This window comes from Ictalurus furcatus, chromosome 4, assembly GCF_023375685.1.
Source record: "Ictalurus furcatus strain D&B chromosome 4, Billie_1.0, whole genome shotgun sequence".
Classification (NCBI taxonomy): Eukaryota; Metazoa; Chordata; class Actinopteri; order Siluriformes; family Ictaluridae; genus Ictalurus; species Ictalurus furcatus.
This window is the reverse complement of record NC_071258.1, coordinates 27,626,129-27,698,217: the sequence shown is the minus strand read 5'-3', so window position 1 is coordinate 27,698,217 and position 72,089 is coordinate 27,626,129. Positions and strand designations below refer to the sequence as shown.

At 37.9% G+C, this 72,089-nt stretch overlaps 1 protein-coding gene across 1 annotated transcript; it reads right to left on the bottom strand.

Annotated features, from left to right (window-relative positions):
* Window positions 1–18,837: 18,837 nt before the first annotated feature.
* sema3ab (sema domain, immunoglobulin domain (Ig), short basic domain, secreted, (semaphorin) 3Ab) lies at window positions 18,838–59,709 on the bottom strand. The gene is made up of 17 exons (XM_053623499.1): window positions 59,106–59,709; window positions 40,847–41,007; window positions 38,053–38,115; window positions 32,856–32,975; window positions 31,830–31,923; window positions 31,190–31,309; window positions 30,177–30,319; window positions 28,462–28,576; window positions 28,273–28,342; window positions 28,031–28,175; window positions 27,717–27,936; window positions 25,071–25,162; window positions 24,927–24,968; window positions 23,365–23,522; window positions 21,716–21,783; window positions 20,182–20,327; window positions 18,838–19,482 (listed from the first exon to the last, which is right to left on the bottom strand). The coding sequence occupies exons 1-17, from the start codon at window positions 59,218–59,220 to the stop codon at window positions 19,012–19,014; spliced, it is 2,343 nt and encodes a 780-aa protein (XP_053479474.1). The 5' UTR covers window positions 59,221–59,709; the 3' UTR covers window positions 18,838–19,011.
* Window positions 59,710–72,089: the final 12,380 nt, after the last annotated feature.

Here is a 72,089-nt window from a genome sequence, read left to right as displayed (position 1 = left end):
TACTTTACACTTTAAGAAGGACATTGCATATTCAGTAAGGCTCAAAACTGACAACTGACAACCCATGCTGTTTTAGCTCATGTGAAAGATGCAATCTTTCTTAAAATATGTTAGTAAATGTCTGCGAGTGTTATCAAGTTGTTACGTGCTTGTATACATGCCAACCTTTAGTGAGTGAGGTTCAGGATGAAAAGAATAAATTAAACTACCACATCTCATGTTGCATGTCAATGTAAAGTGGTTAGTTCACATACTTCATCTTTCTTCAGGCAATGGTTTCGACTACAAATACCATTACAAACCATTAACTAACCATTAAAACCATTACCATTATTGGTCCTTAATGGTATCTACTAGACATAACATGCCACCAATAGAAGGCAACAAATTACCAGTAGAGACCCACAGGGACCATTACCGTTTCCATTAAAACCAATACTATGCCCATTATGACTATTATAACCATTACAAATTCTATGAGGGTTTTACAAATTGTTTTCTTTTCTTTTTTACACAGGGATGGTGTTACTGACAATACTCATTAAAAGACTCATTTTGGTAATGTAACAGATTATGTGATAATTGCTTTCAGTTACTTTGACACTACAAGCCAAGTCAATTCTAATCTGAAAGTTTTAGCAATGTTATTATTGCCAGTATAAACAATTAGCCTTAACACTTGATATCTACCAAATTTAGTCTAACATGCTAACTACATGAAAAACCTTTAAGCGCACCAGGCCTTACCTTGAACATTATACTGTACGTGTAACATTCCACCCAGTTACTGCATCTCATTTATTGTGCCATCTGTGTAATTACTGCTGTGTATATTCACTCATTAATCTTCATTATTCTGGTCAGGGTTGCAGTAGATCTGGAGGGAATCTCAGTAATACTTGGTGCGAGGTGGGAATACACACCCACCAGTAATTTAGCATAGTCAATCCAGCTACAGGAATTCTTTTTTGGGAGCTGGGAGGAAACTGGAGCATCCAGAGGAAGCAATATGGTTGAAAATATGTGGCAGTGACATAGATAGTAACAAAATTTGTTTTGTTGCTATCTATCAATATTTACAAAAGGGTTTGGTCCACTATTCCATTCCATATATTCTGACCACACTGAGCATGATGCCATTACCAATATGGCTGACATGGGAATAAGGTAAATGGTGTGTCTGAAACTCTCATTAGCAATAATGACCTCTCACTCTTTATAGCGTTGTGGCTATCAAGTTTAATCACTATGTCCTGCTCTTGTCTTAAGACTAACTTTGATCTATCTACCATTACACTCAACAGAAGTGTACCACCATCTGGATCTAATCAAACTAGACCATGAAATGGTGAATGTCAATGCCTAAGCATGTCAGCTATGAAGAAATGTTATATTTCATGATTCTATCATATTTTTGCTTGTTGAATGAGAAAGAAAATGCTCTTTGGTGAACAGATACAAGTAGTATATTGTTTTAGAGAGCAAAAACATTAAGTCTGCTTTTAAACACAGCAGAGCAAAAAACAAAAAAAATCTACAAAAGCAGTGCAGAATGGGAACTATCAGCCGTCAGCTACGCTTCAGTGCTCAACGAGGCATACGTTTGCTCAATAAGGTCAGGAAAACCAAAGGCTGAAGCTTTCACTCCATTTCCAATTCACAGAGCCAAACCACAGCCATGGCGGCGTTACTGCAAATTTAAACTGACATCGCACGATTTAAGCGGCTACTATTTGTGTAAGATTATAAGAAAAAATCAGATTGTCGTTGGACCATAGACTCGATGGGGTTTCTTTAGATGTATCGCAAGTGCTGTAAAATAAATCAAGATAGAATTAGAGGGTGGTAAACTCTTAAGATGGAATGATGACTTTCCCTATCAGATGCTTCTGTCTATCGGAAATAACTGCATAACTATGAAGTAATGAGCTTCCCTTAGAGACAACTAAGCACACCATAAACTGAAGAGAGAATGTCTGGTGCTGCACATCTTGACACATCTAAAATAAACAACAAACATCAGAAGAGAAATGTCAACCTGTAATAAGATACATGTTACGATGATGGGGATACCATGTGCCTACAGAGAGCACAAGCACAACACAGAAAAGCTGAGGGGGGCAAAGCAGTAAAATTAAATGATATTCCTGCCATGCGAATGTTTCATGTGTGTGTTTGTGTGTGGGGGATGTCCCCTTAAAGATAGTAATATCTGACAGTTTTGACCTTGTGGGACTGGTCCCCATGAAGTCAACTGCAGATTTTATTTTTAAAAAAGAGTCATACAGTTTCTTTTTTCTCTTAAGGTTAGGGTAAATAATTATACCAATGGAAAGGCCTCACAATGATATTAAGACAAAAATGTGTGTGTGTGTGTGTGTGTGTGTGTGTGTGTGTGTGTTGTGCGTGTGTTAAGAAAATTAAACGTAAAGTGATCTCAAAGGCACAAGCAAGCTAATTGTAGAATTTCTCCAAAGCCTGCGGTCCAGCTCTTATGGTCTTACTACTGGTTAGACTGGTGAGATTGAAACATTGGCTTTACCCAAAAGCCCAGCAGGACCACCCAGAGCTGCAACACTGCTCAGCACATTTACAGAACAGAGACATTTGAACTACCAGAAAAATTCTAAGAGCAACCAGAAACCGGATATATGATGATTACATGCTTTGAATTTTATAAAGGACTTCAGACATTCAACATTACTCACAGAACAGCCCTCCAAATATTGATAGATTGACGTATCAATTAACATTCATTTATGCATCAGGATCAGGGTCATGGTTAATCCAAATCCAGAGCAGGAACACACGATGGATAGGAAGCCAATCCATTGCAGGACCAAACACAAATTCACACTTATAGAGCAATTTAGCTTACCAGATCCACCTACTGCAATGTTTTTGGTAGGAGAGAAGAAACCAGAGAACCAACATGGACTCAGGACTGAACCCAGTTGACCCTGGAACTATGAGGCAGCAAGGCTGCTCCACATGCCACACTGTGTATTAAGAGTGAGGGAAGAATTCTTAGGTGTTACAGTGGCTCAGCATGTAGCAATGAAACCTCCTGGCTTCAGGGTCTCTGGTTCAATCTTGAGCTCAGGTTTCTGTCAGTTTGGAGCTTTGTATGTTCTCGTCATGCCCTGTGGGTTTTCCAAACATTCTCTGGGTTCACTCACCTAATGCCCTGTAATGGACTGGTGTCTCATCCAGGGTGTGTTTCTGCCTCACACTCAGTGTTCCCAAGATTCACCGGAACCAAAATATACTACCCTTATTTAACATTATTAAACTTATTAGCTGATCAAAAGTAATAAAGTCATTCTTGCACACAAAATAATTGGGTCCAGTGAGCCTCCAAGTAAAACATTACTGAATCCTCAAATGTCCAGAAATGATCATGGTATGATTTATAACCATCAGTAAAAGCAACTGTTACGAAACAGAGGGAGAGACAGGAAGTAAGTGCAGGAGCACTGTCTTTATTAATAAATCAATGACACAAACAAACAAACACGGGAACGCGGTCTATCCAGAGTTAGCGAGAAAACATGGGACTAGAGTCGAGGCAGAAAACAGGACATGAAAACAAAGACCGCTTAGCATGCTAAACATAGATGCTACACCGTTAAGACTGATCCTTCTCACACAGGTATTCCAACTACAAATAATAGTCCCGTGTTTGTTTGTTTTTGTCATTGATTTATTAATAAAGACAGTGCTCCTGCACTTACTTCCTGTCTCTCCCTCTGTTTCGTAACAGCAACAAGCATTTAACCACTTGTTTACAAATTTTACATCATGCTAGTACGTTCTACTAGGCAAGCTTCTTTATTTCTGCCATTTTCTTTAATTTAATACTTAGTTTTTCTGTGGTGTTTCCATTAGATTAGTCCTTATCTTTCTAAAAACGAGTGAGTGTCTTAGAGTACTCTTTGGGTGAAGTGTTTACACAGTATATTCTCTGGATAGGCTTTATCTTTGAACTACAAAAGTACAAAGCTTTAAGAAAGGTAACGATGAATGATAAAAAAAAAAAGCTGTTAATCAAAGTCTTGATAGCTGTAGCTGCTTCTGTCAGTATTTAATGTGTAATTATATATGAAAAATCCAGACATGATGATACTCCCATGAGCACTTAGCACCTCTTTGGCTCTCTTTGAACAGAACAGTAAGAGAGCTTTCTCTGGTTTACTAGGCACTTTATTTGCATGTGACATGCATAAAGGACTCAAGGCTAGACCTGTGCTGTTATTTATGGGGGATTTTTGTCTGTTCAGAAGTAGAGGATCAGTGATAACCTCTGGCACTTTCCACTGCCTGGTACAAAGATAATGAAAACGTGTCAACAGACTTCTCAACAGCAATATAAGAACAAGCAATAATAGGACACAAATGCAGCCAAGTGAAGCTTACTTTCATCTCTTCTGGAGTTGTGGATTGTTTGATATGTCAGATCTTTAAAAAATGCTCATAATCCCTAAAATGCATGGATGGAGACAGAAAGAGAGAGAGAGAGGCAAAGGGTGAGGGTGACACTTGGCAGACTAGAGCTTGGTGACCTCACACTGCACTGGCCATTTGGAGGTCAGGATTAGATACGATGACATAAGGATTATCCAGGGTAAAAGGTCAGATGAGAGTTCTCCTGTGTTGTGTTTCAGTGACCTTGAGTTCTAGCAAATGTTTGCATTTCACAGCTGAAGACTGTTTCATGCTTTTGTTGCATAATGTTATTTGGATTACACAGGTTTTTTTATAGAGCAGTAGAATGTGCAAGATCATGTGATTGTGATAGTGATCAATGTGTTGGACACAGCTTTGATTTTAAATTTGTAAAATGCTCTTAAAGGAAAAGTTCATTATGATGTGCATAGTGATTCTGGGGCTAATTTGTTGGTACTGTGTTCAAGTTATTGTGTGAAACGTTAATGGTTGTGTTCTGCATTTAAGGTACAAGAGAGAATTGCTAGTTCATTTACAATGGCATTTAATAGGAGAAACAAAACCTGCAACAAGATACCAAGCATTGGCCTCAAAGTTCCAAAGTGTGATATAGCTGGATGACACAGTTACAATGTTAAAGCAAAGACTTGAATAGTTAGCGATCTATGAGATGACAGCACAATGATGTTGATGGTAGTATTAGCATGAAGCTTTGAAACGTGATCTGTTTTAGCACAGTCTACAGATGAGAAGATGATAGAGCTAGACAGACTAAAGGATTAAAGTGCTGCTGCATCGCTTTGTTTTGGTAGAGATAAAGCAATAGCTAAATCCCACTGGTGCCACGATCAGCAGGTAGTCAAACAGCATTGTAGGGAATGTTGATGTAATAATAATAATAATAATAATAATAATAATAATAATAATAATAATAATAATAATAATAATAATAATAATAATAATAATAATTATTATTATTATTATTATTATTATTTAATATTATTTATTATTTAATATTAATTATTATTATTATTATTATTATTATTAACATGAATGTCAGGGCACCCAGTGGCTTAGTGGTTAGCATGTTCGCCTCACACCTCCAGGGTCGGGGGTTCGATTCCCACCGTGGCCCTGTGTGTGCAGAGTTTGCATGTTCTCCACGTGCTGTGGGGGTTCCCTCTGGGTACTCCGGTTTCCTCCCCCAGTCCAAAGACCTGGTAGGCTGATTGGCATGACCAAAATGTGTGAGTGTGCTCTGCGATGGACTGGCACCCTGTCCAGGGTGTACCCTGCCTTGTGCCCGATGCTCCCTGGGATAGGCTCCAGGTTTCCCCGTGACCCTGAAGAGGATAAGTGGTATAGAAGATGGATGGAATATGAAAGTCATTCAGGCAGTTCTTAAATTTAATTACATATTGATTCAGTGATTAATTTTATATTATCTTTAATATTGAATTGATTTTTGTTAGCAAAGCTCAGTGAAACGTTTCAGTGTTAGGTGCCAAAGCTAACAGGCACAAAGCCCCAGTCATTAGAGCCCAATATCCGGAGTGTATGCCATGCTTAGAACCTAGCAACTTTTCCCCCAGTTTTCCTTTGCTGTTTCAGGACATAGTGCCCTTGAGCAGGACAAAAAGAGGGACACACTGTTCTGAGTGTGTGGAAATTATTATAAAGCACTCTCTTCTCATGCACACCCTAACCATACCCATATAGGCTGTCATATCCAAACACTTCACACAGCCTCTCCAAGGGCAACCCTCTGCAAACAGACATAGAGAGAGCGCTGGCATGACACTCCGCTGAGGGGCTAGCGTTTTAGCTCAGCCTGCCAACCCACACAAATACACCCACTCACTCACACACACACACACACACACACACACACACAGACACACACACACACAATGCTATTTACTCTCACAAATTGTCACAGCAGTGTAGAATTGCCAGAGTATGATTAAACTACATATGACTTTTCAAAGCCAGTCACTGTCAATGTGCAACCTGCAAGCAGAAACAACGTGTACTCTCAACATGCAATAACATGCACTCTCAAAACAAATACATGGTATGACATCAGGAAAGCAGTAAATATACAGTCAGAATAGTCCAAATACTGCCCCATTAGTAGCCCCAGTAAGGTGGCCTGGGAAAAGCCTTCATAATGTCAATTTTATTTTATACTACTATATACTTCTTATACTTTTATAATTTATTTCTATGATACAGTATAATGTGTCTCATCACTAGTAATGTTTTGGTATTATAAATTCCAAAAGTGTAACGTGAGAAAATTGCATTTAATAAGTTAATTCCACTGAAAGATGCCTGCCTACCTCTACATTTATAACCCAATAAATACAACATTAATGACAAATTGCAAAGAATTATACGTTTACAATGGGGAATTAGATCTCACTTTGATTATCAGCATCATCCACACCAGTCTCTGTCTCATCACCTGAGGCAATCCTTCAGCGCATCCTTCAGCTTGCAGTGCAATTTGGTGCTTGAAGAATTGCAGGAAAAAATGCTTTCTATATGGATTTTCCTGCCATTGCTCCTTCTCCAAAAGCCCAGCTATAGAGTTTCTAGAGATATATTTTCCTGTAGCCAGACAGAAAGTGACAAATTCAGGACAGTACAGGAATTTAGGCTTATTGGGAAAAGGCTATACTTTTTGACATTACACTGGAGCAGAAAAATTAAGTCATTAATCAGTTAAGCACTGCTTAAATAGCTTTAACAGTATGGAACAATTTAGTGTTGTTTTACTAGGTTCATGTTTACATTCTCTGTAATGTTTCTCATCTCTGCTCATGGCATTTGAACATGAGAATTATCATGTTCTCTTCAGTCAACTGGATTTCTGTTCATGCTAAAGTTGGTTGGGAAATATTTTTATTAGGTGGGAAATTTTAACACCATGCCACCAGAGGGCACCCTCACCTGAGTTCTATCAGATACATAGTTATCACATTCATTTCCCACAGTATATTAAGCACATGGACACAATTTGTGAAGCCGTGCCATTTATGCTCAATTGTGTAAATTTTGAGCTGTTAAGTCTTGTCATAAATATTGCATATGATCCATGCTGTGCCTCTTTGTTTATTCTTTTGGATTTACCTTTGGATCTTGGAAATTGCTGTGCCTTACTGCATACTCATTTTTGTCTAGCCCACTGCCCACTATTTTTGAATTTGCCCTTTGGTTTTATATACTCAGCAAAAAAAAGAAGCGTCCTCTCACATTCAACTGCTTTGATTTCCAGCAAATTTCTCAACGTGTAAATATTTGTATTAACATAAAAACATTCAACAACTGAAGCATAAACTGAACAACTGATTAAACTGATTCAACAAAAATTGAATAAGTCCCTGAACAAAGTTGGGGTGGGGGGGGGGGGGTCAATATCAAAAGTAACAGTCAGTATTGGGTGTGGCCACAAGCTGCTTTAAGTACTACAGTGCATCTCATCCTCATCGACTGCACCAGATTTGTCAATTCTTGCTGTGAGATGTTACCCCACTATTCCATTTGTAGGTTCTCAATCACATCTGGGGGGACACACAGTTACATGTAATTTTCCACTGCAAGGACAATCAGCTGTCCTTCCTGTCTCTCTGTAGCATTGCCTTAGACATCTTACATTACGGACATTGCAGTTTATTGCTCTGAACACATCTGCAGTCCTCATGCCTCCCTGCAGCAGTCTTATGGCATGTTCACACAGGTGAACAGGAACCCTAGACATCTTTCTTCTGGTGTTTTTCAGAGTCAGTAGAAAGGTATCTTTAGTGTCCTAACTTATTGTAACTGTGATCTTAATTGCCTACCACCTGTAAACTGTTCGTGTCTTAAGGACTGTTCCACAGGTGCATGTGCAATAATTGTTTATGGTTCATTGAACAAGCATGAAAAACACTATTTAAAACCTTTCCAATAAAGATCTGTAAAACTAATTTGGATTTTAAAATACAGTCTCATGAAAGAGTGCGATTTCTTTGTTTGCTGAGTATTTATATATGAAGTGAATTTGTATGTAAAGTTGAGGTGGATTGCAACCAGAGCTCAGCAGTCATCTGTGTGGAATGAAGGCAAAATGAAAATCGATGTAGGTTGTGGACATACAATTGAAGGTAACTTTGTGAACCTTTGTTAATTTATTTACGCTTCTTTTAACTGACAAAAAAAACCACAGCCACAGTAAAAGCTGTGAAACTTTAAATGGTATTTGAGTAAGAATGTGAAGATTGTGAGAAACATGTCAGAGTGCACGCAGGTGTATAACTCACTCACCCATGCCACAAAAACACTCACTCACCACCAATGTGATGAGTCTCTCTCTCTGTCTCTCTCATGCATCAGTGAACCCTGCTATCCTCACTGATCAGCAGTCACCACTCTGCCTCATTGAGCTTCTCCACACCCATATCATTGGACAAGAGGGCCTGATCTCTGAACCTGGATGCAGCACTCAGAACGTAAATCACTCTGTGTGCATGTGTGTGAATGTGTGTCTACAGATGTTCAGCACATGCCTGTGTAACATAGTTCACACTTCTGAATGTCTGGACTCTCACATGATCACAGTCTTAGATAGACATATGGGATCTTCAAAACGGTCTCAAATAATGGATAGCATAACTTTGGATTAGATCATTTATATCAATTACATCTGTCTCTCCTCCTGTCTACATTACTACATATAACACAACATATCTCTGGTAACACTTCAGTAATGGACATCACATATTAAACATGAAGTCATTGGTAAGTGTGCATTCAATACAATAGATACAGTTGCAATCAAAATTATACAACCCCCATTGCCAATCAGGTTTATTGTCAAAATTTTCAGACTTTCAGCTGTTTTCAATGAACAAATCAAATTCCTCAGATTCCACCAAGGCTTGGTTGCAGTCCTGGAAGATCCTACAGGGCCAAAACACTCACCTGACTTAAACCCATACAAAATCTCTGGTGGGATTTGACGAAGGTGGTTGCAGCATGCAAACCTAAGAATATTACTGAATTGGAGGCCATTGCTCATGAGGAATGGGCTAAGATTCCTTAGGAAGCTGGTGTCTGGTTAAGCATCTCATTTGCAGCAGGTCATAATAGCAAAAGGGTGCTCTACTAAGTACTAAAGATGCTCGCCATGAAGGGGCTGAATAATTTTGAAACTGGAGAACTCATTACAAGTTGCATTTTCAGTTGAATTTGGGGAAACGACTTGAAGCATTTGTTGTATTTAACTATTTCAATTGCTTTTGTTTGATATGTTCATTGCAAACAGCCAAAAGTCTGTGAACTTTGACAATAAACCTGATTTGCAATGGGGGTTGAATAATTTGGATTGAAACTGTGCAGTGGTGATTGAAATTTTGTGAATTTTCTATATTTCTGCATAAACATGACATAAGACATCATCAGATTCCTAAAAGAAAGTCCTGAAAGTAGATAAAGAGAACCCAATTAAACAAATGATACAAAAATATTGTACTTGGTCATTTACCATCCATCTTCTACCGCTTACTCCTTTTCAGGGTCACGGGGAACCTGGAGCATATCCCAGGGAGCATCGGGCACAAGGCGGGGTACACCTTGGACAGGGTGCCAGTCCATCGCAGGGCAACTTGGTCATATACTTATTGAAGAAAATGATCCAATATTACATATCTGTGAGTGTCAAAAGTATGTGAACCTTTGCTTTCAGAATCTGGTGTGACCCCCTTGTGCAGCAATAACTGCAACTAAACGTTTCCGGTAAGTGTTGATCAGTCCTGCACATCGGCTTGGAGGAATTTTAGCCCATTCCTCAGTACAGAACAGCTTCAACTCTGGGATGTTGGTGGGTTTCTTCACATGAACTGCTTGCTTCAGGTCCTTCCACAACATTTCTATTGGATTCATGTCAGGACTTTGACTTGGCCATTCCAAAACATTCTTTAACCATTCTTTCGTAGAACGACTTGTGTGCTTAGGGTTGTTGTCTTGAAGCATGACCCACTTTCTGTTGAGATTCAGTTCCTGGATAGATGTCCTAATATTTTCCTTAAGAATTCACTCCTATAATTCAGAATTATACAAAGTCGCCCTGGCCCAGATGCAGCAAAACAGACCCAAACCATAATACTTCCACCACCAGGTCTCACCGATGGAATAAGGTTCTTATGCTGGACTGCAATGTTTTGCTTTGTCCAAACCTAAAGCTTCATTTAAACGAAAATATTCTATTTTGGTCTCATCCATCTACAAAACATTTTTTTCAATAGTATTCTGGCTTGTCTACATGATTTTTAGCAAACTGCAGATGTTCTTTTTGGAGAGCAGTGGCTTTCTCCTAGCAACTCTGCCATGCACATGTTTAACTCTATGAGAAACACTCATATGATAGTGAAATACCTATAACTGAATTTTCTGTTTACACTCCAGCAGTTTATTTATGTGTTTACTTATTTTTGTTAAAATCATCTTTGATACCTAAAACCCATCAGGTATTTTTATCTGACACACAGTATCTATTCAGTACTTTGGGATTTGCACTTTAAAGTGTAGCTTTTTTCCTGAACACATATGATTAGGAGAAGTCATTTATGCAGTATTAATTTTTGTATGTCTTGTATAGATTGCAAGTACAAGCAATCATTAATTAGCCTATACATATAGGGGAATGTGAGAACACTAAATAAAGTACTAACAAGATGGTAATAATGCCAAATAACTGCTCTATTCACTACTTACAGTCTCACTTAATGACTACGAATTCATATAATATACGACCTCCTATAATGAAATGTTGCCAGATGTGCTAATAAAGAATCTCAAAACTGAAGAGAGGTTAAACAAATTTAAACTTCAATATGGCATATCATAATCTTTCTCAGTTTTGTAATATTTTTATTGCAAATCCCAGGAAATATTTGTGAATCATTTCCTTTTAGCCCACAGGGGGCAGCAGATGCAGTAGTTTTCTTTCTAGGATGTATCTAGTAGTAGATAGTACTAGTATCTAGTATTATCTAGTAGTAGTTATCATCTAGGATGATCTGAAAAGACACTGAGTCTGGACATTCAATGACAGATTGAGATCATTTTAATACATCAAAAATGTATTTTGTATATTAATTGAACACTTCATGTAGGCATGTACCAATAATCTGTTGAATGATATATGGCAATGCTCAGCACAGAATGTATTATTATTATTATTATTATTATTATTATTATTATTATTATTATTATTAGTAGTAGTAGTAGTAGTAGTAGTAGTAGTAGTAATAGTAGTAGTAGTAGTAGTAGTAGTAGTATTGAATTACCATCCACTATATGCATAATGGTTTATAGTCAACCATGGTTCAAGGCTGAGATAAAGGAATGGCTTTATTGTTAGAATTTTATCTCTGATTGGTGTGTGCCAAGCTTTTCATTCTGAGTCTCTGCATCAGTCGCCTGTAGGCTTGTGTATGACGTAGAGGAATGCCACAGATGCTACAGAGCAACATTTCCAGTACAGTGTGAGGCTTCCTTTGAACCATGATAAGCAAGGTCCTCTCTTACACACATGGGCTTTCACCTTCCAGTAAAACTATGTCAACAAGCTCAAGACAATGAGCCAGTATGTAGGGCAACATCACCAGTGTAGAGACATGTACATGAAGGATATAGTGTATAAGGAGTATTGGTCTTTCAATTCATCACACTAATAAGACATTTCTTAATATGATTGTGAATTTCTGATTGGTTGCAGTCTAAATTTATTAATTCTCAGTTTCAAAACTCTAACTATAAACAGCTGTTAAATGATGATAGACCTCATGCTTAACTGTTTCTACATTAGTATCTTAGGAGTATGATGAAGTTTACAATTGAGGTCATATGTTTCATACATTGTTTACATTATTTTGTTTAAAGATCTTTTTTATTTAGTACTGTCCTTCAGAAGCTACATAGGATATTTACATGTTAACCAGAAGACTAAATAAATAACAATTTACACTGTTACAAAAGTTTACATCCCCTGTCTCTTAATATAGTGTGCTGCCTTCTTGAGAATCAGTGATTTTTTGCACCTTTTATAATAGTTGTGTATGAATCCCTCAGTTGTCCTCAGTGTGAAAAGATGGATCTCAACAGCATATAGTCACTGTTGGAAAGGGGTTCATTTTCTGGAGATGCTGGAAAAGCAAAGAATGTACAGGACCTTTTCTGAAGAACAGTGAACAGTTTAACTGCTCGGGACAAACAAGGGACACATGAACAACTACCACAAAACATAAAAACAGTCACTGATCATCCAGATAACACCACGCGGTATTAAGAATCAAGGGTATGTAAACTTTTGAACTGGTTCATTTGTGTAAATTCAGTTATTATTGTGTCTTGTGGGCTATATGTAAACATCTGTTATGTGAAATAGCTTATTCAGGGCAGAACTACATAAAAAAAAAAAACTAAATGCAATTTTTATGATCCCTCTTATTTAAAAAATAAAATAAAATTACATTTTGCAGATGTTGCATGGTGTATGCAAACTTGTGACCTCAACTGTATATTGTTTTTTTTTTTTTTTTTTTTTTTTTTTCCTTTTGAATAAGTTAACTGCAGGGTTCCCTATTAATGCACCATTTCAAGGCATATTTATGGAGCACCAGAGAAGCTTCTCCAAGTCAGAGGTCACTTAACAGGTTACATCATTAAATGCTTTGGGTCCACAGATGTATAATAAGAACACACATTCAGTTATATTTAATACTTCTCTCCAGGACTCCATCATACTCAGTGTAATTAAATGCAATTGCTGTATAAAATCGTTGTTACTCACAGTTTTGACTACAGTAAAGTCAAAATGGTTCTCATTTAGAGTTGATATGCTTGGCTCCAACTACAGGGGGTGAGCAAACCCTCGCAATATTTTAGAGGACATGTGATAACATACTTCACCACGAGATAGCAGGCTTGTCTCATTCTTAAAAATTTGAATCTCGTGCGTACAATTAGATGCATGCAAATATTGGGTAATAGAAATGAAACAAAGTTTACACAGCAATTATAAAATAGTATTGAAATGATTGATCCATATGAAGTTATTTAAACTTTATATAATGCTAAAATGCAAACACAGCTGTACTTAATACATTATTCTATGGAGTCAGACCCCAAGGAAAAAATCCACACTGAAATATAGGGTTTGTTTTGATCTGACAGTGTGTGACTAATGCAGTTACAGTGGCACTTAAGAGGAAAAAGCAAGCAAGAGCTTCTTTCCTTACTCCTCATTTTCCAGAAACATTCAACATTATATAATGTAAAAATAGTGGGCAGAGCAAATGTTGGACTCAAAGTTCCAGAATGCAATTCAGCTATATGATGTAGTTATGCTGAGTTATTGCAGAGACTTAATTTGGCTAATTAATGATGTATAAGATGACCATAAGTGCTATGGCATTAAAGGGTTACCATGAAAGTTGACGCTTTAGCGTGTACAGATGAGGACATAAGAGAGAGCTGGACAGACTAAAGGAGTAAAGTGCTGCTTCATCACTTCCTTTAGGTAGACATGAACCAAGAGCTAATTTCCACTCGCACCACTATCAGCAGGTAGAACAGGATTGTAGGTAATGTAGGATACTGTAAACCAAAGTGAAAATCAAGTACCGTGTTCCTGAAAGAAGTTTAACTGAAAACATCAATGCAGAACGTAATTACAAAAAAAAAAAATCCTGGATGCCATTAAAAATTACATTTAATTATAAAGAATAATCTGCAAGTCGTTCAGGGTGGATCTTTCTTTTAAAGCTAAAGCAGACAAGCATTCTACACTAACACATCTAACTCAAGTCCTAATCCAGGGTTTCATCATTTCCTGAATGGACTACTGTGACTTCCTGGCTGACCTTCGATCATAAACAGATGGTTGAAAATGCAGCAGCTGGTCTGGTTCTCAACCAGCCCAAAAACATACGTTATACCTCTCTTAACCTTGCACTATTAAACGCTTGCCTTTAGGGCTCTTGTTGAAATAACACCTACCTCCATACATTTACTCAAAGAACCTTATGCTGCACTGCTCCTCTATAGTTTCGAAGAAACGTTCTTTGAAGTTACCATTGTTACCTCCTACATAGATCATCCATGGTGGAAAGAGTTACCTATCTCCATTTGTCTTGTAGAACCTCTTGAAATCTTATAGAAGCATCTCAAGACCCTGTTTGTCTGAACACACTCGATCATCCAATGCTAATACACTTATATGCTCTAAATGCTCCTTTTTGCTCTTACTTTTTATTAGGGGTCCAAGCACTAAAGTCCAGCTTCCCATAGTGATGTTGCATTAAAAATGATTCTTAATAAAGATTTACTTTTTCTCTCTCTACTTACACCATAGAGCCTGCCCAAATTGTAATATTTTAGGCCAATCAAATTTATTAGGTGGTTATTATTTATGGTGGTGCAGAGGGTAGTGTTGGCGCCTCAACAGGTCCTCCAGGGTTTACAGTTCAAGTTTATTGAGGATGATTAAATGAATTCATTATGTAAAGTGAATTAAAACATGACACAATTTCAAAGCAAGCCCTTTTTAAGAAACTGAATTGCTTTGATCCATCTCTGCAAATGATGATATTGTTTACTTTGGGCTATATTCAGATTTGAGTTACATGCATAGTGAGGAGTTAGCACCGAAATTGTGCACATCAGTATTCAGACCTTAGATGAACACTGATCAGCAAATAACATTAACATTGACAGGCGAAGTGAATAACATTGATCATCTCATTACAATGGTACATACCAAGTGGTGGGATATATTATGAGGCAAATGAGCAGTCAGTTCTCAAAGTTGATGTGTTGGAAGCAGGAAAAATGGGCAAGCATAAGGAGCTGAGCAACTTTGACAAGAGCCAAATTGTGATGGCTAGGAGACTGGGTCAGAGCATCTCCAAAATTTCAGTTTTTGTGGAGTGTTCCTTGTACACAGTGGTTAGTACCTACCGGTGAACTGGCAACAGGGTCATAGGTGCCCATGGGTCACTGATGTGAGTGGGGAGCGAAGGCTAGTCCATCTGGTCCGATCCCACAGAAGAGTTACTGTAGCACAAATTGCTGATGAAGTTAATGTTGGCTATGATAGAAAGGTGTCAAAACACGTAGCATAACAGGTTGCTGCGTAGACCAGTCAGAATCTTTCAACATGATAATGAGCCCTGTCACACTTCAAAAAAATTGTTCAGGAATGGTTTGAGAAACATCACAAGACTTGGCCTCCAGCTTCCCCAGATATCAATCTGAGCAAGCAATTTTGTAACATTAATTTGGATGACTAGTTTACTCTGTTTGCAAAGAATATAAAAAAGAATCATTGTTCTTTAATGACCAGTTCAGTCATTTCTATATTTTTCTTCCTGTATAAACTTCACTTTTCCTGTTGCTGGTGCTTCAAAATATTATGCTACATCTAGTTCAACATGCAGGCTGTATTGTAACAAACGCTATTTTATAAATTGTCATCCAATAAAGTTGGGTGTTATCCATGATACCAAACTGAGAAATTTGTACTGATATCACGATTAAATGTGATTATCATGAATAAGTTTATAACTTTTCATATTCTGTTCATGAACAGTCAGTCTTACAGACCACTATTATTAGATTAAATGCTAAATGCTAAATCCTATTGTAACTGACAGCAAAGGTGGTAAAATGCAATTCGCTTCAGTCCACATTTTCTATTCTCCTATTTATTTATTTTTTTTTCAGGCTTAATGGAAAATGCTTGTGTTTATAGCTAGTGGTCTAGACACAACTGAAAAACTCCTGTAATGAGAGCTCAACACAAGAAACCCTGGTAACCTCAGAGGCATGAGCTGCACATGGAAATGTAACTTAAGAACTTATGAAAGCCCAGTCAGAATACGTGGAACTTTCTATTGACTACTGACGTATACATCCTAATTAGGTTACTTTCAGTTTCAGTACCACATCCTTTAAGGAACTATTGTCCAGATTAACAGCATGCTTAATCTGTTCATTAAACCCTAGCCTTTACCATCATGCCATCCATCCTCGGATTTGTTCCTAATAGTGGATAAATTTATTCATCTGTTGAATGAATATAGAAATGCTGAGAGGAAGTGGGCCAGTATCAATCGGAAACAAGAACAGAGCAGCACACCTCTTCAGAGCAAGTTCTTACAAGAGACATTTATTAGAACACTGGAATACATGCCAAAACAAATAATTTACAGCAGCATTTTTTTTCCATCACTCTCCCTCTTTTCCATCCAGTTTTGCCCAACCGTTGTGGAAGTGTCAGTTTCTGTCCCAGGTTCACTGACCATATACTGTTTTGAGTTGCATTTCTCATTGTATATTGTAAAATAGTGAAAAAATACACAATCAGACCTGTGAGATTCCACATCCATTTAGTGTATACATCATTCATGTGAGCTACAGTAGGAGAGAGTACCACAGGCAGCAGTACAGCCCTTAGCTAACACTGTATTTGTCACATATCTAAGAGTAGGAGTATGTTCACCTCAGAGTGAATGTGGACTGTCAGGAGTCTACAGCCATATGTGGCACTCACAACATTACTAACTAGCTACTGCAAATGCTAGATGAACAAATGGGGTGATAAGAGCATTCGCATGCAGATTGTACACGTTTTATCTCTCTTCCCAAATATTTTACAGTATATTCACAGCTACATTCAGGTGTTTTTACATACTTCTTGTTATATTAAACCAATATAGACTTTAAAGTGGGAATATTAAAGCATCCTGCCTTGTCTGTCTTCTCTAAGTATATTTCTTTACTTCTGTACTACAGGGAAAAATCAGGAAGAAGAATGGTTTTGTTTTGTTTTCCCAGTGAAAAACTCAACTAAACTTTCAACTACGTTTTCAGTTCTTCACAATAATACAGTGCAGGCTGAATACAGGTTGTGTGTAAGTTCAAATTTACAGCAAGAGGAAATGCATAAAATACACATGAATGGTGGTTTAGTGAGGTCTGATTTGGTAATGTTTACCTTCTGAAAAGAACTTTCGATAACACAAGATTCTTTCCCATTAACATAAATAAATCACCACCCAAACGTGTAACTCCTGACACAGGATAATTTACAAATGTTCTATTTAAGTAAGGAATAAAACATGACACAGTGTGCTGTTATAGGAAATTAATCAATTATAGTGTGATGTGGCACAATATGAAATGGAGTTAATCTTACTCCCCTGAAGTTGATGAATTTCCTATAACTGCACATCCTGGAATGTTCTGTTCCTCTTATACCACAACAATGATTATAAATGTTAATTTATTAATGAATGTAACATCAGACTTTTTAGCCATTTATAGCTATATTCAATTGTGGAACATCTTTCCTCATAACAGCTGTAAACAGTCATTCTCTCACTTGTAATGGTGGAAAACTTACTGAACATTGCAAACTGACACTGGAGACTCCTTCCAAAAATATCATACAAACTTCTCCTTATGGAAAACTTCACCACATCAGTAATTAGATGCTTTTCTTTGTCAAATGAAAGCATTTTTTTTTTTTAAATTACTATCCTTCCATTATATGGAATGTCCACCACACAAGTTCCTGTGAATGAGTTGTTACTATAGAAATGATAATGTATTTGAATGAACATGTTAATATTCATCTTGCTGATGTTATAGAAAATGAATCACCACTTTCTAACCAATCAGCATTTGACCATTCAAAAGTGCCATAGTATAAACAGCATTATTTGATCACACTGATTGTGTCAATTTCTGTTGGGTCAAGATTTCTATAATAAGGGTAAATTGAAACTCAAAAAGCAGCTCTGATAAAGAAAACTAGAATACAAATGTTTAGTAGCTCAGAAAACAGAAGTTCGAGTGAGAAGATGAAGAGACCTCAATAATAAAATAACTCTATATTATGCAATATTCTTATATATAATTCTGACAAAGTACAAAATTAAATATTACTCTACAAAATAGCTGAAGGACGTATTTATGTCGGAAAGCTTATTGAGGAAAGGGAACACACATTGTGTATTAGTGTCATGGCCAAATGCTTTTGGAGCAGTTAAAAATAAGGAGAAAGAAAAAAGTGAGTTGTAAAAAGAGGACACTGAGACATGCTGGATCTTCACTGGGAAAGACTCAGTTTTGCTCTGCAGATACACGTTTAGGGGTTTTATGCAGTATATATGCACAGACGTTTAATCAGTGGCCTTCAGCTGTGTCTTTATTCTGACAGACAGAAGTAGGTCTCGTAGAAGTCATTTAATTCTGTATAATTTTTACAGAATATTGTCGCGCCATGTTATTATCCATTCTGGGTATGAGTGAATTTTTCCACTGAAGACTCCCGGATTTTGAGTCTGAATTAACTGTTCTGAGTTAGAGTGTGTTTTGCCTCCAACATACACTCTCTCTGCAGGAGAGGTGGACTATTGTATTCACATTTCCTGTGTGTGCCTCTCAGAGTCACAGTCAGTAGAATGGTCAGAGTCATTTCTCTTTGCATGTGTTTGCAGTTACGTGGGCATGGGGTCACACACTGCGAGGTGCCCGCGGTGTCTCGTGGGTCCTACGATTGCGCCCTTTCTTGCTCTCCTGCATGAGCTTCCACTTGCTGGAGTTGGACTGGCTGGTGTGAAGAAGCTGGGCAGCATGTGATTGGCTAGCATGTAGGTGATGGGCTTTTTGCCTCCGCTGCTTCCGCTCTTTCTTCCACACTTGCTCACACAGCTGGTCCACACTGTTAGGGCCGGGCGGGTCGATCAGAGACAGGAAGTCCTGGTACCACAGTTTGGCATGTGAGGAGTGGCTGGTGTCTGAGGGTGGCCGTTGTAGGAGATCGTCCAGGTGATCAGAAGGTATGACGTGGAGTGTCAGCCGCAGGAGTGTCTGGATGAAACCATGTTCCACTGCGTGGCAGTAATACACACCTGAGTCCTTCGGAAGCAGGCTTCGGATTAGTAGACCCTGTTCAGTTCCCATCACTCGCTCGTCTGACTTTATCTGAACACACACACACACACACACACACACACACACACACACACACACACAAGATCAGACTATATGGCTTTATCCTTCTTTCATAGGCATACACACTCACATACGAGATCCAGCTCAGTAAAATAGTATCTTTACTAAGCACATTTGCTAAGGAAGGATTTTTAAAAAATATAATGAATTAATATAATTAATTATTTATACTTTTAAGAGTATATTTAATGAGTATTTAAGTATTTTCCCTTCCTCAAGTAAGCTTATAAAGACAAAAATGCACTTTTACTTATTTACATTCAGCAGTTACATTACATGTTCTTCCTACTATCTTTATTTTATTTCTATTTTATTTTATTTAAGGATGTTCTAATCATTTTGGGTTTTTTTCCTTTTTATTTGGTGCTCTAAGCTAGTAACACCCTCATATATGAGATGGATGAGATCCACTGTTATGATGGATGAATTTATCATTTAGTGAAGGTCCCTCGCTGGTGACACAGTGAAAAGATACCAGACTGTTGGGATAAAAAAATAAAACTGCCTTCCTCACAGGGACCAATCAAATGTCAAAACTATTAGATATGCAGAACTACTGGTCCACAACAAGATACTATAAAAACATGACCAGATTATAGCACTAACTTTCCAGTTTTTGGTTTATTTTCGTACTATTCATACACATTGTTACACACACATAGGACATACTTCTTGTTTGCGGTCCTCGCCATGTTTCTGGAACTGCCAGTAGATGAGAGCACGCTGAGACTTAGGGCTGCACTCCAGGAAGGAGCTGCTGTTCTCCACCCCATAGACCGTCTTATCCAGCAGGGTGCTCTCACCATTCTCCTCGTCTAAACAAAGAGTAAGTGATTCCATTTCAAGACACACAATCCCACTGGGAAATGACCATGTAGAGGGCAGAGAGTGGGATCTGGCTATGCCAATGGTCAGTGTGTGTTTGTGTGTGTGTGAGTGAGAGACAGAGAGAGTGTGTGTTTTTATGAATGGGTACATGTTCATTCCAATCACATTCTCATGCGTTTGCAAGAGGCCCTCATGTCCAGCAGAGAGGATATGAGCTGGTAATTCAAACCATGAGCATGAACTTACAACTACACACACGATTTATTTATTGGTTTTGGATGTTTTGTATATTCATATCAGAGTGTCAGAGTGAGGTTATGCTGGAATCTTCTGCCATTGCCCTTACTGAAATATCATGTATATTTCACATTTGAAAATATGTTTTTTCTGCTTATGTGGTTATGTGAGTATTTTGTGATTACATATTAAAAACACATGAAGATGCATTTCATATGCCCTAAAAATGCACGTAACATCATGTGAACGAGATATGCATTACACGGTCCGTACAGGGTTTCGGGGAGGTTTTTTGTGATTGTTGTGGCAAAAAATGCTTGATTTTGCTGCAGCTTTTTTAAAAATTTGTGATGTAACTTGTGTAGTTGTTTGTGGGTGGGTTTTTTGTGAAAAACTACTTGAAATGGTGAAATTTAAATTTGCATGAAATTGTTTTTCACAGTGACGTTTGTTGGTAAATGAGACATTTTAGCTGTACTCTTGTTCGACAAACTTGATTCGAAGAGCTTTGGCTAAATGCGCATTGTAATGATGTCACATGAGACATCTTGGCCCAAATCTGTGGAAAATCTGCATTATGTTACATTTGCCAGCTCCTTCAAATATTGCAGAGTTCTCTTGATTTTGCATTAATTTCTAAGATTGCAAAATCCTGGAGGGACTTATTACATGTGAAAAGTCCACTACATGTGAAAAAATGTCTGAAACATAACACATGAAGTGTCCAAAAGGGTTTAAATTTTACACGGGTATCATGTGAAGTCCATGGGACTTTTCAGTAAGGATGTAACAAAGTGGGTGTGTGTAACAAAAATAGTCTGACATTAAAGTCTGTGTGGTCCCTATGTGTGTGTATTTCTGTGGCTATGAAAGACATCCGTTGTAGTTAAATATACACCTTAAACATGCAGTTCCGCTCAGTTAAATTTTTATTTTAGTCCGAAGGTCATAATTGTGGAGGCTGTAAGCCAATTAAAATTCTCTTTAAACCTTAATGTCAAGCCTAATGAAAATTCAAGGTTTATACTCATTTAGGTAAAGTATATGGTGTGTGTATGACAAGGTGACGAGTATAGTGCTTTGTGGTTAGTTATAAAATGCTGAATGAGGGTTTGCATCTTAAATCTGCAGCTTTTACCGTTGTGCTGCAGGTCCGAGCACTGAGTGAGAGGGTCTCCGTTCCTGATGTCCTGGCGCCGAGTCCTCCTACACACACACACACACACACACACACACACACACACACACACATATGTGAGCTACACATATGTAAACATTCACTAAACACAGGCATTTTATATTTGTCAGAGTCCCATAAGTCCTTCATCTCTAATGGATTAACATGCAGAGTAAATTGCATCTAATATTAAGTGTGTGTGCCTGTTGAAGCTCCAGCCTATTTAATTTCTGTAATATAACACTACTCTAGTCTTTGCTCTTTCTAAAAACATGGCAATCAACATATGTCCTGAATCTGTCCTGTACATACAAATCTTTTCCAGGTTGTTCATCTTTAATAATGTAAGCAATAAGTATGCAAGTATGTTTCCCTCCTAACATGAAATAAATAAAGAGCCTGTTCTGTCAGTGAAACAAAAGCTCTGGTAATAGGAACACATAATTATACAACTGGCCAAACAATAATAATAAACATTTCATAATTGTAGGTTAATAGTCCACTTGATAACTCAATTGGCATAAACGAAAAGGTCTTGTATATAGTTAAATCGCAAAAGAGTAAACCACTCGATAAGATCCAACAAATAAGAAATGCATCCAGGCTAATGGTTTGGTAAATAAAAGAATAATCAGTGTTAATATTTAAATAATACCAGAATTTTCACATACATTCTATTCTGTACATTTGTTTTTGGGTCAGGGCTGGTTGGGTAAAAAAGGACCAATAACCAAACAATGGTTAAGTCAAACATTTAAAAAAAATGATGGAGGTGTCATATCCCCATCAAAGAAACATTCTCCTTACTCTGAATATTAACCACTTTGTCTCCACTCATCATCACTTCCTGCTCACAGATTATTTATTAAAGCTTATTCAAACTAACTGTGAAGTCATGTCAACACCAGCATTTGTATAAAATTTGAATGTTCTTGAACCTTGCCTTGAGTTTTTGGATTTTTCATTGTCTGGATTGATCATGAATTGCGGCTTTTTACCTTTGCCAATATTGACACTGATTTTTGGGTTGTTTATTGGATTTTGTTAATAAACCCCCTGCACATGGATTTTCACACATCTCCCAATACCTGTTTATTACACAGAATTTACTTTTCATCTCCTGATAAGGACATCTGGATTATGACTTTTTAAGTGATATACATAATTTAAGACTAAAAAAAAATTCAAACAAGGCATTTGAAAATAACATGACACACACACAAAAAAAAATCTGTTGGATTTATCCATTTATAGATTTGGGGAAAAAAAATCACAGCACCACTTGATTTCAAATGTCACATCCCCTGTTCTGTTCCACCCTGTCAATGCAGGTGTGTTCAAATCTCACTACAAAAATAGTAAGTGAGCACTGAAAGGGAAAAAAAATGGCTTATGCCCAGTAAAATTAACAATACACTGCTGTTATAGCAACACCTGAACCAAAACCGAGCTCTTTATGTAACCTTTTTTAAGGTTGACTCTGGACACATTCTACAGAGCTCTTTCATGCACTGTTTATATTCCCCTCCTGCAGTATAGCAGAGCTGTGCAGCAGCACACTTGCAGTTTCAGGCCAGGTTAAACAAGCTGTGATCACCAGTTGGGAGTACCTCTTAGCGGTGGGGAAGTATCGGGAACACTGCGAGCCATCCCAGGCACAGTAGGGGTCTCGTGCTAGACAGCATTCAGCACAGGCCTTGCCGTAAACGTCACAGCGGTGCAATGGCATCTGGGAAATGCCGATATTCGAGCCTAGATAGAGCTGTTGCTGTAGAGAGACAGTTTAACTTCTCAGAGTTATACTATACAGAGTATATATATATATATATGTGTGTGTGTGTGTGTGTGTGTGTGTGTGTGTGTGTGTGTGTGTCAGATCTCCAGATTGAGTTTGGTAGGCTTGATGCACATTTTTTTTTTTACATTTGCTTGAGTTAATGTTGTTTCAAAGAGAATTTAAGGATTCTGTGTGCAAGTACACTGCTGTTTAATTATAAACTAAGACAACCTCTCAATGTCGGCTTGATTATTCACAGTATGCAGCGGAGCAATCGCAGCTGCAGACACACACTCTCTATCTCTATGTCAGATAAAGAGCACTAAGAACTTTATATTTCTTTGCAATTGAAGTCCATTTGTGATTCAATGATTAGGGTGCCATTAAAATAAAGGTATTTTAATCACAGATAAATATTCCTTCACAACATGTTGCAAAGTTGAATTAAATGAAAAATGAATTAAAACATTAACAAAACCTACAGTAATTACTGTAGAAACCATAGAATATATAATTATTAATATACTTTAAAAAGTTAATTATTTTTGGAGTAGTGCACGAATCCACGTAAGATCACTTGCTTGAAACATCTTTTTCCATTCATCAACCATTTTTGTTGCATCCCACAACATGTACTCTATACTGTTATTAAATATACTGTATATTCACCGTCTAGGAAATATCTGAAGTATTTAACAAGTCACGTGTTCAACAGAAAGTGGCATCATCTATATTTCCTGAAGTTCTTGGGAAGAAGAATTTACTTTTCTTTAAATTACAGACTGAAAGCAAAATTCCTTTTCTAAAAATACATTTTAAGTAAATCATTAGAACGTCCTTAATGTCCTCATGTCATTAGCATGCATGCTAGTTAATTACATTTTGTGTATTTGTGTATATAATTATATGTTCGACCCATTACTTTCAACGCTGTTACTCAGCCACTGTCACCACAGAAACCTTGTAAAAATAAATAAACGAAATTGTTGCCTGAGATGGGTTTAATACAATTTGTATGGTTAAATGCATGTTTTCTTTAATTGGATGTTGAAAAAATTATACAAAATAAAATAGCATTTTTAAGTGTTGCAAGGCCTAAACAACGCCACAACCATGGAATCACCCCTTAACACAGTAAAACTGTAAGTTATGGAGAGAGAGTTACACCATGAGGTAAGAGCTATGTTGAGTATTTTTGTTGTAAATGGCAGATCCAGTAGTGTTCTATCACTCCTATCAACAAAGCTCTCATGTAACTTTGTGGCCAGCTCTTCCATTGGACTCATTCTGTCAACCTCACTTACTATTATAAAATACTTCCTTTACTGCTATATTTGCAAATTATGCGATTACAGTAGGGCTTTTGAGCCATGGCAAATGTCTGATAAACCTTACCTGTTTGGTGGAAAGCTCCATAGCAGTTATAGCTGTGGGTTCCTGCAAGAAAAAATAAATCAACATTCAGGAATTGAAACGACGTTACACATACAACAGATACCATGCTATATAAATTGGATATAATCCAGGAATTGTTCAGACCCTAAAAACAGTCATCTCTTCCAATAAAACTTCCTCAAGGTCATGCCAAGTCCCTCTGGGAATCGAGACCACCTTAAGAACTGTGCCAAGATCTGAAAGGATAATAAATAACCTGTTAATAAGAACAATTTTATTGGGTGCTATTAACAATGAGCGTGTTTAATTTTATTCATACTACAATTACATATATACTGCATATAATACTATATGCTATATTAGTATACTAGACTATGCTATATTATACTTTATTTTTGTTTTTTCATCCTGGTTTCATCCTTTCTAAGGAGTGTGCTAAACATTCTAGGAATGTGTATCTTATTTATAACTTTTACTATACTATACTATATTATACTATACTAGTGTAGTGTGTTGTAGTGTAGTGTACTATGCTACAGTGAGGGAAAGAAGTATTCCTGCTGATCCCCTGCTGATTTTGTACGTTTGCCCACTGACAAAGAAATGATCAGTCTATAATTTTAATGGTAGGTTTATTTGAACAGTGAAAGACAGAATAACAACAAGAAAATCCAGAAAAACGCATGTTAAAAATGTTATAAATTGATTTGCATTTTAATGAGGGAAATAAGTATTTGAGCCCCTCTCAATCAGAAAGATTTCTAGCTCCCAGGTGACACTCTTAAAGGGAGTGCTCTTAATCTCAGCTTGTTACCTGTATAAAAGACACCTGTCCACAGAAGCAATCAATCAATCAGATTCCAAACTCTCCACCATGGCCAAGACCAAAGAGCTCTCCAAGGATGTCAGGGACAAGATTGTAGACCTACACATGTCTGGAATGGGCTACAAGACCATTGCCAAGCAGCTTGGTGAGAAGGTGACAACAGTTGGTGCGATTATTCGCAAATGGAAGAAACACAAAACAACTGTCAATCTCCCTCGGCCTGGGGCTCCATGCAAGATCTCACCTTGTGGAGTTGCAATGATCATGAGAACAGTGAGGAATCAGCCCAGAACTACACGGAAGGATCTTGTCAATGATCTCAAGGCAGCTGGGACCATAGTCACCAAGAAAACAATTGGTAACACACTACGCCATGAAGGACTGAAATCCTGCAGCGCCCGCAAGGTCCCCCTGCTCAAGAAAGCACATATACATGCCCGTCTGAAGTTTGCCAATGAACATCTGAATGATTCAGAGGAAAACTGGGTGAAAGTGTTGTGGTCAGATGAGACCAAAATGGAGCTCTTTGGCATCAACTCAACTCGCCGTGTTTGGTGGAGGAGGAATGCTGCCTATGACCCCAAGAACACCATCCCCACCGTCAAACTTGGAGGTGGAAACATCATGCTTTGGGGGTGTTTTTCTGCTAAGTGGACAGGACAACTTCACCGCATCAAAGGGACGATGGACGGGGCCATGTACCGTCAAATCTTGGGTGAGAACCTCCTTCCCTCAGCCAGGGCATTGAAAATGAGTCGTGGATGGGTATTCCAGCATGACAATGACCCAAAACACACGGCCAAGGCAACAAAGGAGTGGCTCAAGAAGAAGCACATTAAGGTCCTGGAGTGGCCTAGCCAGTCTCCAGACCTTAATCCCATAGAAAATCTGTGGAGGGAGCTGAAGGTTTGAGTTGCCAAACGTCAGCCTCAAAACCTTAATGACTTGGAGATCTGCAAAGAGGAGTGGGACAAAATCCCTCCTGAGATGTGTGCAAACCTGGTGGCCAACTACAAGAAACGTCTGACCTCTGTGATTGCCAACAAGGGTTTTACCACCAAGTACTAAGTCATGTTTTGCAGAGGGGTCAAATACATATTTCCCTTATTAAAATGCAAATGAATTTATAACATTTTTGACATGCGTTTTTCTGGATTTTTTTGTTGTTATTCTGTCTCTCACTGTTCAAATAAATCTACCATTAAAATTATAGACTGATCATTTCTTTGTCAGTGGGCAAACGTACAAAATCAGCAGGGGATCAAGTACTTTTTTCCCTCACTGTATACTACACTATATTATACAATATTTTTATTTCTCCTTTTATTTCACTATACTGGTTCCATCCTTTCTTTGGAGTGTCTTAAAAATACTCAATAAAATCTTAATCTTAATAGTACTGTTGTACTCTACTACACTACACTATGCTACACTAAATGACACTAAACGATTCCTTTGTTTACACGAAATTCTCTAAGATACTATATAATATACTATATACTACTGAAAAATTGTAGAATATACTATATTATATTACAAAATACTACACTCAAATTATGAAGAAAATGTATATTTATTCTATATTAGTGTAATGTGTTGTATTGTAGTGTTCTAAACTATACTATACTATATTATACTATACTATGCTATACTTTTATTTGCTCTCCACCATCCTGGTTTGTCTTAAATACTCCTTGAAAACATATCTTAATATTTTGCTAAGAAAAATACTATACTATACTAAACAATACTACACTATACTATTGTAATGTGTACTATATTATACTATACTATACTATATTATACTATACTATACTTTGCAAAGAAAACATGTTTATATATGAAAATAAAAACACAAGTGAAATAAAGAATTAGGTATAAAATTGCACTTTTTAACACAATATGAGCATGTGATCACTGACAGCATGGTTATGATAGTACAATATATCCTCTAATCCACTAACCTGTGCCAATGAACATGACGTCATACTGTCCGTCTTCTGCCTCCACTCGGTCCACAACGATCTGTGTGAACTGGTAATCCACATCAGTCTTAATAATGATTGGGCGGTTGTTGAGGGGTAGCACTGGGTTGTACATGGCTGGATGACTTCGGGCAAAAGTGATAACATCATCAGGTAGATCTTTTGTGGACTCAAACCCTCCAAAGGTTTTGCTCGGACACTGTCATGAGAACGAAAACAAGAGATAACGATACAGTGTATTTTCCTGAGCTCTCCCTATGTGCCAATTTAATTATAAATTGATGCTGTCTCACCGTGCCAGGGCGTGGATAGGGCACTCTGCCTAGAAAGGGCACCCACTGGTAGTTGGGCCCATCTCTGTGAACGTAGGGACCCAAAAACACCCTCCTTACATCAGCCATGCTGTACATACACACTGCTGAGCCTTTAAAGATATTACTATAAAGCAAACACATACAGAAATCAACATGTTTGATGGCAATCAGAGTCAGTAATACCCAGATATACTTCAGGAAAACGATATCATTAAGTGTACCTGGATGTTGTGAACACTGCATAGATGATAGGATTCTTGGAGTCCTTTGAGCTCATCAGAAAGACGTCCTCTGAAAAGGAAAAAAACAAGATCTGAGTTTCATGGACATTTCGCAATCACCCTCCCTCTATCTCCATCCCTCACTCACTCACATACTCGCTCATGCATACAGTTGCAGAGACAACTTACGCAGCTCATCAAAGTGTGTGTCAATTCCGTTAAGGCCTGGCACTGAGCAGATGAGCCGAGCTTTCAGGAACGTGGTCCACTTATTCACCAAACTCCTGTGACCTCCAAAGTCGTTCTGTTAACACAAACATGGAAAGGTTATGTGTAATGACTTTCAAATAATTACTGCTGGTTTCGAAACTAATGAACCGAAAGACAGGGCCATAGCTGGGCTGTTTGTCTTGTATTTTAAATAATTAACATAATTATTGCATTGTTAGATGAAATAGCATAGTTTAGCATAGTTTATGAAAACTAGGAATCCTGACAGTAAGTAGTCAATTAATATGAAAAGTCAATTTATTTTGAGAGCTAGATAGGTGTGGTGGATACTTAAACTTTAATAGTTAAAAATATAATTGCTAATGTAGGTTTAATGCTAATCAGATTTTCTTCAGAAATATGTCTATATTTCAGTGCTAGCTAAAGAAAAAAAGAGTGTTGGAATCATGAACATATGTGTCTACATGTGTATATACATAAACTATATACTAGAGACATGGACCTCCTTATCCTGCACAGGGTCACGAGGAGCCTGGAGACCATCCCAGAGAACTCGGGGCACCGGAGAGGGGGGGGGGTCGGGCGGGGGGTGGGCTACAATGCATGTCTTTGGACAGGGGTAGGAAACCAGAGTTTCCAGCGGAACAACCCAAAGCCTGGGGAGAACATGCAAACTCTGCGCACACACAGGGCTGAGGGGGGAATTGAACCCCCAACCCTGGCGGTGCGAGGCAAACATTTGTTGTGATTTTTGTGATAATTGCAAAATTCTAATATAATTATTTTGTAATTAAAAAAATGTTTTTCCCCATAAATCCTGCATACCATGGCATACCATATGTTCTAATTAGGGCCATACTTTTAGATGTAGTCCCCCATGAATATCTGTAAGCAGTAAGGGCAACCATGCCCAGGTAATGCTTAAGTTTGCAGCACTTCACATAACGGAAGTAAGTATGCATTGTATGTGTGTGAAATAGCTGTAAAACTTTAAAGCAGTACAAAAACTCTGCCATCAGCATTTATAATATGTTGGTTGGTGGACTGATGACTCAAAATGACTGCACAGTGCTCAGAGATGGACTGGTGTCTCATCCAGAGTGTATCCAGTGTTCCTGGGATAGCCTTTGGATCCACAGCGATCCTGACAAGCATAAGCGCTTACTGAAGATGAGTGAATGAATTAGTGGCATCGAGAGGTGTACTGAACAAGTTGCAAAAGCTCAAAACATTCTCTGACATCTTGAAATAATGAGACAATTGTGTGTGTGCTGGTGCAGAGTGGATTCCAGTCATGCCAGAATGCCAAGCGGCACATAATTGTGAACACCTTTCTCCCGTTCGCCGCTCTAGAGTTCCACTTCAACTAAGTTGTACGTGAGATCCACAGAGGAGCCTTTGTTTCAGCCTGCTGATGACTCTGGTGACATTTCAATCTCTCTTCAGCTTCTTGGTGGGCGGTGAGATTGGGATGCAAGAAAAACACACACATCGCCAAAGAAACTTGGCCTCTCAAGCTACCATGCCTACTGTGTATGTGTGTGTGTGTGTGTACATACAAGCATGTTGACATGCATGTGTGTATAAGATACTGTATCAACGAGTGAAATATTTGTCTATGTACCATTTTTATGTGCATGTTTGCAGATCTGTGAATGTGTGTGTTATCTTACTTTACACAGCTGTCCAATTCTGGCATGTGTGGCTTTGCCAGTTTGCTCTCCATCAATGGCGTTCTCTCTGAAGAACATGTAAATCTTGTCATCTTCAGTGTTATCGCTCTCCGGAATGAGGTGGACGCTTACGAACCTTGGTTCTGCACACAGACACAAAAAAATTAATTTTGCATAACATGGAGTGGATTCTAGACCACAGTAATTGCTTTATTAGGGTTCTGTTAACGAAAGAATTAAACACTTTGACGTTATTGGCAAATAATCAGCAATGGGGTGGTGTGATGCAGTTCTCAAATTTGATTGATTTCATGGCGTTTTTTTTTTTTTGTTTTTTTTTTGTGTGTGAATGTTGCAGCCAAAAATGGTTGATTTGGCTGTTGCTTTTTTTTTTTAATTTGCGATGCAACTTGCAAAGTTTTTTGTTCTTTTTTTGTAGAAAACTACTTGAACTGGCAAAATTGCAACTGCACCAACTTGTCTTTCGCAGCGTTGTTTGTTGGTAAATGAGATCTTTTAGCTGTACTCATGTTCGACATAAGTCACATGTTTGAGTTCGACATGTGACTCAAAGAGCGCTTTGGCTGAATGCCCATTGTGATGACATGACATGACGCATCTTGGCCCAAATCTAATAATTTTGAAAAATTGCATTGCTGATATTGCGGAATTTCCTTGATTTTGAATTCATTTCTGCGATCACAAAATCGTAAAAAATCCTGGATGGACTGATTATTTTTCAATAACAGCACATCCTGAAGTGGTTTATACAGTATCCCTTATACTAGAGCAATTCACCAACAAATTTATTTTTATATATTGATGAACATCATAATTATTTATCCATTTACAGATACATTTAATGTCAAGCAACTTCACCAATTTGTCCAATCAGAATCAAGAATCCAACAGTGCTGTGGTGGTATTACTAATATTATTTACTGCATTAGTTAAGGTTAACCAATTACACTTACAGCTTATTATACAGTTATACAGATTAAAGCATGTCTCACCATTGAGCCACCGGGAATCATGCTGCTCTGTCCTGATTGGATGATGCTTTCCTAACGTTCGGAAAACAGCAAAGTCTCGCCCCATGAAGTCGGCTGCTGTCCCAGAATAAAGCTCACCATCTGTCAATCATATGCACTAAAGGTCAAACAAGGGTTATGGCAGAGACAGGAAGAGAGATAGAGGAATGATTAATCTCAGGTAACACTCAATGTGTTCATCACCTGACTATAATTTTATGGAAAGAGTTGTTGTTAATGAAAAGGATCCTGTGGTGAAGAAAGTGTGTGTGTGTGTGTGTGTGTGTGTGTGTGTGTGTGTGTGTGTGTGTGTGCGCGTGTGTGTGTGTGTGTGTGTGCGCGTGTGTGTGTATGTGTGCATGCATGGATGTGTATGAGTGACCTTTAATCTGAGTTGAGAGATTTAACAGAAGAATGCTCTGCAGGTAGAGTACAAAGACAAGAACAGTCTGATCTTTTCATCCTCTTAGAAAGACTGTTAATCAGAGGTGTTGGGTTTCTATTAAGAATAGTCCACATTCACACACTCATGCAAGCACACACACACACACACACACACACACACACACACACACTCGCAGCATTCTACCTCTACCTCAGGTATACACAAACATACACGCACCAATAAGTAGTGAAGCAGTCATGAGTTTGGGGTCATAGGGGCTTTTCCCTCGGCCGTTCTCCAACTGTGACGACTCCAGTCTGAAGATGTTGTCCTACATCGAAACACACACAAACTCATATTGTAATAATGAGCAAATTGTTTCAACAGATCACTAGATGGTGAGTTTTTGTCTGAGAAACACAAGTCAGGAGAGAAAAGGAAAAAGAGACAGTACATATACTGACCACTTTTTTAGGAACACCTGTACAGCGGATCATTCATGCAATTCATGTTGGACTTGTAAACTTTTTAAGACTTTATTTTTGCATGAAATTCAGGAGATTAGACATTTCTAAAATTCTCAAACCTGCACACTGACACCATCAACCAAGTCATGGTCAAAGTAACAGAGTCACACAAAGTGGCCAGTGGGTGTATTTGTCAGTCAGTTTGAATATTTTGAATATTATCGCAGTGTCCTGTAACTAATGATTTATAACACATATATACACAATGTACAGTGTTGAGGCAAAACAACAAGACTAAAGAGCAGTTTCATGACATACAGTTTAGTATAGTACAACAGATTTGTTATAAAATAGAAGCCAGTGAATTTAAGTGATTAATTATATTGCATATACTTGCAAGGTAAATGTTCCTTATGTTTCTGTGTTCTTACTCTACTGTGTATAATTTGTCTTATAATAGGCAGACTGTATTGATTGGTACAGGTTGTTGAGTGTGTACTAATTAGTATTTATCTTCTTTTTTTCCCCATATGCCTGTGTGTACGTGACTGGATGTAATGGACTTATGTAAATAATGTGCTTATTTGGTTTGCTTTCACTCACTAAGGTCTAGTGTGGTCAGTGGTCACAAATGTTCAAATCAGAATGCTTTTCGTAATATTTGCTGAAGCAGTTATGAATAAAATACATAATTAGAGGTAAAACTCCTTAAAAAATTTGGACCACCAGGACAAAGAGGTGTCACTACTACCTTTAAGAAATACATTTAAAAAATAAATAATCGGGGGATATTTACCTCTGGCCGTTTGCCCGCCTCCACATAAGCACAGGCAGGGTGGAAGGCTCCAGTCCCACATGCATACAGGTGAGTCTGATTAAATGGCTGCAGCACCTTTATAAAATTTGAGCACTCTTTCTGCAAAGAGAGAGAGAGAGAGAGAGAGAGAGAGAGAGAGAGAGAGAGGTTTGATATGCTAGATTGACAATTGCATGTTGTATGAGTGTGTAATTGATGGCTCATCTGCACACACACAAGTACAGAAGGCAAAGAGGTCAACTATATGCTATGCAACATCAGCTTCATTAAATAGACATTTAACAAAGCAGTTCTACTGAAGCCAGGTTTAGATTTATATTCCTAATAGAAAAGAAGACAGTGACAAGGAAAAACTCCATGAGATGACATGAAGAAACCTTGTAAGAGGAGCCAGACTCAAAAGTGAACCTTTTGGGTGACACCAGATAGTGACATTATAAATCATTACTCTTGTTCAACTATAAGGTTGAACGGATGTTCAATGTGAACATATTATGAATAAGAGACCTGGGATAAACACAGGACAGTCTTTATGGTTACAGCAGCAACAGGAGTAATTTTTGTGGGTCATGTTCAGAACCATATCTACTCTTTCCACTCGCTGGGTAATTTGGGCAAGTCTGTGTTTGTCTGCTGTTATATGGATGTACTGTAGATGCATCTTGCATGGCTCAAACCTACACAGATGTACCAACACTGTGCACTTACAAGATCATGTTACAACAGCTGTAACCGTTTTGAGCAGCGTGTGCAAAGCATCAATAGGGACATTAGAATCCAGAGGTCCCCTGTGTTTGTGTGTGTGTGTGTGTGTGTGTACAGGTCTGAACAAGTCTGACAGTCACCCATTATGGAAAAGCTTTTTCAGATAAACACACACGGGTCTGTTACATGTTAGACATGTTTCAGTGCTGCTGTCACATACGAGCCTTACTTTTCTAGCCTTGTCCCTAAAACATGCAGCACACTGAAGCATGAAGATGAACATGCCCCTCCTTCACTGTATCATGTTTGGTTAAAACTTATTTACTCTAATGCTGGGTCACCACATGACATGTGACATCTGACATTTATATGGGTTAGGTTGTGGCTGTTGTTAACAAAAACAAAAGCCTCATTGAGCGTGTCTTTAGGGAAATGAACAAGTGCTGTTTGATATTTTGTAGGGTTTTTTAATGTTATATCAAAGATGAGTCTGTTTGAGTCCATCATGATGCACATCAGTTGTTCACCTGGCTAGCTAGCCCACTCAAATTCACTCGCAAGCTACATAGCAAGACGTAACAATCCTGATATAATTTAAATTTGGTAATAATGTTTAGTTATTTTAGATTTTCTGAACATACATTAACATTCAGCATTTGGCAGATGCCCTTATCCACAGCGACTTACCGTTATCTCATTTACACAACTGAGCAGTTGAGGGTTAAGTTGGGCCATGGGTATAACCAAGTATTCTTTGGGGGGGTTGTGTCCCCCCATGTTGAGGAAATACCAATCTGTCCCCCCCCCAATATATGGTGCAAAATATTTTCTATATGTCCACCTTTAATGAACCCTGCCAACGGATCTGTCTTTTCTTCATCTATTCTATTTATATATGTCTATTCCTTCTTAATATATTTCTGTTTGTTAAGGAAAATAGATGTGTGCCCCACCTCCAATTGTACACTTGGTTGTGTCCATACTCAACACAAGTTCATTGATATATTTTAGCAGCTCAGACTGTAAGAAATGGAGACAGCAGCCAAGCGTAGAAAAGTGCAGCAGAACATACGAGCTTTTTTTCCAGACAGTAAGTAACTAGATACCTAAAAAGTAGGTAACCTTAGCTTAGTATAGAAGGCATCATACCATGGCTTGGTTTGTCCGTTCCAGTTTTTAAGCATTAACATTACATTCACTTGCATATCCTCCTGCCGAGTTTGTTGTGAACCCTCACGTTGTGACAGACTGTTATAAATACGAGTGAAAGTGAGGAAAGTTGCTCAGCATTTCGTTCCTTTACACTACATTTCAGCTAAGGACAACTAAGTGATTTTACAATTATAAGGCTCAGCATAATGCTGAGGTGTGCTAGCTTGGCAACGAGAGATATGGAACTAACGTCTGAGTTGTGGCCATATTGTAGTTATCCATTTAGAGCTAGTTATGGCAGTTTGTCTTTAGAATTAAGAAAAGAAAACTCCAGTACCCTTTACACAGCTAATGTTTCAGGTTACCACTATATATTGTTGTACACTTTGTACACTTATTACATAGCAAGCTGAACAGCATGATGACATTAACATAATAAATGACACCAGTTACACAAACAGAATATTCAGTTTATCAAATTAAAATGATCATCTAAGTCAGTCATTGCTCTTCTGGGAAAATAATGGTACCTGGTCACAATGCAGGCAGCACAGCATTGCTCGAAAGCATCCATGGGGAAATTGTATTTATAACATATATAGTGTTGAATTTAGTTTCATAGGTAGCCATCCTTTCTGAGTTTGTTTAAAAGTCATGTTTAAATGTTAGCGTGTGTGGTTTGCCTGCACACATCTTAGCTAGCCTCTACTTGGTGTGGTAGGTTTCATGGTAGGTTATGGAACAGAGAATACATCTGCCACAGGACGTCCACAGCACGCCACAACTTCCCCATGCTGTGGGAGCTTCCATCACTCAGAATCACGTGAATTCAAATGGTAACTGTAATCCTAAAACTATGTTCTAAATATGTGAATTTTCAGTATCAAACTTTGGATGGGGGTTATGCCCTTGAGTTGGGCCTTGCTCAAGGGTCCAGCAGTGGCAGCTTGATGGTGTTGGGATTTGAACTCAAGTCCTTCTGATCAGACGTCCAACATCTTAACCACTCAGCTACTACTTCCAAAAAATAAAGAGCTAGAAGCTAGATGTTTGATCATAAGCTTGGGTTGCTGTCTGTATGGGATTGCACATGCTCTCCCTGTGTCTGCATGGGTTTGTTATGTGTACTCCGGTTTCCTCCCACTTCCAAAAAATATTCATGTTGGTGAATTGGCTACTCTAAATTGCCCCTAAGTGTGAATGAATGGTGTTCATGGTGCACTGTGATAGACTAGTGTCTCATTCAACGTGTATAATGCCCAGCGTTCCCAGGATAGGCTCTGAATCGACCCTGACCAGGATAATGCAGATTCTGAAGATGAAGTAAGTCTTCTTGTGTTTTGTTGTTAGAACACTGGTGGTTCAGTGGTTAGGGCTCTTAGTGATTGATAGGAATGATTTGCTGGGGCCTTTAATCATCAACTGCTCAGCTCACTTGTAAGTCACTTTGGATAAAAAAGAAAATCTGCCATATATAAACAACAACAAAAACACACTAAAACTTCTACTTACCTAATTACAGCAGACAGATTAACTTGCATAAATTACATTTTGCCATTTCATTGTGTAGTGCACAAGTGCATATGAACCCTAAGTGGAATTTAGTTTTGCTCCTCATGCATCAACCCATTTCTTGTTATGTATTCGTCTAGTATCAACATTACTACAAACAAAATTATCATTTTAATCAAGCAAGTTTATTTCATTGAGTGTCACACAAATAAAAAAAATAAAATAAAATAACACTATCATCAACCCCTAAGCCTCACCTGAACCATTCACTTTAAGCTCAAGTTAGCTCATGCAAATTCATATGGATTTGCAAATGTAAGACCATTTTGGTAACACAGTGGCTCATTTGTTATGACTTTGTGAGTGGGCCTTTCTCGAGTACCTTTATATCGTGTGGTTGATCTCCTTCTTGAGCATCAGATGAGTGGCTCTTTCATGAGAGCAGCTGCTCTATGTTTTCAGCAGCTTTTCAGTACCCACAAACTTGACATTGTTCCACTTCAAGGAGTAACTCAGGCAGTCATTCTCATTTTATCAGCGCCCTCTTCACACGAAAGCCATCTTTCACCGAGAGCCCTCCAATCACAGTCACCATGTTTACATCAAAATCCCACACACAACCTTGTACTGCTATTCAGATATGTAATACTGGAAGTTTACTAAGCTCAAAGTTTCATTGTGGTGGTAATGGGGTAGAGGGAGGGAGCAGGGCGAAGCTATGGCTCTTGGGTTCAGTGGAGTGCCTCAGGCATTATTTACGATGGAATTTAGATGAGCCAGAGTGATAGTTATATCAGGAAGTAGTGTAAACTCCTGAACAGTGCTGAGCTTGTAAGGGCCAGGTCTTAACTGGACTCTACAGTTAGAATGCTTGGGGATATGGGGATATTACTGTAGGAAATAAAGCCTTTGAGAAATAAAGCCTGATCATCATTTAGACTGACAGTAAATTCTAACTTTCTTTCTGATTATTGATTCATTCATTTTGGATTATCATGGTCGGGAGCCTATCCAGAGAGGGTGTGAGTTGGGAATACACTCTGTATACTAGTTATAATTTTTTATTTTAATAATTTCTAATTTCTTATCTATATGTGTGTGTGTGTGTGTGTGTGTGTGTGTGTGTGTGTGTGTATATATATATATATATATATATATATATATATATATATATATATATATATTCACTTTAATTTAATATATAAGATTTAGGTAGACTTTGGTAGATTTTGGTATATACAGTAATATGAATTATGCTATAAGTTTGGAAAAATTATGGAAAACCATATTTGTCAGTGTTATTCAAGTGTTTATATATATATATATATATATATATATATATATATATATATATATATATATATATATATTATAAAGAAGTTGTTTTTTAGTCATATCTAACACATTTCCACAGACTGTTGAAGCACACACACTTTTTTTTTGTATAATGTGAAAAAAAAATATTATGAAATATTCTGTGACCCAGTTGGATATGAATTATTTCTCATGTTGGCAAAATCAACACAACCAATGTGGTCTCACAATTGCAAATTGCTAAAATCAATAAAATGAACCATTAGCCAACTATAAAAATGGGCAAATGGATAGCGGCATTATAGGTGTGGTTAGTAGTCATAACTTTTTCTCTAAAACTTAAGTAAAACATTTTAATGAGACAATGATTAATATCAAATAAGAGTAAATAAAAACTTTACTAAGAACTATGATTTTTCTAAAAAAAATTAGAATTCATATTAATTTTGCATGTGACCCGTTGCAGCAAACATTAAGACATCAGCAAACTCACCTGGACATCTTTTCCAGCCCACCTGCACTCATCCCGATGTGACGAAGATGGAGGCCAGGATATCTATCAGAACAAATGAAACAGAATGACAGAGTAAGAGTAGTTATAAAACACTTCATTTATATGCCTACTCATAGTTAAGTCACTACAGAGGGTATAAATAATGTAAATGTGTGTGTGTGTGTGTGTGTGTGTGTGTGTGTGTGCTGCAGGAACAGCGTTGGGTTTCTGTCTGTGAGTATAATATGCTTTCCATGTGAAGGTGAAATCTATCAGGCTGGTTTTAAGTCTCCCAGTAGAGAAGAACAGACCAATGCTTAGTAATCCAACCCCCTTCCTGCCTCACAGCTGTGAAAGAATGAGACATTGTTTAATTAAATAAACTTTAGCCAGGTGCAGGTGTGTGAGCTAAAGAAGCAAAGATAAATTATAAAGATAAAGATATGACCTGATGATTCTTAAAAGGTGTTAATTTTTCTTGTGAATTTAAAGCCAGCAGCATGTTTATGCACACACACAAGAATATATTTTAATGTCCTTTATATAGTATGCAATACTTGTCTACTCTTGATACAGGGTACTGAGACAAGATATAGTGATAAGAGGGGAATGAGGATAACACTGAAATCTGAGCATAATTTCATATAATAAGGCACTTTCAGTTTTCAGATTAAAATCACCATATCAGTTCTAGTCACAGTTGAGGTCATAAGTTTACATACACCTTGCAGAAGCTGCTAAATGTTAATGATTTTTTTTTAAATAATAAGAGGGATCATAAAAGTTGCATTTGTTTTTCTATTTAGTACCGCCTTGAACAAGCTGTTTCACCTAACAGATGTTTATATATAGTTCACAAGACACAATAATAACTGAATTTACACAAATAAACCAGTTCAAAAGTCCTATCACTGTGTTTATGTTTTGTGATAGTTGTTCATGAGTCCCTTGTTTGTCCTCAGCAGTTAAACTGCCCACTGTTCTTCAGGGAAAAAAAAAAAAGATGTATCGCGACATCATATAGCCTCTGTTGGAAAGGGGTCAAATATGCAGAAGAGGCTGAAAAAACAAAGAATGTGCAGGACCTGGAGGATTTTTCTGAAGAACAGTGGGCAGTTTAACTGCTCAGGGCAAACAAGAGACTCATGAACAACTATCACAAAACATAAACACAGTTGTTGATCTTCCAGGTAACAACATACAGTACTAAGAATCAAGCATATGTAAACTTTTGAACTGGTTTATTTGTGTAAATTCAGTTTTTATTGTATGTTGTGGATTATATGTAAACATGTGTTATGTGAAATAGCTTATTCAGGGCAGAACTAAATAAAAAACAAAATGTGATTTTTGTGATCCCTCTATTTTTTTTTTTTTTTATAACTAACATTTAGAAGATTCTGCAAGGGGTATGTAACCTTTTGACCTCAACTGTATACCTCATGCCATGCTTCATCTAGACACTCTTAGGAATTCAGTTATGCCACACAACACGGCTTGTTTTAGAATGAATGCAACTTGAGATTAAAAGCAGACATGAGGTAAAGTTGATGTCAGGACCAGGGTGAGAACAGTGAAAGGAAGAGTGGTTTTACAGGTTCTTTAACCCTATAAGACAATCCAGATGAAATTTAGCACATCACTGCTACTTAACAATGCTTCTCTTTATTGAGCTAGAGAAACTGAGCTAACTGGTGAGCCACACTATGTCAATGTGAAGGGGGGATAAAGAACAGTTTATCTTGCTGCTTAGGGATAGGGATTTTCTGACAAGATGTTCCTTTAATGATTTGTATATAGATGACTTTTCATTCATTCATGTTCAGGAACTACTTTTAATGGTCAGGGTGGCAATGCATCTGGAGTCCATGTGGGTGCTATGTGAAAATACCACCTGTATCAATGCACTTTCACAAACCCATTTTCACCTAGGGGCAATTTTATGTTAACCAATCCCCCTATTGACATGTGAAGATGTGAGAGGAAACCCACACAGTCATGGAAAGGACATGCAAAACTCTACACAGACAGTAACCCAAGCTTAAGATTGAACTGAAACACCACAATGTCTCCATATATAGCTCTTATCCACCACACTGTGATCCCACATTCTATCATTATTCATATCATCATCATTTCCATTGTGAAATTATGTGTAGCAAACTAAGTATCCTGTTTCACCTCATATGCGAATGTAGTACAAGAAGCACCTTGCTGATGAAATGCTTTTGTCTGAAACGTCCTGTTTCTCTAGAAACTTTGCGTACCATGCTGAATGTACTACACCTACAATTATTACTGAAGTTCCATCAATAATACCACATACAAAAACTTTAGAATAAGACATTATCCAGGTATCCCTTATTACACAACAACTTCCAGCCAGCGATGGTGAGGCAAACATGTGCTGAGACACTGAAAGCCAACCTTTTTTCAAACTGCTGCTCATGTTGCATCAAAGGCAGTTAACACACTTGGAGGAAAGTACAATCCCTGTTCTGCATGCATGAGCTTACAGATTGTTTAGTGTTGCTCTGATTGACAGGAGCACAGCCTGAAAGCACGGCTCTCTTGACTCCAGATGGCTGTTGCATTGTCAGGATTCAAACTTGCAATCACCCAATGATGACTGCAAACCCTATTCAGTTGTGCCACTCAATAAGAGGTGTTTTACACACTTATATATAAGTAGCAGGAGCTACATATTCTGTCATATATGTGATAAGCTTTATAGTAAATTTTGCAAGCATAGAGTTCGGTCTTTAAACAAGAGTGCCATCTTCAATGTCCTTACCAATTGCTGGTCCATGTTGATGTCTATCAGATTGAATGACAGGAGATGGTCCTTTGCTCCTACAAAGAGCCGACCCTTCTCTTCATCCAGTAAAAATGTGTGGTAGGCTGAGCTGTTGGCCAGTCCGTTGAAAGTAAACAAGTTGTTCGACTCCAACATTTCTGTGGGAAGGAGAAGAGAGACTGTTTTATTACTAATAAAAAATTACAGTCTAAATATTTGCTGTGGCTTACAGTTCTATGAAAACGGTTTAACCAAAGACTGCTCATCTTACTTCACTTTTTGTATCATATCATTACAGCCATTAAGTTTGAAAAACCATTGTTCATAGCTGTAGACATTTTCCAACCACACGTCACCACTAAGGTCTCCATGTTTGTGAGAAGGCTGTTAGAGGGCAGAAGGAGACTTAAAAAAAACTGAGGATTTGGCTCAGTCACAGAACACTTCTGCACAGTAGCTAGCCCTCTTCTTTTACTGCTGATGGTGAGCATGACGCGTGAGTGTGGTTTTGGCCATAATAATGCCGAGATCACTGGCTCAGTTCCTTGTCTTTCCATTTCCTTTCTTTCTCTATCACACACACACACACACACACACACACATAAAGGGAGAAAGATATCTGCTTGTCTTTGGTGCTGTCTGTGTCATTCATGCTTGGTGGAGCCGAGAATTACGTAAGTAGAGCCATGTGGCCTCTGAAAGATCAGTGCCAGTTTAAGTTAGGGCCAGGGCAGTTCTGACATGATTTTTGGGGACCCTTGGACAAGCCTTACTACAACCGTGTGGAGCATATACATACATAGCCAAAATAGCAGGAAACCAGAACATCCATCACTATCATACATAGCTAGAACAGCATGAAATAAGAAAATAAATAGTTACATTAGGAAATCAGAAAGAAAGAATGCAGAAAGAGCAAGAAATCAGAAAAAAAACATATTTAGAATAGCAGGAAATACAAAATGACAAAATAAATAGTTAGAATATTAGAAAATCAGAAAATACATAGCTAAAATAGGAGGAAGTAAGAAAATAAATATCTAACTTAGCAGTAAATCAGCAATTAAATAGCTAAAATATTAGGAATAATAAATAGCTAAAATAGTACTAAAATAAATAGCTAACTTGCTGAAAATTATAAACTAATACTATAATATGAGGAAATTAGAAAATACACATCGAATTAGCAACAAATCAGAAAATACATAGCTATAATAATTGGAATTAGGAAACCAAATAGCTAGACATACAGAAAATCAAAACATGCTTGATTGGATATAAGAAAATGAACAGGTATTTAATATTAGAAATTCTGAAATATATAGCTGGATTAGCATCAAATCAGAAAGTACATAGCAAGCTTATTGGTAAATCAGAAAAGAAAAAAAAACCTGCTACTATAGCAAGACAAAAAACAAATAGATAGCTAGAATGTTAGCAAATAAGAAAATCTGTAGCTAGTAAAATAGAAAATAATAAAGTACACAGCTAGAATATTAGTCAGACTATGCCTTTGTAATGCATAATGTAAACAGACAGGTGTTATTGATTTAGAATGATGATTTAGAACGCATTATCTGCATCAGAATTAGTTTTTCGCTGATATTTCTTTATCTATACATCTCATTTCAACGATTATCCTGGTCAATCTTAATTCCAAAGACTTTGACCTTCAAAATGACCCACTGAGGCACGAATGCGCACACACAGTGCGTGAATAACACCTTGAGCAGTGAGAAGAAACTGAGGCTAAGCAAACAACACATCCACTGCTACACCTGGAACCCCTGCTGTTCAAGCTAATAGCATCCAGCACTTTCTGTTATGATTGGTTATGGTGTGTATGAACGAATTATGGGGCTATAAAATTAAAATCTGAGCCTCAAAAATTCTTCAGCAATATTGAATTACTTGAAGTGGTTTCAGTAAGTGCAACCGTCATATAAGTTGCAAATAACACTCAAACTATTAATGGACTTGGGTAGCCATTTTGAGCCGGAAATCTAAAGAAAGAAATGTAATCCAGTAAATATGAAATGCTAAAAGGGTACAGCTGAAGGTGAGAATGGTGCGGGTGTAGGAGCCAGAGCAGGAGAGGTGGCGAGAGAGCTCTAATTACAGACTGTGACCTGAAGGGAAACGAGATTTTTCCCTGCGGCCACCCTAAAACACTTTAAAACTGCACCCCAGAGCAACATTAGTACTGAGTGAGACTTGTTGGACACCTCAACCTGTTATTATAGTCTGTGAGTCCACTTGTGTGTGCGCACAGCTCAACTGGGCTGTGAATTTTAACCCAATGTTAACATACCACAGCTCTATCTCATTCACACATCAGCTGCAGTTATCACATATAGTACAAGCAGCTGGCTAGTCTCAACACAGAGGCTAATGCTATCTGAATCCTTTTCTGCTCTAAATATACAGTCCCCTCTGAAAGTATTGAAACAGCATGGCCAATTCTATTGCTTTTGCTATACATTGAAGATATTTGGGTTTGAGATCAAAACATGAATTTAACACGACAGATCAGAATTTCAGCTTCCATTTCCTCATATTTACATCTAGATGTGTTAAACAACTTAAAACATGGCACCTTTTGTTTGAACCTACATTTTTCCAAGTCATCAAAAATATTCTTGCTGCCCAGGTGTACCCTGTTAAATTGATTGTTTAAAGAATGAATAGCTCTGCATGTCTATTCTTGGTTTGGGCCCTAGGTTTTGCCTGTGAAGTTTGCATTTGTTGTTAAAAAGGATGAATCAATATGAAGACCAAAAAGCTGTCTATGGAATAAAAGCAAGCCATTTTGAAGCTGAGGGAAGAGGGGCAATCTATCAGAGGCATCGCTCAAGCATTGGGTATAGCCAATACAACAATTTGGACTGTCCTGAAAAAGAAAGAAATCACTGGTGTACTAACAACCAGACATGGAACAGGGTGGCCAAGGAAAACAACAGCAGTTGATGACAGAAACATTGTAAGAGCTATGAAGAAAAACCCCAAAACAACAGTCAGTGACATCACCAACAACCTCCACAGGGCAGGAATGAAGGTATCACAATTCACGGTTTGAAGAAGATTCTGAGAGGAGAAATTTAGAGGCCAAACAACAAATGCAAACCACTCATCAGCAGTAAGATTCAGAAAGCCAGTTTGGAATTTGCAACGAAATACAGAGATGAGCCACAAAAGTTCTGGAACCAAAATTAACCTCTACCAAAGTGATAGGCCAAAGTGTGGAGAAAGAAAGGTTCTGCTCATGATCCAAAACATACAAGCTCATCAGTCATGTGGAGGTAGCGTCATGGCTGCTTCTGGAACAAGCTCACTAATCTATTTTGGATGATATAACTCATGATGGTAGCAACAGAATGAATTCAGAACATTACAGGAACATTTGTCTGCCAGTTTACAGAGAAATGCATCCAAATTAATTTGGAGTAGCCCCCCCCCACACACACCCTAAAAAAAACGAAACTGAAAGAGGCTGCAGTAAAAGGCTGTAAAAGCATCAGAAATTAAGATATCAACAATGTGCAGGCTTGATACAGTTATGCAAGAGATATGCAACCAAATATTAAGTGTTATTTACTTTCATTTACTTCAATACTTATCTGTTCCTATACTTTTGTTCGTCTAAAAATTGGGTGGCCTGATACAAAAGGTTCTGTGTTTTATGTTTTTTAACACATTTAGATCTAAATATCAGGAAATAAAAGCTCTCATTTCATATCCATCTTTTGATTGCAAACCGAAATGGCTTTGGTGTACAGCACAAACAAATGAATTGGCCTTGCTGTTCTAATAGTTTCAGAGGGGACTGTATAACTAAAGAAACATAGGAATTATGTGTTAGCATTAAGAATATACGTATTCTTTAACACATAACTGATTTGAGCTGACAGGAAGGCTTCTGTAAATCAAATGACCACTTTACAACCGTGGTGAGCAGAAAAGCATCTCATGTCTAACTTTGAAGAGGATGCACTAAAACAGCACAAGACTACATTGGGTTTAACAGGAATTTGAGGCTACAGTGGGCACAGCCTTACCAAAACGTTAAGAGACCAGGAAATGTTTTTCCAATACTGAAATGTCCAGTTAATGATTACTTATTTGTTCTTAGTATTAAAAAAGTTATTATAAAGTGTTACCTACATCTCAAGATTTGGAGACATGTCAATAGCTTTATAGTGCAATTCATCTCACAGGCAGCAGTGTGCTAAATTTACTATCTTTAAGGGTTAAAACTTAAAGTCAGTGGAATGTATCTATTTGGAAAAATTATTCAAACCCACCGAATGCCTTACTGAAAGGAGATATACAGTGGGGGAAATAAGTATTGGACTTGTAAAAAAAAAATTCAGTAAATATATTTCCAATGAGGCTATTCACGTGAAATTTTCACCAGACATTAGTATTAACTCAAGAAATCTAGAAATATAAAGAATTAAACATTAAACATTAATGTTTAAACAATTAAACATTAAAAATTAAACATTAAAGTTATGTGTAATAAAGTGGAATGACACAGGGAAAAAATATTGAACATCCATCCATCTATCTATCTATCTATCCATCCATCCATCTTCTACCGCTTACTCCTTCTTCAGGGTCATGGGGAACCTGGAGCCTATCCCAGGGAGCATCGAGCACAAGGCAGGGTACACCCTCAAGGCAGGGTACACGCTGGACTCGAACGCTTGTCCCTGGAGGTGTGAGGCATACATGCTAACCATTAAACCACCATGTGCCCTACTGGAGAAACCTTTGTTTGTAATGACAGCATTAATTCACCCCCTGTATAAAGAAATTAATCAGCCATAATAATAATTTATATGTCCAGATTTCTTGAGGTAATAGTGATGTCTGGTGAAAATTTCATGTGAATAGCCTCATTGGAAATATATTTACTGAAAAAAAAATTTAAGTAATAATGGCTAGTAGATATGACTCACGCGCTGTGAAAACTTTCGCTGGAATCTGTCCATTTGGCAAAACAACTAAAAAAAAAAAATTAATAAATGTGTTTCAGGACCAGAAAGACTTTCAAACTGACGCTACCTAAAAGGAATTTAACTGAACATGCCTCTAGTACAGTATGCACTGCCATTACACACAAACACAAACACAAACACACACACAAACACACACACCAAGAAATTAGATTGCTAATACAGCTAAGCACGCATTCTTAAACTCCCAAATTTGATGAAAATCATAATCCTATGATTGTATCCTTCCATTGGTTTAATGCCGCTTTTTACATAAGGAGACCAAAAATGGGAGAGAGGACCTTCTGCTGAAACCCAGCAGCATGTCATCAACTTGAAAACGTGCAGGTATTACAGCATTAGTGTACCATTAGTGTATGCTATACATTCCCTGTGTGTGTGTGTTGGCTTAGTTCAGTAAGACCACAGTAAAGCTCATTTGTTATCGTAGATGACACATTAGGGCGAGGCTGATGCAGAAAATTTTCCAACCTATATAAGCAAAAAACACTTCCTGTATATAGATATTTATCTGTGTGATGTTAATAAACAATAGTTTGAGTAACAGATGTTGTCATGAGAGCAAATACAGGCATTACAAGGATTTACAAACCCCCCATGTACCCCACCCCCACCCCGCCACGCACATACACACATTCACAATATTAGGAGCGATCTGCCAACTAATGTACGTATTTTTATTTGAAGTTTGGAATAAAAAAACCCTGGATGGAAACACCAGATGTGAATAAAATCTCCAAAATGCACATTTAAAACATATGTGCTCAATTGAGGCAAATAATATTTTAGTTGATAATAAGACATGCACATGAACAATGATGGAAACACATTTACCGAATAAATTCCGAAGTCATATGAAATCTTTCATCCTCGGATGAAACCCCCAACTTTTCAGCCACCACTGAAACAGTCTCATGTGCAATAGGCCCAACGGTATGACGTTGGCTGCTGCTGCCATAAGGCCCAACAGTCTCTTGTAGAGACTGGAGGGGATGCCCAGACCCAGCTTTAACTTGTTCAAAGTTGATAGGGATCGATCCTATGTGTGTTGGGGATAGAAACGCCCTCATTGTAGTAGAAACCCATATAATCCCTAGAAAGGTTGTCCTCTGCACTGGAGAAAGCATACTTTTCTTGAGGTTCAACCTGAGCCCTCAAACTCCTCATGTGGGCAAGAACAACATCTCGATGTTGAAGCACCAGTTCCCTGGATCATGCTAGAATTAACCAGTCGTCCAGGTAGTTTAGTACACGGATGCCCTGGATTCTCAAGGGAGCCAGAGCAGCATCCATGCACTTCGTGAAGGTGAGAGGGGATAAAGCTAGCCCAAAGAGAAGAAGCCGAAATTGGTATGTGTTGTTTCCAAACGCAAACCTCAGGAACTTCCTGTGACTGGGCGATATTCCTATGTGGAAATATGCATCTTTCAGGTCTATCGTCACAAACCAGTCCTCGAACTGAATCTGTGGCATGATAAGTTTGAGTGTCAGCATCTTGAACCTGTATGTCCGAAGAGTACGGTTCAGATGACGCAAATCTGAAATTGGCCGCATACTCCCATCTTTTTTTTTGCGGACCAGGAGATAACAGCTGTAAAAACCTCCCTCCCTTAGGGAACAGGGTACATGTTCTATGGCCATTTTTTTTGTCCAAAAGGGAACTTACTTCCTGCGCTAACATCGGGCTCTGCTCTGTGCTGACAACTGTGGTGAGCACACCTCTGAACCGGGGGGGTCGAGCTCTGAACTGTACCCGGTAACCCTTTTCTATGGTAGACAGAACCCATGGAGACACATTTGGCAGTAGTTTCCACGCTGCCAGATGGTCTTTCAGTGATGTTAGCTTTTCCACATTCTGTTGGAGGGAAAGCATCAGATTTCCATTGCCCTGTGACAGCCCGCTGACCAGGGAAGGCTGCAAACGTGGGATGGCCTTGGCTAGAGCAGGCCCTATAGTAGCACTGAGGGTTCTCTGCCCTAAGAACCTCATTCCCCTGATACGTCCCTCCATGGCCCATCAGGACCATTCCTTCTTTGCCTGCTTTGCTTTTATGATCATTCTTAGATCAGGCCTGTTAGCAGGCTGTGGCTGTGGAGGCTGGTCCCCCTAGCTCTCCGCAGGGGGAGGCGGGCTGCCACACTCGCCTCCTGTGCCTCCCTCGTACTAACGCTGGCCCAGGCTCCACTGATCTCCGGGTGAACTCGACACGACGGGGAAGGAACTGGCTGAACGCCGCCGTTTGCTGTTTTGCCTCACGAAACCTGTTGGCGATGGCATTTACCGCGCTGCCAAACAGGCTGGAAGGTTTAACAGGGGCATCCAGCAAGGAGACTTTATCTTTGTCCCCCATCCCTGAGAGGTTGAGTCATACTGTAGGTGCCTCTCCGCCCCACAACCAAGCTACGAATTGAACGGCCGATATAATGGGCCGTTTGTTTGGTCACCCGGAGAGATAAATCTGTGGCGTGGCGCAGCTCTGCCACTGCCTCGGGCCCAATTCCCTCCCCAGTATCGAGCTCACGCAGCAGGTCTGCTTGGTAGGCCTGCAACACTGCCATTGTATGCAGTGACCCACAAGCAAGACTCGCTGCCGCATAGGCTTTGCCCACCAACACCGAGGTGGCCTTACATGGCCTGGAAGGTAAAGTTGGCCTCCCTAAATTACCTGCTGTTGATGGAGAGAGGTGGCTCGCAAGCGCCTCCTCCACCTTCGGCATTGCTAAATAGCCGTGCTGCTCACTCCCCATGACGGCTGAGTAATCAGACGTCACAGGGTTATAAACATGGCTAGTGTGTGGTTTTCTCCAGAAGCGTGATATCTCATCATGAACATCTGGAAAAAAGAGGAGTTTTCTGTGGTGTGAGGGAGATTTATATTTATTTTCACTGGAGAGGAAGCGCTCCTCCAGCCTGCAACGAGCCACTTCCTCTTCCCTGGGCCAGTCTATATTCAACTTTTCAACTGCCCTAGTAATCATCTCAAGCAGCTCTTTATATGCTTGAGAGCTGCTCTCAGTTTTTGGTGCAATGGCACCCTCTACCGACTCCTCGGAGTCAGTGAGGGGGTTTTGGCTTTCCATAGGGGAAGGAGGAGTCACGACGCGAGCTCCAAGGTCAGGCGGAGAGCCGGACCAGGGCGACAGAGCAAGAGATAGAGCAGCACTTGTCTCCGGCTCTTCTTCCAAATCCATACGAGATCCCCTGGACCTGAGCCGGCTGGCTGCCTCGGCAGTGGCCGCCCCAGATCCGCGAGGCTCTGAAACCCAACTCCCTTCGGACGAGAAGAGAGCAAGACGCGAGCAGAGCTGCCTAATCGTGAAATGTTCACAATGCTGACAGACAGACCCCTCAAGTACTGCTGTCGCATGCTCCACGCCCAAACACTTCACACAGAAATCGTGTCCATCTCCTCCCGTGATGAAACGGGAGCAAGGCTTAATACACTTTCTGAAGTGTCACTTTCTGACTATCTCACTCATTCTTTCTTTCTCTTTTCTTTTTAAAAAGGGATAGAAAAGTTTAGAGATGTTGAGAAAATATAGAGTAGAAATTAAGTGTCTTTTTGTCACACAAACAACAGGCATGCAGCCTCACTGAAGATAATAAGGCGGCATGGTTCACAGGTGCCATATATATATATCATGTGATGCGCTTAATTGCCACGTCACCTGATTATGGCAGGCCTATAAGTAGATGCATGATTTTACACTAGCTTCAGATACCGGTCACGAGCGCAAAGGCGCTCCCATACTGTTATATTAAACGCAACATCGAAATTCCCTTTGAAAGGGAACGAAGGTTTCGCTGCAGATTTTTAGTCTTGCATGATAGAATTGATGTAAAGTCAGTAAGACCTTGAGCCTATTTAAGTGAAACAAGCATTTCATAGCAATAGTATTTTTCAAACATGAATCCCCTGTGATCATGAACAGGTATCTGAAGATTTAGCAGTATGATTGTAAAAGGGTATTTGGGCACGAAACCCCTGCGATCACAGACAGGTATCTGAAGATATAGCAGAATGAATGTAAAACCCCTGTGAGCTCGGACAGACATCTGCAACAAATGGCTTTTCTTCCCAAACTGCGCATGATCATTGACATACACAGATTCTCAAAACAGGCCACACCGACCTGATGACGCAATATCTGTTACGCTGTCTTGAAATCCCTGGAAAATAGTGCCTGCCCTTCTCCCGCGAGCAGGCGATCAGTCGGAGTCCTCTCAGGTTGCATATAAGCCCATGTTGCCTATTTTCCCCACACATGAGTAGACATGATATGCAGCATAAATTAACGTGGTTCCCGAGCACCTTTATACCATAACTTTTCTCCCTTCTAACTTTAGCTTTATTAATAGGCATGTTACGAGCCTTTCATAATAAACAAAGAGTTAATTTGTTCAAATTGTATGAAAAGTATTCAGAGATGTCATAAATGATAAGGAAAGACAAAATTGCTATAGTAATAGATAGTTATGTCTTTCTCAGTTTAAGGAAAATATTAAAATGGTCCACTCAAGCTTTTCTAAATTTGCTCTCCCCTGAACCTCAATACAGTATCATTTCTCAGCCACAAGACCTCTTTTCCCCCCATTCTTTGATTCTGAAAACATAAAATCAAATACTAGGCTGCTCTTATTAAGCTTTAAAAAGATGATCTTATCTTTTAATATTCATATCCAACTGCATTTGATTGATGAACTCTGTGACTGTCTCTGGGCCCACAGTGCAGTTTTGAAGAGACTATTCTGACTGTTTAGGATTAATCTTTCTTTCTTTTCAAAGTACTATGTTTGGAAACTTGAAAATTCAAAAAAAAAAAAAAAAAAAAGTGTGCAGTGTACAATTGTGAATGTATATCGTGACAGATATCAGTATCAAATGATATGAAGAAAAATACCATGATATATTTTTGGCCATATCACCCAGCTTTTTTCTTTTAGATTTCTTATTGAATATTTAGTGTTAATGTCTGGAGGGATAGTTGTTTGTCTTGTTTGATATTGTTTGCGCAGATCTACCAATGCCTACAGTATGTATATATAAAGCGTTCACTCTATGTGCATAAAGTAAACAAAATAAACTTTATGCTACAGTTGGTGCTGTTTGTAAGAACTAAACAGAAATTTTCCCTTCAGAAAAGTACATAAAAAATTATGTTCCAAGCCCAAACTGGCAAAGTATTAAGCTTCTAATGGTCTTAACAACAAATCACTAGTCGGGAAATTAACTAGAATTAAACAAATAGATAAAGTAACTTAGTTACTTTAGCTGTGATTTTTTTTTTTTTTTTTATGTTTACGCCTCATGGGTAAATTTGTGAACAGCTTTATTTATTTATTTTCTTTTATATGTATTTATTTATTTATTTATTTATTTTTATTTTATTTTAATTTTGTACACCCAGGCATGTTACCTTTGAATACTAGCAGACTATAAAAGTGAATTTCCCTGTTTCTAGCTTTTCCCCAAACAGTTCACTGCAGCAAAAGTAAACAAATGGTGGCACAGGAGGTCTCAGCAGTGCATTAGTTTAATTCTTGCTCATTTTCTGACCAATGCTTTGTTGTTAAGACCATTAAAAGCTTAATATTTTGGTGGGCTTTGCCCAGGAGGGAAGTTATATAGATGTAGAAAGAAAAAAAATAGTTACATGAGCATAGATTTGGTTTGAACATTGTGGGGGTTGAAGTGTGAATGGGTATGCTTCCTGATATTTTTTATTAAATTACAAAAATGTATTAATTGAAAAAAAAAAAAAACAGCTTTGTTATATCTGCAGTGTTACATGATTATCCTCTGCTTATCTATCTTTCTATCTATCTACCCACCCATCCATCCATATATCTGTCTAATCTATTTATGAATCATCCAGAAGCATTCATGATCACATGACTGTTTCATTAAAACAAATTACACAGAGCATAATAACAGTCCAAATGAATGCACATAAGTTTTTAAAACATATACACATCATTAAGCGTGAACAACCTTGTTGTTGATAATAATGGGAACTATTACAATAAAATTTCGCTAACATAACACAAGGCAGTTTTTTGCTAACTTGATATATTGATTAGCTAGATTACACCATATTATTCTGCCTGCTTCTGAGTACGTTTTATATCTTTTACTGTCCCTCTCTGACTAGCAATGTAAAATAGTCTGGTGTTCAGCGCTTGTCTTCAACCTTCAGAGCTACCTGTGCTCTCCCAGACAAACCACAGAAATCAAACGTTGTTGTGATGTCAAGTATGATTTAGTTGATCATGGTGTAAATATTGGGGGGTTGTAATTCCTAGTTCTGATTGTTGTGTGTGTGTGTGGGGGGGGGGGGGGGGGGTTCCTCCACCCCATCCCCCTGGAAACTACCCCTACGAACAACACCCCCCAACCCGCTCTAGGTACACCCCTGGTTATATAGATTTAAGGGCTTATTTAAAATAATTAACATTAGCATTAATGAAAACCTATCAAGTACATTCGTTTCTCATGAACTTTTATTGACTGTTCCTTAGCATTCCATTATCATTTTTTTAAATTTTATTTTTTTTATTTTTTTTATTTATTTTTTTACAATAAACAGGTTTTCGTTCAATTATATTCATATATGCAATAGATTGTTAACTGCCTTGCACCTTTAGTTTTTGGTACAACACTTCCTTGTGCCTTTGGTTTTAGGGTTAAATACAGCTTTTTATACAAAATCTGACCAGATTACCCTTTCTAGTTGGACTCCATAAATCAACTGGTGTGAGATTTATGAAAATAGGAGAGCATAAAGAAGTCCCTTGTTGCCTTTATTTATTTATTTAACACAGTACAAGATCAGAAGTTTTTGAATCTATTATGTTACTTTGATAACTTGTGTTTTTGTCTTTTTTTTTTTTATTCAGTTATTTTCTTCTCAGTCAGCCCTTAACCTTTAACCTAAACACTGTACTTCTGCAACATCCTGGTTCTCTAAACTCCCCACAACACCTAGAACTGAAATCCGGCATCACACAAATACGTATAGGTTTTGTATGTACAGTTCTGTTCTCTCTCTCTCTCTCTCTCTCTCTCTCTCTCTCCCTCTCTCTCCCTATCTCTCTCTCTCTCTCTCTCTCTCTCTCTCTCTCTCTCTCACACACACACACACACACACACACACACACACAGTGCTATTGTTATGAAAAATATAAAAGAGAGAGAAGAGAGGACAGACGGAGGCAGAGGAATAGTCCCATCTGAGAGTGATAAAAATACACTCCTCTACCCTACATACATCCTGCCCTCCCTCCCTGTGTGTGTGTGTGTGTGTGTGTGTGTGTGTGTGTGTGTGTCATTATTGTTATCTCTTTGCTGTGGTCCTAATAAGACAATTGAGCAAATCCACCTATGTTTCCAGAACCTTCTGTGGCTAACTAATGCAGCAGCCAGTTTAATTGAAAAATTTTTATTCCATTTATTAATATTAATATAATATTAATATTAATAACGTATGATTTATTATTCATAAGAATGATATGATGGAACTTTCAGGAGTTACCTTGGTGTATATTTCTCTTGTTATATAAGGAATAAAATTAAACTGGGCATGCTGTTATAGGAAAATATCAACGACAAGCAACAACAGTATGATGTTATGGTTTTACAAAATCCCAAAGTTCACAGCAATTTGCCCATGATTACAAATTTCTATTAATTAAAGTAAAACATCATATTTTTTTTATTGATTTATAGTTACATATATGGTTGATTTTATATGTCATGGAGCATCTGTGAAACAAATGAGTCCCTGTTATCTTTGCGGTATAACAGCTACAGTATAAATGCTCATTCCCTCACTAGCCTCTCTTTTTTACTCTCTCTTTAGACATTAACAAGATCAAAAACATGACTTTTTTGATCCCCCCCCCCACCCCCCACCCCATACTCGTAATATCAAGCCCTGGGTATAATTTGATCTAATTCACCCAGCCTGTACTTTTGTAGGAATCTCTGTGTGAATTGTTTCAGGTATCAGTGTCCACATTTGCACACTTTCCGCATAAACACAAATGCTGAGAACGAAACAGAGTTCAAATTCTCTGGATGTAACTGAAGAACTCTTATTAAACTCAATACATTCTTGGCATTTTATTGGATTAGGCACTTAACTCTTAAAGATTAAGTAATCTTCCTTAAGTAATCTTCCTTCCTTATTTCTTCACAAGACCGTAGAAGTCTAATCTGGTCATATAAAAAGAACAATTTTATCGCTTTTAAAGTTATGTTACATTCAAGTTCTCTGAGTCGCTTGTATTTCCAGTGTGTTCACGTTCAAGCGCGCGCGCACACACACACACTCACACACACACACACACACACAAACACATAAGCAGTGTGTCTGTGTTGATAATGTCAGGCCACATTGGTTTATGTTTATATAAGGGTGTTAATGTTATTCTGCCCTGGGTTCAAAGTGGCTCAAAGGAGTTGTAGAAACCCCACACACACACACACACACTCACACACACCATCTCTTTATCATTCAGGCCTACTGGTCCAGTCAGGACTTCCTCATGGGTGGTACCAGTGTTCCAACATTCAGCCTCACACCCACCCCCAAGGGCAGTTTCCCACTGCGATGATGGAAATAAAGCCTGGGGAGCAGTGTGAATGCATGGGTGAGTGTGTGTGGAGGAAGGAGCCCTTTGGGGCAATGGTATTCCCAGATATATACAAGCTTCTCTTTAGTATATGATAGTTCTGCACTGCACTTGTTCAGGCATCTAGTTACATGTACGATTCCATGATTGTGGTGCACTTTTATCATTGTATCTCTTAAAAATGAAACTTGAATTAAACACTAAATCAAAGAAAGCATGCGTTTAACAAATTGTACATTGTGTTATTCCATATTAAGAAAGTCAGCACTTATTTTGTACAATGTTTATTTGCTGAAGTTAGCTGCATTCTGCTCTCGGTCAAGTAACATACATACATACATACATACATATATATATATATATATATATATATATATATATATATATATATATATATATATATATATATATATATATATATATATTATAGAGTTAGCAAATATACAAATGTGGTTAACTGGCATCCATGTTAATGCCATGAGGAGATTAAAGACGTTTTATAATTTCTCAATCTATAATTTGGGAAACATGGAACTCTTTTAGTCAAAATCACAATATTAAATAAATAAATTTAAAAAAGAATGAAAGAACGTTTCCTCTTCCCATGATCGTTAAGAAATTCAGATGATGAAAGTGTGACTTGGGGAATATTACAAATATTTCATTATGCTGAAAGTTTCCAGGTAACTGGGTTAAATGAATGCTGTGGGATGCAACTGAAATGTAATGCTCATATACTGTAATGGATGAGTCATTGAAATACGATGTTTTCAAAAATGAGATGTTAAATGGATTCACACTTTTATTCAAAAATAAGATTTCGCTGTATATTACATAAATATACTTCAAAGTGAGGTGTACTTATAGTTGGTTGGGATAATCGTAAATGTAATATCAGTGGGACATAAAATGGCACCCCAATCCTGGAATCACCCACATAACCCCTGGAAATAATTTGTTTGAGCGGTGGTACTGGACGAATTGTAAAGATAGTATAAAACCTGTCTCGGCTAGACTGCACAGACAAGTGTTCACAGGCATAGGCATAGTTTCCATTGGGGACATGTCCACCCCAACCCCCACACCCTGTGCCCAGTTTTTAAACTTAGCTCGAGGTTGTTAAGGATTATTGTGCTATGCAAAAAATGTCAGCACTTTGTGCCAAGTAACAAATTATGTAAAGATATGCACCATTACTGCCTGAATGCCATTATGGTGAAGATGAAGTGGCAATATATTTTGTGTGAAAGATTGAAAATGGTGGAGCAGAAAAGGAAGCATCCATTCTGATGGTAATGGATAATCCATTCTTATGATCTATCCATACAGTCAGTGCAATACTGCAAACTATTTAGTCTAGGGTCACTAAAGACTTCCTGCCACCATGGGTCCCTAAGTAGTCCATTCCACATTCAATGGTATACTGTATTCCACCACCTCATTAATGCCCCTGTATGCAGTTTCTAGCTACTCATCACCTGGAGAAATTACAAATTGGTTTGATTTTGTTAATGAACATAGGTGATTAGCTGAACTTTTTAATTGTTTGAAAAGACATTACAGAAATGTACACAACATGTTACAAAATACCCCTTTAAGGTTCTTCATGGGTTCTTTGCATAGTTACGCAGTCCTTTCTGACAAGGAAACACTTATTATAGGAGGAACATTCAAAGAACCTTTCAGTATTTCAGTTTTAATGGAAAGGTAAATCACAATATTCTGACAGGGTTCCCCTGGAGGAACAGCCACACAACCCTTAAGGTTTGTAGAATTCATTGTATGTATGTATGTATTTATTTATTTATTTATTTATTTATTTATTTATTCATCATCTTTGCACCATTAAGGGTTCATCATTCTGTCTATGTAGAACTTCAACATAAGGTTTTCCTTTCAGAAAAGATTTCAAGTAGAACCCTATAACAGAAGTCCTCCCTTTAGTCTAAGAACAGTGTCCAAGTAGATTTGCTTTGCCATCGTTGTAATTTCTGACAGGGTTCCCAAAGAGGAACAACCACAGAACCCATAAGGTTTGTTGACTGAACATTTATTCTAAGTGCACCATTAAAAGTTCTTCATTCTGTCTATTATATGTAGAACCCCAAAAGTAGCTTTCCCTTTCAGAAAAGGTTTCAAGAACTCTACAAGAAATAGCCTTTATTTTAGTCTTCGAGCTGGTTCAGTGTAGATTTGTTTTGGAAGACATTTACCTACCTCAAAGAACCTTTGCAGAACTTTTTTGTTTTTCTCATTGTTTAATGAATGACCAAGCATTGTGTGAGGAAAAGCATGTTACACAGCACTGTGTTTCAGTACTTCGGTTTTAATGTAGATGTCATTTTTTGACAGATCTCAGAACCCCTACAGTAATGTTTGTTGAACCTTTTTGTAACTGTTGCACCATTAAAGGTTCCTCACTGTCTCTATTCTAACCACACAACATAATATTACCCATGTGAAAAGGGTTTCAAGTAGAACCCTACAACAAAAAGCCTCTCTTTTAGACTTCGGTTTTAAAGTTTACAGTAGATTTGCTTTGGGACACTTTTACCCCTTCCAAAAAAAAACCCAGAATATCTGTTTTACTAGAGGAGTATCTTGCAATATACTGACAGGGCTCCTTTAGAGGAAGAACCACAGAACTCTTAAGGCTTCTTCATTAGGCGTTCTCACTCTGTCTAGTCTATTTTGAACCCTAACAGACACTTTTGCTTTCAGAAACAGTTTCAAGTAGAACCCTAAAACAAAAGGCTATTCTTTTAGTCTTAGAGCAGATTCCAAGTAGATTTACTTTGGGATAATAGAACGTAAAGCCCTCCAAAGAACAATTGAGGAATCCTGTTTTTCTAAAACTTTGTCATGGATGTCCAGGCTTTGTGTGAGGAAATGTTATACAGTGGTGTATTTCAATACTCAGGTTTAATATGGGGGTTTAAAAGAAATGCTCTGTGTACATTCCACAGAAACCTTTTTCTTCACCCTCCTCCATGTCTTCACAAACCTCCTTACAAAAAAAGGGACACATTTTTTTTTTCATATTAATTTCTGTCCATCTTGATCATATCAAACACACTCACACACACACACACACACACACACACACACACACACACACACACATACACGCACGCACGCACACACATGTGCGAGCACACACACAAATCTTGATTCTGTGCTGAGTACAGATATCATATAGGTGCCTGTAGGTGTCAGTATTTGTTGCAGCAAGTGCCAGTTAAATCTCTCTCTCTAACACACACACACATACACACATACACACCCATCTCTCAGCGCTTTCAGCATTTCAGCAGCGGCTGTCAGGCTCAGAGCTTTATAGAGTGCATAAAGATGTAATTTTCCACTACCTAGCTAATGAGGAGCTGTCACTGTAACTAGAAAACTGACAAAAATACTGATGACACTTTATTTTTTTTACTTTTCATCCTGCCTTTACTGTCAGCCTGCCATCCTATTTCTCTCTTTATCTCACTCTTTTTCTATCTTACACTCTTGACAGATCATTTTGCTCAACCGTGACAATGAAACAGAGAAAAAGTGTAAGGAGGAAGAGAGAAGTTCGACATCAACGTCACTAAATCATATCCTGCATTACCACGGAAAGAAAATGCCTCAATTAGTCATCCATGCTATAGTTATGAGCTCGTCACATGTGTCCAACACCAGAAAGAGACAGCAGCCTTAACGTGGACACAAAGAGCACAAATTCTGGTGTGTAATTGGCATATTCTGTGTAATAAATGATGTGTAATTAAAAAAAAAGAAGTGACAGAGACTGTCAATTATGTTGTATGTTGCAGAAGAACAGATCAAGGTGTGAAAGATAAGTCCAAGGACCAGCATAATGTATTCAGAGCTCATGGAACATAATAAGGGCTGAATTATACATCCAAATACAACCCAGAAGGCAGTTTAAGTATTCCTATCTGTCTACTATTCATTTATCCCACCCCTTCTACACACATATGTACCTGGGTGCTTATTAAAGCAGTGAGCAATTCATTTGGATATCTGTTCTTATGTTATTAAAATGGTTTTAGCTGCACTTCACTGTACTGAAAGAAGATGTAGAAAGAGATTCAACCCACAGTAATATACCCGTGTCTTTTATATATAGTATTTTCAGAGAAACTGTGAAACTTTACCAATAGAATACAATTTCAAGAAGCAACAACCCAAAACAAAAATAATAACAGTGATTGTGTCTACTTGAGAAGCAAAACTCATGATTTCCTGATCTACAAAAGAGCTGAGGTTTCAAGCAAATCCAGCTGGTGTTATACAGTATCGATTTTAAAGTGTATTATACAGTACATGGTACACATACTTATATTTATACTGTACATGACATTTCAAGAAACGATCTATAATCAACAATAAAATGTCCTTTTCTTCTCTTTACGATATGAAAGCAGAATCAACATTAAACCCCACAACCAACATTACAAGCATTTCAAGCACAAATACATATTAAACATGAATTTCTCACTTAAAGTCAACTTTGCACCTGAGTTTGATGTATAGAAACATCAGTAGACCAGCAGGACAGGCAGCAGCCGTAGTGGACATTAAGAGCTCTCACCTTTGTAGGAGAGTTTGAGTCGGGGCACGTTGCTTTTGGCACGCTGAGCATCGGCTCCTCTCTGCGGCGTCCAGAGCCCACACAGTAGCACTGCCATCCCCCAAACGTAGTCCATGATGAACCCAAAGATACACAGCTACTAACAGAGGTCCAGGTCTTCAGAGCAGCACCTGAGGATGGAGCAGGTGTATGGATGTGTGTAGAGTCAGGGTGTAAAGCGTACAACGATTACATCCCTCTTGGTGAATTTGGTCAGCCCAGAGCCCAGGCAAGGGAAAATGGACCACCAGCGCCAGTTCTCAACACACTTGACTGTAGGGGTGTGTGTGTGTGTGTGTGTGTGTGTGTGTGTGTGTGTGTGTGTTGTCTTTCCTAAGCTGTTTATCTACTTGATTCACTTGCTTTTTCTTTTCTCCCTCTTGGTCCTGATCTGTGTAAAAAGTAACACCTCAGTGTGTGAAAGCACACTGAGACAAAAGTGAACTTAAGCTTGCTGAAGCTCTAAGCACTTCCACTAGCTCCCTCACACGCGTACACACACCCTCTACCCTGTTAAGCTCAGCACACACAAGTCCACAGTGCACATAGCCTAAGAGAGAGTGAAGCCAAGTGAGAAAGCCTGGCCAAGTGAGCAAGAGAGGGAGGGATAGAGCAGGGGGAAGGGGGACGGGCTGGGAGGAGAGGATCCTGTAGGTAGATTTCTCTTTTTTCCGCCTGACACAACAGATCCTCCACCCAACTGAGCGCACATACACACACTCTCTCTCTCTCTCTCTCTCTCTCTCTCTCTCTCTCTCTCTCTCTCTCTCTCTCACACACACACACACACACACACACACACACACACACACATGCTCACTTTTGTACTCTAAGTAATACCTGGGCTATTTGGTAATTTTTCCATTGTTTCTTTATCTTCCATCTCTCTCTTCCTCTCTGTATATATACTTCAAAGACAAAAACACGTTTTGTTAAGTAGCAAGAACATAAAACTGATCAAACTTAATGTGATATTCTCAAAATTTCCACACAGTCCATTATAAACATTGTTTTTAATAACATCTTATGTATAACTAATGCAGACCATTTTCTTCCTGAACTGTTTTATTCCTCTTATACCACAGCAATCTGCCAGCATTAAACTAAAGACGTCATACTTTTTTTTTAAAATCCAATTACACGTTAGCTCTGTGTAAATATAGAAGTAAGCTCTTGCTATTACTTACATTAAAGCAGCTATAAATCATCGTTTCGTTACTTTCTTTTTAAGTACTGTCAAAAAAAAAATGTTTGTTACCAAGAAACCTATGCTGGAAATCTTAAAGGTACAGCTATGTATGTACTATGTTATGTACCTACTTAAAGGTACACAACATTGCGTTAGCTGTTACTATAGAAAAGATCATTAGAACACTCACATTAATATAAACTTTGCAGCTGGCACTCTATCAGTTGCTATTATAGAAAGTTAATCACCATCTTTTGACCAATCAGATCAGGTTGTCTAACATTTATGCACATTAAATGATTTTCTATAAATTGAACAGCCTACAGATGCTATATATATATATATATATATATATATATATATATATATATATATATATATATATATATATATATCTCCATGCTGGCCCTTTTATTAGGTACAGTATAGGTTTATTAGCTATCACTGCTGTAGGGACATGTATCTTTTAGATTGCTTTGTATATGTATAATTACTGAATCCAGTGTATATGTTATATCTTATACTCAACACTCCATCAGTGGAAAGGGACCACAGCAGGACCACCACTGAGCAGATATTATTTGGGTGGTGAATTTTTCTCAGCACAGCAGTGACACTAAAATGGTAGTATGTGTGGTGCTGGTAAGAATGTGTCAGACACAGCATTGCTGGGGTTTTTAAACACCTCTGTGTCAACACTGCTGGCTTGTGAACAGTCCACCAATGAAAAATATCCAACTGGGCTTCCAAGTAGCATGACAGAAAAGAGTTTCATCAGGTGGTTGTGGCTGGGAGCCGAGAGTGCAAAATTGGCCATGCTCTCTGGGTGGAAGGAAAGGTGGTACTCTTTCTATCTCTCCATTCAATCACAGCGACAGGTCAATCCTGGATGTCTGTGAGCTCATGTATGTGGAAGAGGGCAGATAGCAGATTTAGCTGCAGTCACCTGCCATGTGACATAGCAGCTTTAACCCTCCATGGTTGGTAGTTGTTGGTAAAGGAGAGCTGGCTAGTGGGAATTGGCAATTAAACAAACTGGTAGAAAAATAGGTTAAAAAACGAAAACGTATCCAGTGATGCAATGCTTAAGAACCAATGAAGGACTAGAGGATCCATCCATCTATCCATTTTCTGCACTTCTTATCCTACACAGGATCATGGTGAGCCTGGCGTCAATTACACTGGACTCAGGGCACAAGGCAGGGGGCACCCTGTACAGGATGCCATGCCATCGCAGGGCACAAACACACATATTCACACACTACGGACAATTTGGAAATGCCAATCAGCCTATTTCACACGTCTTTGGACTGGGAGAGGAAACTGGAGTACTTGGAGGAAACCCATGAAGCATGGGGAGAACATGCAAACTCCATGCACGCAGGGTGAAGGTGGGACTCGAACCCCCAATCTTGGAGGTATGAGGCAAACATGCTAACCATTAAGCCAGACTAGAGGATGATTAACACAAATCATGACTGGAAAAATATGAGCTAAAACCTCACTACCAAGGTAAGATGTGTTACTAAGTGTACACAGCACCACACACACACCACCATGCCACCCTTACATATGTGTTACAGTCTTAGAGAAGCATTACAACAATAAATGGATGACTTACAACTTTATGTATGAATCTGCAACGTTTACAACCTCTACAACTATTACTGTGCACTGTTAAGTGCACTGTTTTTGCCCTATAAATATAACCATGATCATTTGCTCCACTAGTCATGTTCACTTCTGTCCTGAATCCTCACGTTGCTTCTGGCCTAAACCAGACACGGATCCTTCTGCTCAGCTCAGCTCAGCTCAACCCTCACACCAGACACTTATTTTTAGCCTGCCCCATGCAAAAGGTGAAGACAGCAAGGAGTGAGAGTGAGAAAGGATTGTCTTATCAAAAAAAGTCATGTTCAAAACTGTTAACAGTGAACATACAGTAATTTAAAACAAAAAAGAGAGAACGTGAGAGAAAAGAAAGCTGTACTCTCAGTGCTACTGTGCTTGCTTGACTGACATTGATACCTGCTGCTGGTTAACACATTTCCCACAGTCACAGTGACAGCAGATTAACAGTGTATAGACACACATCACAAGACAATAAGTCACACTCATTGTCTAAATCATACACTCCTAGCAAAATTTGCAGTCTTCTCATTTGCCCAGCAGCCCCAGTGGAGTGAACTATAGCACACTGATCCTGACCTCCAGGTCAGCAGTTTCCTCCTCATATTTCCATTTGGCAGTGCCTGAGCACTGCAGGAATACTTGAGTAATTGGGTTTTAATATGGTGTGACACATGAACACTTCTAAATGCGTGTGCTATTGACAGCATCGATCCTTCAGCAGTGAGCTCTAGAAGAGCAAAGAGCAAGACAGAAGACTATAAACATCACACAGTTACTACCAAACAGCAGCCCCCTCGAGACCCAACAGCTTAGGAAAAGCACTGAAAGACACAATTTAGCTAAATAATTATTATTAAGGCTTCCACAAAAGATATGGACTTCTGAAAGTGTGGGTTTGTTATAGTAAGCATATTGAAACAGAAAATGGCTATTTAAAGAACGTACGATAAATATTCAAAGAAAGTAGGTTAATAAGGAGTTCTGCGATTAAATGTTTGACGTTTGTTTTGTCATCAGCATCATTATCGTGGTGAAACGTGGAGCCACCCACATGTGGAAGAATGAAGGGAGAAACAAGCAAAAATAGATGAGTCACAGTCCAAATATAGCTTTGCTTTAAGGAGACTACAGGTTGGCTAACGTTTGCCTTTAAGTGTTCATGGCATATAATACATGGCATATAAAGGCTTCAACAGAAATCACACACACAGTAAAATTAGTCACTTTACAATCATTCTTAATACTGTACCTAAGATAAGATAAGAAAAAATAAGGTGTACCTTTATCAATACTTTCAAATTGACACAGTAGCACAAGTAGGAAGAGTCACATCAAACAAAGAAAATAATTTCAATAATACTTATGCAATAGAAATAATAGAAACAATAAAAAAAGATGTGTGTATGTACATATGCTAGAGTTCTATTTGTATATATATATATATATATATATATATATATATATATATATATATATATATATATATATATTTGTATATCTGTGTGTATGTATATGTGACTGAATATGTGTATATGTATATGTAGAGTAGGAGGTACTTGGCATTGTTGCATATTGTAATTAGCAATATATTTACATTATACATAAAAATAAGTTCAATTCAGACATGAGTGAACAATGTGTTAATCGAGTACAAGATATATAGAGTGCAGATACATAAACCGCCAATGTCAGTCTAGTTATCAGGAAATTCACTGACGATATAAAATATTTTGGTAAATGTTAACATATTTTTACTGCTTATGAGGCTTTGTGACTGGTGCAGTTCTGAAGGTAACACATGGTAAAACTCTGCAATAATTTTATTTCCCTATCACTATCACTATCACTATTTATTTTACTACTCCTCTTTTAGATACCTAAGAGTAAGAGTAAATAAAAATGCTCCTATTTTAAATAGATATGGGGTGATATAATGTTTATGACAGCATGGTTTGTTTGTTTTTTTCAGCACAAAATAGGGTTTTCAGCCCAAACTATTTTTTTTATTTTTATTATTGAGCAAAATATCAATTGTTATGTATAAACCAAGAAAAAATGCAGCAAAAAAGTTAGTACAACTAAGATCTAACTTCTGTTTTGAAAACCTACCAGTGAAAAAAAATAAAATAAAGCAAAAATAATAAACCTCAGTGGAGTGCTTATTTATAATCCTGAGCCAAAAAGAAAAAATATATATTTTATTCACTGCTAAACTGCAAAGCTATGAATATTTGCAGTCGCTCTCTGTGGCTGTGGCCAAGTACAATTTGAAGTAAGTCTCTATGCCAAACAATTACTAAATTCTTGAGCAGTATGTAAGACAGCAGTGGGTTAATGAAAAGTGCTATTTTTTTATTTATAAAGGTAGGATGTTTTTTTATGCTACTCACCTATAACGTACTTATCTGAGGTTTCAAATGAACTGCCAATGAACTTACCACTATGAATGATTCAGTTACTGCAGTGAAACTACAGTACTACTATTTATGATAGTTTAAGAGGCTAAAAGGTTTAACGCAATGTAGCACATAGATTTCTACTTTGCACCCTACACTGTGTCACTGGATAACACTGTGTCATGGTTACACTGACTTCGGCACAGGACTACAATTCCCATCAGCCACTGCACCTCACCAGATCACGTCACATGACTGTTCGTGACTGATTCACATTTTGGTTTAATGAGCACTTTAAGTGACTTTAAGTCACATCTTGCACCACACACTGCGACTACAGTAGCTGATGTCTTATGTTGCCATTGTATGGTTTATTACTTTCCTTAGTCCTTGTATTTCTTTCTGCCTTGAGTTGTAGTTTATGCTTTATGTGTCTAAGTCTACAGTGTTTGTGTTGTTTGTTTGTTTCCATTAAATTCAAATCTGCACTTGCATCTGCCTTCGCCTTCATTGCATAACACATTGATTAACACCAAAACTGGGCTGAAGACTGGAAAAAGACCAGGTCATGTTTTTCAGAATTGAACCTACATGATAGAATTCCTCTCCTAATTTTGACAAAAAATAAGTAAATAATGGAGCTGACATGTACACTAGGACAATTATTTACTTCTTGCAGTGTTGTGAATGATGAAGGAAACCCTTTAAACACCCCTATCCCATTTTCAACTCCAGTTGCAACTTTCCAAAAAAATTCCCCATGATTCATTCATTCATTCATTATTTCATTCATGCATTCATTTGTTGGCCTGCACGATCATATCATTGACTTTAATATGAAGTGGCGCAGCATCTTCTGCCCTCAAGCTGCTGTCTGTATCCCTCTATTGACCAAATAAAGCCACAAATGAGTTATTGTTCACCAGCAATTACACATAATAACAGCTTGTAGTCTCATGAGGCTTAAATATGGTGCTTACTGACTACTGGAGTCTACGGATCCATCTTTCCCCATGACCTAAAGCCTCTAACATTACATTAAGAATATTAAAGCAGTGAGCTGTTTCCAAGGCAGCAAGGCGTCACACAGCCCATCCAAGTCTGTTCCCAGAAATTCTGCTGTGCTGTGATCAGATGACTGAGTGCTGGGAATTCTGTGTACGCATCTACTGGGGTTGACTTGTTTTGCCTACAGTGATATACAGGATATGAAAGCACTAGAAAGCACAATTTGGATAGTGGGAAAACATTTACTGTACCCCACAAGTTGTTAAAAATGATTTCCTCACAAGCATAGAGGAAATTTCCCCAGAGAATTCTTTTCAACGTGTTCAAATGTGCAATGATCAAAGGGGGAAATAGGTTACTTCATATTGCTTAGTGTCTAGCCATAGATTTCAGTAAGTCTAAAAGAATAGTCATCTAATTACCCGTGCCGCAGTACTTGAGTGAATTTGATTAAACATTCACAAATGGAATGGATAATATAATATTAAATCAGTAATAGATGTTTTGTTTAGGTTAGTACTGAAGCTCTGCTGTTGTGTAAATATGTGTGTATATGCACATACACAAATGTATCATGAACTACGGGATGTTACAATAGTCGCCATACATAGGGAAAATTAACACAGCAAAATGTCTGCAAAAATGTTTCATACTTTATTTATATTATGTATTTTTCTCAGCTAGTCTTTAAGAATGCCTTTGACAAAAGAAGAACGTATTAAAATCATTCTCATGGCTGGATTGGGAAGCTGTCCCAAGGATGTGATGGACTTTAACAGGAAACCTGGCAAATACATCACACACAACACAGGATTTAAGATCCGCACTTGTTAATCCAGAAACACCTGTAAACATGACGCATGCATGTGTGTGTGTATGTGTGTGTGTGTTTGTGTGTGTGTGTGTGTAAGATTAACATTTGTTAACTGACTCATCGTCTTAGTAAATAAAGTCCTTTAAAGTGTTAAGGGCAAGCCAGAGCTAATTCCACCTGAAAACCCTCAAAGTTATGGAAATACAGGCTAGTGTGGGTCTGCACATTCAGAGAGGAAAGGCTGTGTGCGCCTTAGGCCTTAGCTAGTGAAAGGCTGAGATGAGAGAAATGTTCATTATCCTTGCAGGGTAAACTGGTTTGATCCCTTTAATCTGCTGAAACCTTTTTTGTTAAATATCACAAAATGAACTGTGAATGGGCTTCTTGTAGTGGTTTTTTCTTTCTTTCTTTCCTCCTTTACTTGGCATTTACAGGGATTAAAATATAACCTGGTGCTGACTGGAAAATGGATGGAAAACTGTTGAAACCTGATTGATGTAATTCATATGCTGTCGTGTCCATGATAGTGTTTAACTATGGCAATATATTCATATAAACGACGAAGACTAAAACATTGTAGGTAATAATTTGGAGAAAGCAATAAGTCAGTTAGATGTTTAACTGGTTATTATCATTCTCCTCTGTACTTCTCTCCTCTCCTGTCCACTTCTCTCCTCTCCTGTCCACATAACCCTGATGTCTTATTTCATTTTTACAGCCCTGTAAAAGTGAATCTTGCCATTAAAACCTGTCTAAATTAAATGTACAGTAGACACATTAACCAGCTAATAAAACACAATATCACCAATGGTATTAGTACTAATGAATATGCATCTCTCTCTCTCTCTCTCTCTCTCTCTCACTCTGTCTCTCTCTCAGAATTAAAAGTATAAAGAGAAGGAGAGGGCATTTATCCCAGTATTGTGAAGTAGAACTGTAAAGTAAATAGTTCTGCTCTTTCTTTTTATCCTGACTTCTGCATGTAGGCTGATTTTTTGTTCATTTTCCTTGCTACCAGCAGGTACAATAAACAAAAACCACTTGACCTTTGAAAAAAACGCCCGCAGGGACTAGTTCCAAACCTCTCAATCCAAAAAGTGCAAGGGCTGCTCTTGATTTAAATTGGAGACCATTGAGGGGAATAGGAACCCATTCAGCACTTACTCAGCCAATTTATTCAATGCCAACCCACACATAATACCCCCTACTGTATTTACACCTATGGACACAAAAAAGAGACTCATACAGAGCCATATGCCCATACCTACTCACTTCCTCTATGCCCTGCCTCCTCCATTCTATATCTCCCTGGTTCTAGCCCACCAACTCAAACCAGCGAATGTTTGGGTGGAGAAGAGGCATTCTGTTGCGCTCAAACAGTTTGGGGAAAATAAGCTTGAAAATGAGTGTTGAGGTCAGCCAATAAGCTAAAGCCCACTCAGACATCTGCCTTCTGCTTGAGTAGAGAACTTGAAAGTCTTTGTGGAAAAATATGTAGCAAAAATAATTTTAATCATCATGGTATTGTGAGAGGAAGTGAGATGCGATGGTTCTACCTGCTGTCACTGCAGCCACAAGAGATGGAGTACCCGATTCCTCATGGCCACGGATATTGGGTTTCTCTCTGTGATGAGGACAGATGCACTGGCTTTCTCCTGACACGAACAAAGCATAATTCCCACTCTGATAGATCCCAGCTGTAGAAGCATCAGCCATCCTCAAAAATGAAAATGGTGTGGATTCAAGAGAGATAAGGTGTGTACCTTTCCTTTACCAGACCTTAATCTCCACCACATCCTTTAGACTTTGCCAAGAAAAGCCGCTGTACCTAATAACACAGTAATATCCCTTCCTGTGCATCCTTTTTTCCATGCCATAAAAAATTCTTTAAATATGACTTGCTAAAATTGACCTCCTTTATGACAGTTCCATGATACCAAATAAAAACGCTCTCTTGAATGGAAATATATATGCAGTTAAGATTTATATATATATAAATATATAATAACATATACATATATATATATATATATATATATATATATATATATATATATATATATATATATATATATAAAACTTATATATAACAAAACATATATATATATATATATATAATATAAAACTTTGGGATGTGCTCACATGCCTCAGGGATCGACTACTATTTTAATATGTATGGCCACAATGACAATAAGATATTTCTCTATAAACTTTTCAGTGCAGAATAAAGGCCAGGACCAGTATGCAGTATTAATGAACACATACCCTGTGAGTCATTTTCTCTCATGTAATAAAAAATAGATGGCAAAATAAAGTGAAAAACCACAAAGCTATGAATAAATTACTCAGGCCAATGTGCTCTCCTGAATGTGATAGTGTGCAGGTCCCACCTTTCCCTTAGTTCAAGTGGGATCATTGTGAAAGTTAAACCACTGAGTCATTTATTCAGAAAGCCATAATTGTGACCTATGACACATCAGTACAGGACATTCAGGAGTTCAAAATTTGACTGCAATTATTTTCAGGTATTTTACATAGTATCAGAAACATGATGATGGGATCTTCCAGATTGCAGATGTAATATGTATTACAGCTCAACAACTGTCTGTACAGTACAATAATACATTTTACCCATGTAGTAATATTTATAATAATCTATGTATTATTTTGTACTCTCTGTTTTATTGTTATTTATTTATTTCCTCTCTTTGCTTAGCTTCATTGGTTGCAATTAATTGCTTATGCATAATGAATTGATATAAGAAACTATACCTGATTTTGTTTGCATATACAGTAAACCTGAGTACACACTCAATTCAAATATATTATTTACATAACACTGGCATATCCAAAGATTATTGCATTTGGGCAAATATCTATAAAATGCTAATCCATCTAGGTAATACAGGGTGTAACAAATGTCTCCATACATAGGGAATATTTTTCATTCTTATAATGCTTATACTTATATCCATCCATCCATCCATCTTCAACTGCTTACTCCTTTTCAGGGTCGCGCGGGAACCTGGAGCCTATCCCAGGAAGCATCGGGCACAAGGCGGGGTACACCCTGTACAGGGTGCCAGTCCATCGCAGGGCACAGCTTATACTTATATATTTGAGAAAAACATTATTATTATTATTATTATTATTATTATTATTATTGACGACGATGATGATGATACTTGGATGAATTTTTACCCAGCACTCTCCCAGAAACCTGATTTCTACTGAAGCTCTGAAAGCCCTAAAATATTTGCTCCAAAATGATCAAAACTACTAATAGTATCTAAATCCCAACCACCACAAATGGTTATCTTTTTTCCAGGTTTCCTCCTTTTTTAAATCCTACCTCTAGATTAATAATTAGGTTAATAAAATGGAGATAAAAAGCGATCATGTTGTGTAAAGTGGGATTAGCAGATCTTCAATTCCAGACAAAATCGAGTATAGCGCTAATCACTACACACACACACACACACACACACACACACACACACACAGACGAAGAGAAAATGTTCCCAGTGTCAGGCAGTGGAAGATAAGTTTCTTTGTGGAAATCCCTGCTTAATCTCAAGAACACACAGCTCTCCTTTGTTTGTTTGTTTTTTTTTTTTTGGTTAGTTTTTTTTTTTACATAGTTCTGTTGAATCATAAGTTCATATTGATTAATAAAGTGTTAATCCTAGAGCTCATTTTATTAGGAAGATAGTTTAGAGAACAGTTATTCTATAGCCCTTCTTTCTACAGCCATGATACTGGGAAAGTGGCCATTATATAAACTAGGGAGTTAAATCAAGTATAAATGGTAGAACTTTGTGTCATATCTATATAGAGCATGGACTCCTGAAATGCATTAGTCACATACTTTGTTTATTCAGGACCACCTTACGTCAAAACATAAACAGTGACATATATGCTTTGCCTGTCAAAAAAGCTTCAGAGACCTCATTTAGCTTTTCTGAAGTGAAGCTTTTCATTTGTGTTGGTTAGCTATAGACACTATAATCCAAGCAAAAGCCTCATGGGCCGACTGAGATTAATGCTGGTGTTCTATTAAGATCACAATGGCAGAAATTGTCACTAAAAAGCATTTTTAAAAATTTCCCATATTCACAGATGAATGAATACAGGTTATCTAGAAACTGATATTTTCTGCTTCTGGATATAGAAAAATTATGTTTTGAGTATAATGGTTTAAAAAATACAGTGTGATGTCATGTGTAAGCTTTGTAAGAGAAATTGTATATCATGTATATCATAATGACACTTGACATGTATAAGAGAAAAAAGCTTTTCCGGCACATATGACATGACACGATTGATTAAGACTTTAACCTCCACCCACTTGGCACACTTTTTACACTAATGCAGTGGAAATGTTTATTTTATTTTATTTTTTTATGATGTTGTTGTTGTTGTTGTTGTTGTTGCTGTTGTTGTTGAGTATTGACAGTTTTATTTTATTACAGTTTAAGGAAAGACGTTATATAACGCAACATATCCAAATATCCGAAAAATCATTGGTGTAATCAGAATTGTTGTTTCTACCTCTAGTGTTTTGCCTTAAAGATAACGAGATGGCATACTAGATATTTTAAATGAAATGTTGAACTTGGTATAATGGTACAGCAGTATGCTAAGTTGTGAACAGAATACAAAAGTTAACCCTGTCAAAAGCTGGCATCCCTCAAATGTGGTATTAAGCTGTACTTCTCAGGCAGGAGATTACATGTTACATTGCTAATGTTGCTCAATTTCAAGGCATACCACTTCATGTTCTCTTCTACACTTCTCTAGCTTAGGATGTGGATCATTTAAACGGAGAATGCAAGCAAGAGAGACCTTGAGGGATCATGTAAGTCAGCGGGAAAGAGCCGAGCGAATGTTACCCACTACCCAGCATGTAAGGTAACACCTTCGAAAGTAGACATAACAATAAACTTTACCAAAGCCAAAACGCATGTGCTTCTACCTTCCCCCCATTGCCATTTGAGTGAAAGTGCCCACAGGGATGAAAGTTGGTTGATACAAACACTCCTCTGTCTCATTCAACACTGCATCTTAGAACACAAACTTTTTCTACCTCAAATTAGTGAATATGTGTAGTAGTCTGTTTAAAGACTTTTAAAGTCTCTTGTGCAAAAAGATTTTTCCAAAAAATGCACACAAGTATCTCTTTGTGCATGTTGTTGAATAGAACCACATTGGTAAATCAGGTTGATGCTAAAAATACAAAATTCAAAGTAAGAATGCTGAGTAAAGGTAAATGAGATGAGATTACTATTTGGCAGGAACTGATGCAAGGCTGACCATCTCATTAAATTCCTTTTGAGCTGCATGGAGGAGAACTGCCTGTAGCCTTTGATCACCACTTGGACATGGTTGGTGTTGGATATGTGCCATGCACTGTTAGATGTGAATACAGGCTCTATGATCCCTCATGAATAATGACATGAATAATTATTGGTAACATGACAAGTGGAAATTTTTTTTCTTACTAACTTCAAGAGAGAAAAAACAAGTGGCTGGCGAGGGAACGGCTGTTTATAGCTGCTATGATGTGATGTTAATTTTTTAATACAAAAAGTGACCACTTTACTTCTGACTTCAGCACTTATACTGGTGACAGCTTCCAAAGATGCTTAATAAGCATCTCCTTGCATAAAATCTCCATATGAACAATGACACATTTTTCAATCCATTTATGTGGAACGGTGGCCATACAAGTCCCTGTGAAAGTCAGGACTATACAAACTATAAGATATTTGAATTAACACAATAATATAAACATAGCAGTCAGATCTACTGCCCAAGCCAAACTTTTATAGAAAACATATCAACACCTTCTGAGCCATCTGAATATCTGAATGTTTTATATATAATAAAATAATATGCTAGAGGAA

Bases quoted from the DNA above. Each gene is read 5' to 3' on its own strand.
- sema3ab (XM_053623499.1), bottom strand. From the start codon at position 59,220: ATGGACTACGTTTGGGGGATGGCAGTGCTACTGTGTGGGCTCTGGACG. The intron at 41,008-59,105 runs GTGAGAGCTCTT...TCCTTCCCACAG, and splicing joins ACTCAAACTCTCCTACAAAG to AAATGTTGGAGTCGAACAAC. The intron at 28,343-28,461 runs GTAAGTTGTCTC...TTTCCTTTTCAG, and splicing joins CACACACTTTGATGAGCTGC to AGGACGTCTTTCTGATGAGC.